The sequence below is a fragment of the Nerophis ophidion genome, linkage group LG26 (genome assembly GCF_033978795.1).
Source record: "Nerophis ophidion isolate RoL-2023_Sa linkage group LG26, RoL_Noph_v1.0, whole genome shotgun sequence".
Classification (NCBI taxonomy): domain Eukaryota; kingdom Metazoa; phylum Chordata; class Actinopteri; order Syngnathiformes; family Syngnathidae; genus Nerophis; species Nerophis ophidion.
Window position 1 is genome coordinate 14,278,904 of NC_084636.1, and position 72,089 is coordinate 14,350,992.

The 72,089-nt window shown below is 39.7% G+C and overlaps 4 protein-coding genes across 9 annotated transcripts; 2 read left to right on the forward strand and 2 right to left on the reverse strand.

Annotated features, from left to right (window-relative positions):
- Window positions 1-7,148: 7,148 nt before the first annotated feature.
- Window positions 7,149-25,065, reverse strand: spata18 (spermatogenesis associated 18). 2 transcript variants are annotated; one of them, XM_061888332.1, is made up of 12 exons: window positions 24,646-25,065; window positions 17,314-17,419; window positions 16,420-16,538; window positions 14,721-14,827; window positions 13,149-13,244; window positions 12,941-13,057; window positions 12,637-12,874; window positions 12,377-12,493; window positions 12,129-12,304; window positions 9,878-10,001; window positions 9,723-9,803; window positions 7,149-7,732 (listed from the first exon to the last, which is right to left on the reverse strand). In XM_061888332.1, the coding sequence occupies exons 1-12, from the start codon at window positions 24,724-24,726 to the stop codon at window positions 7,676-7,678; spliced, it is 1,419 nt and encodes a 472-aa protein (XP_061744316.1). In that variant the 5' UTR covers window positions 24,727-25,065; the 3' UTR covers window positions 7,149-7,675. The 2 variants fall into 2 exon arrangements, with proteins under 2 accessions (XP_061744316.1, XP_061744315.1); XM_061888331.1 differs by having other exon boundaries at window positions 7,150-7,732; window positions 12,377-12,535; window positions 24,646-25,062.
- Window positions 25,066-29,671: 4,606 nt separating this feature from the next.
- Window positions 29,672-41,247, forward strand: sgcb (sarcoglycan, beta (dystrophin-associated glycoprotein)). The gene is made up of 6 exons (XM_061888869.1): window positions 29,672-29,826; window positions 33,071-33,280; window positions 34,639-34,824; window positions 34,896-35,087; window positions 35,178-35,309; window positions 37,351-41,247. The coding sequence occupies exons 1-6, from the start codon at window positions 29,812-29,814 to the stop codon at window positions 37,549-37,551; spliced, it is 936 nt and encodes a 311-aa protein (XP_061744853.1). The 5' UTR covers window positions 29,672-29,811; the 3' UTR covers window positions 37,552-41,247.
- Window positions 41,248-41,378: 131 nt separating this feature from the next.
- On the forward strand, window positions 41,379-55,481 carry LOC133543934 (uncharacterized). Its single transcript, XM_061888860.1, has 5 exons — window positions 41,379-41,519; window positions 41,582-41,992; window positions 44,975-45,144; window positions 47,406-47,739; window positions 47,807-55,481. Exons 2-5 carry the CDS (start codon window positions 41,593-41,595, stop codon window positions 54,892-54,894), a joined length of 7,992 nt encoding a protein of 2,663 aa, XP_061744844.1. The 5' UTR covers window positions 41,379-41,519; window positions 41,582-41,592; the 3' UTR covers window positions 54,895-55,481.
- Window positions 55,482-56,308: 827 nt separating this feature from the next.
- Window positions 56,309-71,781, reverse strand: dcun1d4 (DCN1, defective in cullin neddylation 1, domain containing 4 (S. cerevisiae)). Of its 5 annotated transcripts, none has more exons than XM_061888866.1 (11): window positions 71,655-71,781; window positions 70,264-70,334; window positions 70,149-70,188; window positions 65,615-65,702; window positions 64,778-64,884; window positions 64,632-64,702; window positions 61,255-61,346; window positions 61,069-61,177; window positions 60,891-60,995; window positions 57,798-57,900; window positions 56,309-57,711 (listed from the first exon to the last, which is right to left on the reverse strand). In XM_061888866.1, exons 1-11 carry the CDS (start codon window positions 71,671-71,673, stop codon window positions 57,656-57,658), a joined length of 861 nt encoding a protein of 286 aa, XP_061744850.1. In that variant the 5' UTR covers window positions 71,674-71,781; the 3' UTR covers window positions 56,309-57,655. The 5 variants fall into 5 exon arrangements, with proteins under 5 accessions (XP_061744850.1, XP_061744852.1, XP_061744847.1 ...); XM_061888868.1 differs by having other exon boundaries at window positions 64,778-64,857; window positions 71,655-71,777; XM_061888863.1 differs by lacking the exon at window positions 71,655-71,781 and adding an exon at window positions 71,185-71,374.
- Between the last annotated feature and the right edge of the window lie 308 nt (window positions 71,782-72,089).

The window sequence follows — 72,089 nt, forward strand, 5'->3', positions numbered from 1 at the left end:
CTTGCCCTTATGTGGGCCTACCGAGGATGTCGTAGTGGTTTGTGCAGCCCTTTGAGACACTAGTGATTTAGGGCTATATAAGTAAACATTGATTGATTGATTGATTGATTGATTAATATATACATGTATACATATACATGTATACATATATACATATGTATATACATATATTTGTATATACATATATATGTATATACATATATTTGTATATACATATACTGTACATGTGTATATACATATATATATAAGTGTATGTATATATATATATGTATATACATGTGTATGTATATACAGGTGTATGTATATACATATATACATACATGTTCTCCCCGTGAATGCGTGGGTTCCCTCCGGGTACTCCGGCTTCCTCCCACTTCCAAAAACATGCACCTGGGGATAGGTTGATTGGCAACACTAAATTGGCCCTAGTGTTTGAATGTGAGTGTGAATGTTGTCTATCTGTGTTGGCCCTGCGATAAGGTGGCGACTTGTCCAGGGTGTACCCCGCCTTCCACCCGATTGTAGCTGAGATAGACGCAAGCGCCCCCCCCCCACCCCCGCGACCCCAAAAGGGAATAAGCGGTAGAAAATGGATGGATGTATACATCTGCATATGTATACATATGCATATGTATACATATATGTAAAAACATATGTGTATATATACACGTATATAAATGCATATATTTACACACGTATATATGTATGTACGTACATATATATATATATATATATATATATATATATATATATATATATATATATATATATATATATATATATATCTGGGAACGCCTCGGGATCCCCCGGGAAGAGCTAGACGAAGTGGCTGGAGATAGGGAAGTCTGGGCTTCCCTGCTTAGGCTACTGCCCCCGCGACCCGACCTCGGATAAGCGGAAGATGATGGATGGATGGATGGATGGATGTACGTATACATATGTATACATGTATATATGTATATCCATAGACATATGGCTATACATATATATGTATACATGTTTATGTGTATATATATAAATATGTATATATAAGTATATGTATATACACATATATGTATATACGTACATATGTATATATACATATATATGTATATACATACATTAATGTAACATATATATGTATATACATATATATGTATGTATATACATATGTATGTATATGCATACATATGCATGTATATGCATGTATATACATATTTATATGCACATATATATGTATGCATGTATATACATATACATGTATACATATGTATACATACATATATATGCATGTATATACATATTTATATGCACATACATATATATGTATGCATGTACATATGTATACATACGTATGCATACATATGTATACATATATATATACACTTATATGTGTATATATACACTTATACATGTGTATATATATATATATACACACTTATGTGTACACATGTATATATATGTGTATACATATACATGTATATATACGCGTATATATGTATATGTATGTATTTGCAAATAATTTTCAACCCATATTCAATTGAATGCACTACAAAGACAAGATATTTGATGTTTAAACTCAAACTTAATTTTTTTTTTGCAGATAATAATTAACTTAGAATTTCATGGCTGCAACACGTGCCAAAGTAGTTCGGAAAGGGCATGTTCACCACTGTGTTACATCACCTTTTCTTTTAACAACACTCAATAAACGTTTGGGAACTGAGGAAACTAATGGTTGAAGCTTTGAAAGTGGAATTCTTTCCCATTATTTTTTTATGTAGAGCTTCAGTCGTTCAACAGTCCGGGGTCTCCGCTGTCGTATTTTACGCTTCATAATACGCCACACATTTTCGATGGGAGACAGGTCTGGACTGCAGGCGGACCAGGAAAGAACCCGCACTCCTTTACTACGAAGCCACGCTGTTGTAACACATGGCTTGGCATTGTCTTGCTGAAATAAGCAGGGGCGTTCATGATAACATTGTTTGGATGTCAACACATGTTGCTCCAAAACCTCTATGGACCTTTCAGCATTAATGGTGCCTTCACAGATGTGTAAGTTATCCATGCCTTGGGCACTAATACACCCCCATACCATCACAGATGCTGGCTTTTGAACTTTGCGCCTATAACAATCCGAATGGTTATTTTCCTCTTTGTTCTGGAAGACACCACGTCCTCTGTTTCCAAATTAAATTTGAAATTTGGACTCGTCAGACCACAGAACACTTTTCCACTTTTCATCAGTCCATCTTAGATGATCTCGGGCCCAGCGAAACCGGCGGCGTTTCAGGGTGTTGTTGATAAATGGGTCTGGCTTTGCATAGTAGAGTTTTAACTTGCACTTACAGATGTAGCGAACAACTGTAGTTATTGACAGTGGTTTTATGAAGTGCTCCTGAGCCCATGTGGTGATATCCGTAACACACTGATGTCGGATTTGATGCGGTACCGTCTGAGGGTTCAAAAGTCCTTAATATCATCGCTTACGTGCAGTGATTTTTCCAAATTCTCTAAACCTTTTGATGATTTTACGGACCGTAGATGGTAAAATCCCTAAATTCCTTGCAATAGCTGGTTGAGAAATGTTGTTCTAAAACTGTTGGACAATTTGCTTACAAAGTGGTGACCCTCGCCCCATTCTTGTTTGTGAATTACTTAGCATTTCATGGAAGCTGCTTTTATACCCAATCATGGCACCCACCTGTTTCCAATTTGCCTGCACACCTGTGGGGTGTTCCATATAAGTGTTTGATGAGCATTACTCAACTTTATCAGTTTTTTATTGCCACCTTTCCCAACTTCTTTGTCACGTGTTGCTGGCATCAAATTCTAAAGTTAATGATTATTTGCAAAAAAACAAAAAAAATGTTTATCAGTTTGAACATCAAATATGTTGTCTTTGTAGCATATTCAACTCAATATGGGTTGAAAATGATTTGCAAATCATTGCATTATGTTTATATTTACATTTAACACAATTTCCCAACTCATATGGAAACAGGGTTTGTGTATATATACATTATACACAGTGTATATATACATATATACACAGTGTGTGTATATATATATATATATATATATATATATATGTATATACACAGTGTGTGTATATATATATATATATATATATATATATATATATATATATATATATATATATATATATATATATGTATACATGTATATATGTAAAAACAAACATTTGATGCATTGAGTTCCTTTACTCTACCTGAAATGATGCAAGTGCAACTACCCACACAGTGATAATGTCAGTAATGACAACTACTAGGAACTCTGTGGGAGTTTCTGTGCTGTTAAATGATTTAAAAAAAAAGGGAGAGAGAGAACCACAGGAGATGGAGGACATGATGCGATGACAAATATTGTTTCTTAGAACACACACCGTGGGGGGTCAGCTCACAGGAGGTTACTGATAGAAGTTATTAATGTTGACCTCATCTGACAGAAGCATCACACTTGTCTCTTTCCTTTCTGCAAGCTCACCACATTTCCATCCATCCATCCATTTTCACCGCTTATTCCCTTTCGGGGTTGCGGAGGGCGCTGGCGCCTATCTCAGCTACAATCGGGCGGAAGGCAGGGTACACCCTGGACAAGTCGCCACTTCATCGCAGGGCCAACACAGATAGACAGACAACATTCACACTCACATTTCCTGTCCTTGAAATAAAAGACCTCCTTGAAGTTTCAGTCAAATCCTCGGCCTTGAGTCACAACTCCTATTTTGGCGCCGCCTCCAATAAACCTGCCCTTGTCTTTTTTCCTTTATTTGGTAGAAGAGCGCCTAAATTTAGAGCTTTTCAAATGAATGTCTCTGAAAGGAATACTCGTTAAAAAGTTTGTTTACCTCTTAAAAGCGTTCTAAAGAAACCAACTGTGGAAAGGTCACTAGACTTCCTCGCCAGAAAAGGGCAAGTGGCAGCAACATAAAAATTACAATTTAGGTAAGGTGGAAATAACCATCAAAAAGGAGACCACACAGAAAAGCGTCATTTTGGGCCATTTCAGGTTTTGGAAGTTTTATGGTTGCATTCATGGCTGCAATTAGTTAAATAAGGCGCTGGGCCACCATCTAGTGGCGGGATGGAGATACTGAATAAATGATCGGATCGCTTATCCAAACCACGTTTGTAAATAATCCCGTGATTAAATGACAATTGACTTCAAAAACCAACACAAAAAAGACCAGTTATTATTAGATATATACAAAATAAATATGTTTCAATAAAAATGTTTGTCTATGTAATTCTTAAAACCTATAGCTCCTACTTCATTTAAATTATCTGATTAAATGATCTGAATTGATATTTTTTTTTGCTTCCATCCATCCATTTTCTACCGCTTATTCCCTTTGGGGTCGCGGGGGGCGCTGGTGCTTATCTCAGCTACATATATAAAATGGGTTGTAAAGCCTTTACAATTAGATTATTGTAAACTACATACACTAAAAATTATGTTATTTTTAACACTAATTTTCATTATTCACTAGAAAAAGGTGACTATGAAGGAAGGTTACCCAGGCATACCTTCCTGGTTTTTTGGAGTGCAAATATTTGGGGTTTTGGCTCCAACCGTTGGACTAGATCTGACCGATATTAGTCTATGAGCACAAACTGATGAAGACTACTCGGATGAGCAGCGAAACATCCTCTAAGACAAACCAAAAAGTCCAGTTGCGGTGGATTAAATGCCCTAGGATCACTTGGAAAAGGTTTTCCAATGTAGCTGAAAAGATTCAATAAAAGAGGGGTGTTTAGATTTCATAATTTAATTTATAAATAGACATTAGACAATGAAATTATCTCTAAACTATACTGTATTTTAATTACCAATGTATTTCATTTCTACAACAAAAACACTTAAAAGGTTAATCAACCTTTTTATGATGATTTTAAAGGCTACAGAATACATAGAAAATATTAGTTTAAAAAAAAAAAAAGCTGAAAATTTGTTGCAAAAAATACCAGTAAATTCAATAAAATCTTTGAAAAAATGTGACCATTTAATTAAAGTTAAAACAGAAAGGACTTATAAAGCTGCACCTTCAGGGAGTATTTATGTTAATAAGGAAGGTATATTGGAGATGTGAAAGTGTCTCCATGTGTTAATGCTTGTGCAAGTGCCAAGACTCCACAGTCCACACACACTGTGAGGGGAACATGCTCATTCAAGCAAAAGGTTTTGGGTGCAAGAGCACTGCTGGAGCGTGAAATGTTTGGCTGCTGGTCCCTGGTGGGCTAATGCTGTTCACTTTGAATGACCCTTGAACCAAACCACAGGCATGTTTGTGGGTCACTGTATCATGATCACATGATATCACACCCCAATAGTCTTGATGCTATTGCATCCAGCAAGTTACAAATGTATCTCTGCTGGATAACTAACTCCTTCCCATCTGTAAAAAGTTGGCAATATGTTGCTTTTAGGGGACATTTCTCCAGTTTTTTTTTTTTGCTTTTTTTACTGCATCCCTTCATGTCACAGTTTGTGCTCCATGGAACAAATGAGTAACATGAGATGTGAATTATGGTTTGTGGAGCAGACATGTAATAATTACTTTGACAGAGCAAAGGGAGGCTAGGGGTGCACAAGGATGAGCCTGAATATTCTAGAAGGCTTCTAACAGGGATCACCTCTGGCCTTCTGTGATGTGGCTAAACAAACCAGTGGTGAGCGGAGCCATCCAAATAATTAAAAGGCTCTCGTATCAGTCACCATACAACTTTTTCACTTTCGATACGATACCGATAATGGCCGATATCAATTTGATACTAAATCAACCAGAATCATAGTTTATACTTTATTTTTTGTAGCGTGAAATGTGAGAAAAGGTTTGATTAAGTGAAATTACTCAGAGAACAATGGTAGGTTTGGAAAAACACTTACCTTATGACAGGGTTATGAGAAATAAAAAGACAATTCCATCTTATACTTTTGAAGTGGCATGTTAATTAAATTAAGCTCATGACGCAGTTAATTGAACAATGCAGACACATTTGTTACTGGATACTGTAATATGCTTCTGCCTTGGAGACTTCGTATCTAAATAATATGTAACTATAATTATTTGATACTTGTTTACATTGACACATATTGTATTTTAGACTGCAACATTGCCCACTGAAAGTGACTATTTATAGCTTTTGTTTTATTTTGTGCTTAGCTTAAATATCTTACGAAGTGAGACTTCACTGTTACAATGTCTATTTCTCAGATGATAAACTTGTGTGATGACGGCAATATGCTGATAGCAACCTAACCTAAACAATCAATCAATCAAAGCTGTTGTGTAGCTGTTAGCTCCAAGTAGACTACAACCTACCATGTTTAATTTTTGTAAATGACTTTACTAAAATAAAAGAAAGGACCAACCTTGCGCACTTATTAGAGGACATTTAGATGTGAACTGTGCAAACTTGCACAAAGTAACGTGCTGCAGGACTGCTCCTATTGGCACTTTTACAGTATCAGAGATTTAAGAATAGATGCAAGCCGACATTTGTTTTTTTGCCTATATTGAACTGATTGCTGATATCAATATCAAATTGGGACTCACCTAATATCAGTATTAGATGGATAGATATTTTTGTAGTTCTATTTATTTTCATGAATATCTTTGTGTGTGTAATATATATATATATATAGATATAGGTGTATATATAATATATAGGAGTGTGTGTGTGTGTGTGTGTGTGTATTTATATATAGCTCTTTTAGAATTGGAAAAATAGCCTATAATACTTTTGACTTTTATTTATTTTTCAATATCATTTTCCTCAATGATTGTGTAATAAAAGGGAATAATTGACACTTGTTTATATATTGAATTGTTGACAAATAACTTTACTCATTTTTAGAGTCATGAGCTGCTAAATTAAAAGCCTAAATCACAAACCCAGACAATCTTGAGCATTTCGGTATCGTCAGTATTGACTCTGTATTTACTTGGTATCAGAACAATACCAATATTTGCATTTTTTGTTGATTAAAGGCTTTTTTTCTGCCTAAGATTTCGACAAAGGGAGCTGCAGTTTTTGGTAAAATAATTATAAATAATTAGACAACACCTTTTAAATTACTTTGAAAAACCTGCTTTAGAACGTGAAATATGTTTTAAAATATTGACATAAATCCATTTTTTCTGTATAATGAAATACATATTTTATTGCTATTCTACAAAAATAAACAGTGTGACAAAAGTGCAGCAAATCTATTTAGCTCGATGACAAGCTAATATTTTCTAAGTAGCAACGATTTGATACTTGTTTACTTATTAATAACATGATACAAAACTAAAGTTATTGATCCAAAATTCTGGTAAAAAAAATGTTATACACAGTACAAACTATTCGTATACGTCTGCAATGGAGACAAAATAAACACACTAAGAACACTAAATCAATGCTGTAAAGTGATACTGGAGGACGATGAAATTATATCATTATTAGCACCAAGTGTGTTCTAAGTTGATCGGTTTTCATGCACGTACAATTGTACGGTAAAGTTGTTCACGTAGCTGCCTTCAACGCAGTGACCTCCGCTCGCTGCTCATCAGCGCAGTGCCGTCCACTCATGGATGGAGACGCTGTGTCGGAGTGCCGATGCGAACGTAGTTGAATCTGGTTCGAGTCCAAGTGAGGATGATGATGTCACAGAACGCTCCGAGTGGTCACAAGCAGCTGGCAGACAGCGCACCGGGAGACAAGCTTCTTCTGTCTTGAAACATCTGAAAGCAGGACAATGTTTTTTTAAATTAAGTCAATTAGGTTCCTGCACAAAATGGAACAAAAATCTCAAACATTTTGCAAAGAAAAAAAAATTGTCCCTCATGTACCATTGAAAAACAACACTGTAATTGTTCACATAAAAGACTTGTGGAATGTTTTTTTTTTAATCAATATTTATACATTTTAGTGATCCAGGACAATGATTTGCTAATGATGTGCTCTCTGACCTCATTTACTGTGGCCATGTTTCAGAGGACATTAACAATCCAGAGTTCTCACACAGTAGAGCAGATACTGAATTCAAATTGCGAATGGCTGAGGTGATGTGTGCAGATTTGACCTTTGACTTAAGCCTTTATTAGCACAGATACAATTCATAAGGGATCTTGTGTGGACCAGGCTGGTTTGAGCTAAAACTTTTCTGTTTTGAAGACTGATTTATAATGCAGTTCTTCTCAAATAGTGGATCAGGCCCCCCTTATAGGTACATGCTTAATAGGGGTGTGGGAAAAGATCGATTCGAATATGAATTGCGATTCTCACGTTGTGCGATTTAGAATCGATTCTCATTTAAAAAAAAATGTTTTTTTTATATATATATTTTTTTAAATCAATCCAACAAAACAATACACAGTAACACCATAACAATGCAATCCAATTCCAAAGCCAAACCTGACCCAGCAACACTCAGAACTGCAATAAACAGAGCAATTGAGGAGACACAAACACGACACAGAACAAACCAAAAGTAGTGAAACAAAAATTAATATTATCAACAACAGTATCAATATTAGTTATAATTTCAGCATAGCAGTGATTAAAAATCCCTCATTGACATTATCATTAGAGATTTATAAAAAAAAATTAAAAAAAAGAACAATAGTGTCACAGTGGCTTACACTTGCATTGCATCTCATAAGCTTGACAACACACTGTGTCCAATGTTTTCACAAAGATAATTTTTGGTTTGTTTAATAGTTAAAACAAATTTACATTATTGCAATCAGTTGATGAAACATTGTCCTTTACAATTATAAAAGCTTTTTACAAAAATCTATTACTCTGCTTGCGTGTCAGCAGACTGGGGTAGATCCTGCTGAAATCGTATGTACTGAATGAATAGAGAATCCTTTTAAATCGGGAAAAAAATCGTTTTTGAATCGAGAATCGTGTTGAATTGAAAAAAAAAATCGATTTTGAATTGAATTGTGACCCCAAGAATCGATATTGAATCGAATCGTGGGACACCCAAACGTTCGCAGCCCTAATGCTTAATCAGCATGATGTTTTCAACCCTGCTTCAAAAATCTGTGTATTACAAAACACGCTCATTGTATCCATTAATCTGAGTTCTGCATTTGGATAATTTCCCCCCAAAATCTGCACAAATTATTTTATTAATTTCTGTTTGTACATTAAGTGTTGCTGATCAATTTGAATGTATTCTTATTTATTGAGTTTATATAATTGTATTTTTCAGTCTCAAAGGGTTCAAGTCGGTCAAAAAAGTTAAAATAAGTGTTTTATTCTTATTTTAGGTAAGTAATTTAATCTTAGAGACCAGAATAATGTTAAAAGTTGTTTTTTTTATTGTAAATTGATCTAAATGTTTTCTTTAATAGTAATAAGGACTCAATTTTATGCAGAGATTTATAGACAAATGACACTATTTTTAGTGACTATAGAGAGAGTTTACTTCTTCCTGGGGGGCTCAACAAACAATTGAGAATTACTACATTAATGTGATTGGTGGAGAGGGACTGTATAACATTTAACGTATTGCCCTTTGATTTTAGTGGACTCAAAATCTTTAGGATGCTTGCTTAGACAGTAAGAACATTTATCAGTATGACCTTGGACCTCATTTATTCCACATTTACTCCAGATGACTCGGGATCTTCGCAGACAATTCAATGGATGTGCACTTTTTAATTTAATTTTGAATAAAAATGAAATCAAAAGTGGGATACAACAAAGATGGCCGCTTACAAGAGAGCGATTCTGAGTCGGGCTGAGGGAGCGTGATCGCATATTGCTGACTCCACAGTTCCTGTCAATGCTTCCACTCCACTGTACAGAGCACACAAACAAAATTATGCATGACCAAAGGTGGACTGAATATGTTAATCATAACTTTTTAGTACCAGAGGTTCTTGTTTGGTCACAGCTTCCCCTTTGGTCCGCACCGTGCTGCCCTGCATCAGAGCGGGCCAGATGTGGTACGAAACTCGCTGAACAGAGACGTCCGAGTCACGACTGCGACGATATCTGGCAGAGCCAACAAGAAGAGACAACTTGTACATTTTGTCAGCCATGATTGGAGAGAGTATGGCCGACTCTGTTTCAAAGTTGGTCTCCAAATGGCGACGTGTAGTCAAGTGTTGAGCTTCTGACCAATCATTTAGGAGATCTCTAGCCATATTTTCTCTGATTGGTCAAAATCCCACCACATGGCTACTGGGCATCATATTGAGGTGAACTTTGAAACCGAGTTGGCCATACTTTGTCTATACACAACTTTTGCTTTTTGTGAGTTTATGGGGACACCTACTGGTAGAAACAGCAAATGCAAGGGTTTTGGATTGTTTCAAGATTATTTTGGATTATTATTTTGCAATGAACTAAAACATGTGTTTCGTTTGTAGGGAGAAACAACATTGTATTTGTTAGTGACTGCTCTATAAAACTCTAGACAGGGCATCATTTTCACCATAATAACTATACATTTTAATAACATGTATTTATTGTGATATTGCCAAATTAACAAAATCGGTTGAGCTGGGCGAGATGGCCTTTTATTGATATCTCGATATTTAGGCCATGTCACGATACATGATATGTATCTCCATATTTTGCCTTAGCCTTGAATTAACACTTGATGCATATAATCACACCAGTATGAGGATTCTATGTGTCTACATTAAAACATCCGTGTTCATACTGCATTAATATATGCTCATTTTAAACTTTTATGCAGAGAGGGAACTCACAACTAAGTCAATTTACCATAACTGTTTGGGAAATTATTAAGCAGTTATATGTGCTATTATTATTCCTACTGCAAGAAAATTCATTGCCCACAGTCAGGCCCGAAACCTATTAACAGCGATAAACAAGGCATTGCGGTACTATTAAAATACTTCTATAAAATGATAACCTTTTTGTGGGTTCTTCCGAGGATGTCGTAGTCGTAGGGGTTTGTACAGTCCTTTGAGACATTTGTGATTTAGTGCTTAATAAATAAACATTGATTGATTGATTGATTGATTTTTAACTCTGTGGACTACAGATGAAAAATAGCCTAACGCTGGCTTTAACTTACGTATTGCATATAAACTCATGTAGGTACAGTAAATATAAAAATTCATGCACACACATTCATACACATACATATTCATACACACATTCATACTTATATATACACACACGCATACACATATGTACTGTGTGTATCATACCTGCCAACCTTGAGACCTCCGATTTCGGGAGGTGGGTGGTGGGGGCGTGGTTAAGAGGGGAGGAGTATATTTACCTTATGCTAGATTCACCAAGTCAAGTATTTCATATATATATATATATATATATATGTAGGTGTGGGAAAAAATCACAAGACTACTTCATCTCTACAGATCTGTTTCATGAGGGGTTCCCTCAATCATCAGGAGATTCCTGATGATTGAGGGAACCCCTCATGAAACAGATCTGTAGAGATGAAGTAGTCTTGTGATTTTTTCCCACACCTACATATTGCGCTCTACCACGGTATCGAGCACTATTCTCCGGATAATCCAATCAAGACATATATATATATATATATATATATATATATATATATACATACATATATATAAAAAGAAAGTGTTAATTTATTTACACATTTACACACACACAGCACTAATCTACTCATTGTTGAGTTAAGGGTTGAATTGTCCATCATTGTTTCTCTAACCATATGCATGTACAGTAGATGGTGGTATTGTCCTGTTTAAAAGTTTTACAACATTGCTGTTTAAGGCAGATGAACTGCTTTACGGTAGACGAACACAGACTGCTGTTGGTGTGTGTTGTTTTACCGCGCTGGGAGGACGTTAATGAAACTGCCTAACAATAAACTCACATAAGAAACCAAGAACTTGCCCTCGACCATTCTACAGTTATTACGTCATTGGGCAGCCACGCTCTTTATACTCGTCACTCAGGTCCGCATGGAGCTGGAGGGGGCGTGGCTTCCAGCTCCGCCTGAATTTCGGGAGATTTTCTGGAGAAAATTTGTCCCGGGAGGTTTTCGGGAGAGGCGCTGAATTTCGGGAGTCTCCCGGAAAATCCAGGAGGGTTGGCAAGTATGGTGTGTATACACAGTACATACAGACACACACACACACACGTGCGCCGTACTTGTCACCGATGAAATGTTCTCCATCACTGGCGAAGGCCAAGTCGAGGGGTGAGTCTAATGTCTGCATGGTGAAGGCCAGCTTGCATGTCTCTATAATTAAGGGTCTGATTATATCAAAGTTGACTTTTGAGATGCAGGCGATGGAAGGATTTAGTTTCATGGCACTGACAACATCCTGTACACACCAACACAAAGTCTCACACACTCACACGGAATTAAAATAACGTGTTTTTGTGTTCCTTCCTACATCTGCGCTGGACTGCACATCATGGAGGTCCTGGTTTTTTACTATGTACTCCAAGATGGTATCCTCTAGATTCTCTTGCCCAGGATGAATTGCAGCCAAGGATTTGCGAGTGCGCAGCTTTAAGAGACGGTAAGCTAGTTTAGCAGTCTTGAAGGACTCCTGAGACATGACAACATAAGAAGGGGCATAAAACACACAACCCCACAATGGCAGCACAAACACTTGGGCTCATGTTCATCTCTGTCAACAGTAAGCCTTACCACCACAGCGATGAAGATGATCCTCTGGACTGTGTCCGAGTTGCTGATGTAATTCTGAAGCTGTGACTCCGCCTCCTTGCGCTCCGCAGCGTACAGATCATTGAAGCGCGACACCACGCGCAGCAGACGGGAAGAGCTCGAGCTAGTGAGCTGGGCTCGGGGGACCACCTCGAACCTGAGGGGGCTGGAGGAGCGCCTCGGGCTGGATAAGGCGTTAATAGTACTATTTCTCATCAACCTAGGACAAAGAAGAACTTGTTGCATGTACTGTAGCTTGTAGCTTCAGGTTGTCGTTCAGAGGTACCTGTTTTTGTTTAGGTAGGACACCTCATTCCTCAACATGGAGGCCTGCCGGTCGTAATCATGATAGGGTACCTGCTTATTCTTATAAAGGTCTATCTGGGAGTGTGCGAATCTCAAACTGACAAACAAACATGGATGATATGAATTTCATACGTGAATATCGTCAAGGGTGTGTGTGAAGTGTTTGTGTGCGTGTGTAGTTCAGTTACTCCTCTTTCAGCTTCAGTAGTTCATCCTCACTGGCCAGCATGGTGGTCACCGTTTTGCTCTTTGCCTTGTCCAGGTCCCGATGAGCATCATTCAGCCTAGTGAGTAAAACAAGGTAAGAAAGTTATTAAATAGATAAAAGCTGCAGGTGGCATCAACCGCTTTCTTGGGGTTCACTTTTTAAACTTGTGGTACAATGAAGGATGTTTAAAAAAAAAAAAGAAGAAAAAAAAAAATCGGCATGACACTTTTTTTCTATTCTTCATAGAAAATTTTCAAAAAGGGCTGAAATATTTTTTACTGAAACCGCACGCTGAAAAAAAGAAAAGGACATGGACACCATTTTAATAGTTTTCATTATCAAAACAGATGTTTCTCAACATTTAAAAAGGGATCATGATTGTTTTTCCTGCATGTAAACCCCTTCCTTGTGGTCTACATAACATGTAATGGTGGTTTTGTCGTCATCGGACTTGATGGACAACCATAAGCAATGGTGGTTCCTTAGTCATTATGTTGCATATATTATGTATTAGACTATTATATTATGTATTAGACCATTTTCAAGCCGCTTTCTGACCGTCTCTTCAGAATGTGCTTACTTACGTCCCTCCACTTCGACAGCGTCTTTTCCCCGTCAGCCATATTGTAGTTTTTAGCGTGTCTATATGGAGTCTACTGACGGATAAGTTTGAACTTTATGTTACTTGAACAGAAATGGCAACAGTGGAGGATGCGTGTGCATGCACGAGCCAGTCTGCCCCACAACAAGAAGATAGAGAAAAAATGAGCGTATTGACTACAGCGCAAAGCTCTTCAGCTAAATGTTTACCATATATGGAGATATTCGCTTATGTCATACCTGCAACAATGGATAAAATTGGGCCAATTCCAAACGGCTCTTCTAAGTATGAAGCAAGGCAAGATTGTTTTATAAATATCTCAGCAATGCCTACGTGGTTGGACTTCACACTTTCAGGTCTTGTGCAGATCCCAAATACACAAAAACAGGTAGCAATAGATAATACAACTTGTTTTGCATAATAGGTCCCCTTTAAACTTTGTCTTGATAGAGAAATGTTATTGATCCCAAAGAAAATTGTGTGACACAGTAGCTCAATTATAAAAGGAAAGAATAACAAACACTCGAGGGTTAAAAAAAAAAGAAGAAATAATAAATAAAATGTAATAAATAATACCAACAATACAAAAGTGATAAACACTGCAATAGAGTGGGGCGCCTGAAAAATAAAATGAAATATAAGTAAATACAACTTAAATATACACTATAAGCAATGAAAGTGGTGGTTATGTAAAGCAGTATAGTAATAAGCCACGATTATCTATTACACCGGTTTGATTTTTTATTCCAAGTTTTATGTTTTTCTCAATTAATAGTATTTTTAGTATGTACTTTAACAAACTTTTTTGATCTGCAAGGGAAATTGTACCGTGGGCCATTAAAAAATAAGCTGTGTGTCGCACTTTGGACAGCCCTGGCATAGTTTTCTCTTCCATGTTTACTGAAACATACGTTTATTAACTGTTGTGCGTCTTTTGCGCCACAGACTCACTCTGCCTTGACCAAGTCCAGCTGCCTCTGAGTGGCGCACAGCTGCGACTCCAACCACTTGTTGCAGCTGGCCAGCTCCAGGATCTTACGGTCCTTTTCCGCCAATTCCTGATTGAGGATACACACAATCAAACAATAACAATTAGGACTCCAGAACAGGATTATCTTGTCTTGAACATCCTAGCTGCCACACAGTGGATTCCTGCCAATTTATCATTCGCAACCCCACAAATTTGCAGATTTTTGATCAAACCATGCTTTCATTTGTCCAACATTCGGGAGGACCTAGTTAGCATGTAGCAGTTAACATGGACAAAATGACCAAAAAACCATATTCCACCGCACAAGTGTCATAATATTTCAGTTCAAACCTTTGAAACAAGATGAGCCTATCGACACTAAGGAGTCAGTTTGCCGAATGTGCGCCAATGCTATAAACATGCAGGCCCATATGAAACACAACACCCGACAGTCTATACTCACTTCACGTTTGGTGAACAAGTCAGGTCAGTGTAAACAAAACACTTCAAAATGGCGAGAGCTCACAGAAAATGTGGTTAAATACATTGCCTAACACATGCTGTCATTTAACACTGTTATAAAACTAGCATTTCGAAAAACGCTGCAAATGTTTGACGGATATTTGTCATGTCATGTCATTGTTCCTTATGCGGACTCTGACAGACTGAGGTTTTCTGCACATGACCTGTTAATATATCTGCTTATACTGTGGTGTTTACACTGTATATTGTTACTCAGCAGTTTTGTTTAAGGTTGTAACTTGATTTTCACTCTACTTCTGCCTACATGTTCAAAATGTAAGTACTACTTTATTTAGCAATACTTTAACTATTTTAATTATCGTTTTAGTTGTGTATATTTCATGCCCCCCAACCCACTTAACATATTTTATTGCTTTTGGTTGTGATTGAACTAGAGTACCAAATTTTGCTAACAGACATAGTACATTTTATTTGTATTTGTTTGTTTTATTTAACTTGGAGATTTAAATGTTTTCATTCCAAATACAATTTTTAAATATGTAAGAAATTTCAGTTTATTGCATTAGAAAATACATACATGCTTTATTATTATTATTATCATTACATCAATGGTTAATTTACTCTCATAAAAAGAATTACAATATTGTAGGTCAATATATTATCAAGCAAAATGTGTTATAGGGCCAGGCCTACACTTACCCTTTTATTGCAAATGTTGATCCGAAATCAGAGAGGTCAACCTTAAGCAAGCAGGTGTTTGCCTGATTACCACAACCCAGGCTTTATTAAAATGTCAAAAATATATGTTTTTCTGTGCATTTTAATTGCGGGCGGTTCATTTGGTAAATGGTAAACGGGTTGTACTTGTATAGCGCTTTTCTACCCCTTTTTAAGGAGCCCAAAGCGCTTCGACAGTATTTTCCACATTCGCCCATTCACACACACACATTCATACACTGACGGCGGGAGCTGCCATGCAAGGCGCTCACCAGGACCCATCAGGAGCAAGGGTGAAGTGTCTTGCCCAAGGACACAACGGACGTGACTAGGATGGTAGAAGGTGGGGATTTAACCAGTAACCCTCAGATTGCTGGCACACCAACTTCGCCACGCCGTCCCATTTGCCATTGGCGGGGGTTTTGGGAACGAAACGCCCACGGAAAGAAGGGCTCTACTGTATAAAAGAAGTGAGCTCACCTGCGAGAGACTTGAAGTGGCGTCAATGCTGGCAACAGGCGACCTTAATGTTGAGAAACAATTTCCCAGGCACGGCAGCAAGCGTGTTTTGATGGCGGACACTCCATCTGTGTGCTTACCTGAGATAGGAGAATGTATGCCATATTCACAGGTTAAAGTTAGTCACAGGCAGGGACGTAATGACAAACGGTAGTAATCAAAACCGCGGTAAAACCCCTGACGGTTAGTATTACTGTTTTAAATTAAAATGATTGAAAAACTGATTGATAACTGCACTTTGATAAACCTACGGACTGACTGGCCCCGGCCCGCTAGCTTTAATGCTAACATGAAAAGAGACATTTATGTCTTTACCCATTAAGAAAGGACATACCCACATCTAAACTTATATAAACAAATTGCTGTACGAGAAACTAAGATATTCAATCGTTCACATTGAACCTACAAGCTGTGCTCCCTTTTTACAGAGTGATTGTTTTATACTTGAAGAAATTACGAAATGGAGATGTTTTTATGGTGCGTTGAAAAACCGCTGAACAGAGGACAATATATAATAACAGATAAATAATAATATATTTGATTTGCTACACACTGTAGTGCTGCAGTACAAACCAATTATTAGAAACCATGAACCTATTAAAACATATAAAACACCATTAGTGAAGCATAAGAAATACAAACCAAACAAAATAATGGCTTTTGTTTAACGGTATGTCTATTGTAGTTTAAAAAAATGTCCATATGTGTATATGTACTTTTTGAGTACATTTCTCAATGTGGATAATAACCGTAAAATGAAATTTTAATATCGTTACATCACTAGTCGTAGGTCCTGTTTAAAAAAAACTTTCTTATGCACTTTAAAAGCAGCTTCACACATGTGAGAATGCTTACCTTCAGCAGCTATTGAGTTCAGGATGGAAAAGAGCTCTCCTTGGATTTTGGCCGTGAACTCGATCGTCTCACAACACCTGTTCATGTTCTCGTCACAGGAAATCATCTTGGGGACCACAAAACACACAGCACGTGTTTATTTGTGTTGAACTTTGTTTTCAACTGTTCTTGTTAAGTGCTTCATAAATAAAGCTGGTATTGTATGATCGTCTTCACCTCTGCCGACACCAGGCTTGGGAGAAATTACAAATTTAGAAAATTTAATTGATCAATTTGAAGAGTTGACATTTTAATATAACTGGCTCCACCTCACATGTTGAATTTAAATTGGAATTACAAGAGTTGGAGTTCAATTCAAAACAACAACACTAAAATTAAACACACATTCCTTCCGTTTTGAGCATTCTGAAAAATTAAGTGTTTTCACACCCATTTCCATAGTTTAAAAGGTTATATTACTTTAAATTAGGGCTGAGCAATATGTCCTTTTATTAATATCTCGATATTTTTAGGCCATGTCACGATACACAATATGTATTTTGATATTTTTGCCTTAGTCTTGAATTAACACTTGATGCATATAATAACACCAGTATGATGATTTATGTGTCTATATTAAAACATTCTTGTTCATACTACATTAATATATGCTCATTTTAAACTTTCATGCAGAGAGGGAAAGCACAATTTACCAAAACTGTATTTATTAAGTTTAAGTTATTAAGTAGTGTCACAAACATTCATGTAATTTCTAAAACAGAAAGTGCAAGATTGTCAGAGACATTTTAAAACAAGCTATTAGTGCACTTTTGTGCATGATGTCACTAAGATGACATCAAAACAACACTAAATTAAAGTGCACTTTTTGTACACTACGCTTCTACAATATTTTAAAACAAATAAAGTACACATTTGTGCATGATGTCACAGAAGATATTTTAATAACTGTCAAATAAAAATGAGCTGCATAATAGGAAATCAAATAGTGTATGTCCTTCACTATGTGGTAGGTTCCTGCAGACGCTATCGCCTTCTGTTTTTGACTATTTTTTTCAAATGGTGTTGATCTGGAAATGGTTGCTCGGGCATTTTATTGGTGTGGCACCGAACGAAGATGTTGACATGCAGAGTTTCAATCACTTCTTATTCTCTAGCGGGTGACTTTTCAAGTCATGCTACAAATTATAAATAAATAATAAATGGGTTGTACTTGTATAGCGCTTTTCTACCTTCAAGGTACTCAAAGCGCTTTGACACTACATCCACATTTACCCATTCACACAAACATTCACACACTGATGGAGGGAGCTGCCATGCAAGGCGCCAACCAGCACCCATCAGGAGCAAGGGTGAAGTGTCTTGCTCAGGACACAACGGACGTGACGAGGTTGGTACTAGGTGGGAATTGAACCAGGGACGCTCGGGTTGCGCACGGCCACTCTTCCACTGCGCCATGCAGTAATAATACTTTATAATAATACAGTAATAATACTTTTGGTAGCAACGCTTTTGCCGCATACTTGACATATCACGGTTGTCTGTTCAACGTCTTCCTGCTAGAAGCCAAACCACCGCCAGACGATGGCCTCCGTGCTGTTTTTCTTGGGAATTAATTATTCTTCCTTCATTTGTTACCATATTGGCACCTTCTTTCTCTCTTATCACCACTTGCACTGCACTGTTAGCACACAGCTATCTTTACCCACGCTACTACCTCTCTGCTCGGCGAGGGGGTATGAGGATGCACGCGCGACAGTATGTGACGTATGTAACAAGGTGCGCTTGTTTATGTCTCAGTGAGAAGGACAGACAAGAAAGACTGAGAAAACACCTGTAGTGTAATGCCTGCAGCCAAAAGCAACTGCGTGAGAATGTATATTTAAATATCACGATTTAGTCATTTTCTATATCGCAGAGACAAACCCGCGATATATCGAGTATACTCGATATATCGCCAAGCCCTACTTCCAAATGTAATCTGTTTTATAAAAGATTATTTTATTCCTAATTGTTGACTAAAAACAAATGTAATGGGTTTGAGGTTCACAGTAATAATATTTCTATAAAATATGCAAAACAGTCATGCAGGGAATTTACTGTAAAGCATAATTCTGGAATATACCAAAATCGTCAATTGGAATCCTGTGGAATTTCTTGGAACATTAACCATAGTTCTGCATTCTGTTTGCAACATAAATTCATGGAACTGACTTGGAATATGGAGAAACTTATCAATTCATTTTAGGACATCAGTAATTTAAAAGTGTAATCGTAGTTTGCAAATGTAAATAACTGTGTTGTGTCGGGTTTTTTCTTTTTGTTTGACACGACAAAAAGGGCTGCAGCTTCCTATTTTCATAGATTATCGATTATATTGTTCGATTGAGGTGAAGACTTGTCCAGGGTGTACACCACATTCCGCCCCAAATTCAGCCAAGATAGGCTCCAGCACATGGATGGATGGATGATTAATAGGATTAGATACATTACATAGCCGCGATGCATATTTTTGGAAATTAGTTGAAATAAAGATTTACCGTAACCTTAGATATTTTTTTTAATGCACATCATCAACATTGAAATTTCACTTAACATATGTGCATTAATACATTTGTTTCCAATACATGGCTGGTGAAAATTATGTACGTAAGCTTAAAGTTCCGAACACTACATGCAGTATGCCCTCCATCTATCCCTTTTCTTCCGCTTATCCGAGGTTGGGTCGCAGGGGCAGCAGCCTAAGCAGAAAAGCCCAGACTTTCCTCTCCTCAGCCACTTTGTCCAGCTCCTCCCGGGGATCCCGAGGCGTTCCCAAGCCAGCCGGGAGACATAGTCTTCCCAACGTGTCCTGGGTCTTCCCCGTGGCCTCCTGCCGGTCGGGCACTGGGAGACATAGTCTTCCCAACGTGTCCTGGGTCTTCCCCGTGGCTTCCTGCCGGTCGGGCACTGGGAGACATAGTCTTCCCAACGTGTCCTGGGTCTTCCCCGTGGCCTCCTGCCGGTCGGACGTGCCCTAAACACCTCCCTAGGGAGGCGTTCGGGTGGCATCTTGAGCAGACGCCACCCGAACCACCTCGTCTGGCTCCTCTCAATGTGGAGGAGCAACGGCTTTACTCTGAGCTTCTCCCGGATAAGGAAACTCCTTTCGGCCGCTTGTACCCGTGATCTTGTCCTTTCGGTCATAACCCAAAGCTCATGACCATAGGTGAGGATGGGAACGTAGATCGAACGGTAAATTGAGAGCTTTGCCTTCCGGCTCAGCTCCTTCCTCACCACAACGGATTGATACAGCGATTCACTCTTCCCTCACCCGTGAACAAGACTCCTCGGCACTTGAACTCCTCCACTTGGGGCAAGATCTCCTTCCCAACCTGGAGACTACATGCAGTATGGATTTTCTAATTTGAATAGATATTAAACTATAAATCTAAGCAACAGAATATAAATCAAAGCTTTTTTTATAATCAATTTAGCTGTTGCCGCCCTACTGGGGACTAACAAAAGCCAAACTGCGGGCCAAACGTGGATGCATATGCAAAAGTGCAATATATTTATATGTAGAGTAATTTATATATTTATATCTGTACCTTATTGGTCTTTTATCCTGCACTACAACGAACTAATACAACAAAATGTCGTTCTTTTCTGTGCTTTAAAGTTCAAATTTGAATAACAATATAGTCCTGAGTTCAATCCAGGGCTCGGGATCTTTCTGTGTGGAGTTTGCATGTTCTCCCCTGACTGCGTGGGTTCCCTCCGGGTACTCCGGCTTCCTCCCACCTCCAAAGACATGCACCTGGGGATAGGTTGATTGGCAACAATAAATTGGCCTTAGTGTGTGAATGTGAGTTTGAATGTTGCCTGTCTATCTGTGTTGGCACTGTGATGAGGTGGCAAATTGTCCAGGGTGTACGCCGCCTTCCGCCCGAATGCAGCTGAGATAGACTCCAACACCCCCCGCCACCCCAAAGGGACAAGCGGTAGAAAATTGATGGATGGATGGATGGATGGAATATAAAGGAAGTCTAAAAAAAACAAAAAACAACAACCCCAGATTTGATGTATTTTTCAAATACTCTCAAAGTTGCACTACAAAGGTTAGAGTTGCCTAATAAATTTCAAATGATATACATACAGTTGTCTAATGCAGTGGTTCTCAACCTTTTTTCAGTGATGTACCCCCGTGAACATTTTTTTTAATTCAAGCACCCCCTAATCAGAGTAAGGCATTTTTGTTTGAAAAAAAGAGATAAAGAAGTAAAATACAGCACTATGTCATCAGTTTCTGATTTCTTAAATTGTATAACAGTGCTAAATATTGCTCATTTGTAGTGGTCTTTTATTAACTATTTGGAAAAGAAGAGATAAAAATAACTAAAACTTGTTGAAAAATAAACAAGTGATTCAATTATAAATAAAGATTTCTATACATAGAAATTTCTACACTAATCATCAAGTTAAAGTGCCCTCTTTGGGGATTGTAATAGAGACCCATCTGGATTCATGAACTTGATTCTAAACATCCATCCATTTCCTACCGCTTATTCCCTTTGGGGTTGTGGGGGGCGCTGGTGCCTATCTCAGCTACAACATTTCTTCACAAAAAAAGAAATCTTTAACATCAATATATCCAAAATAGTTTCTCTCGTTTTGATGAAATAACATTAGAAGGATTGTTACAACGTGTAAATGGAATAAAACAAACAACATGTTTACTTGACCCACTTCCCGGGAAACTTATCAAGGAGCTTTTTGTATTATTAGGTCCATCAGTGCTAAATATTATAAACTTATCACTTTCCTCGGGCACTGTTCCCGTTGCATTCAAAAAAGCGGTTTTTCATCCTCTCCTTAAAAGACCTAACCTCGATCCTGACCTCATGGTAAACTACCGACCGGTGTCTCACCTTCCCTTTATTTCGAAAATCCTCGAAAAAATTGTTGCAGAGCAGCTAAATGAGCACTTAGCGTTTAACAATCTATGTGAAACCTTTCAATCCGGTTTCAGGGCAAATCACTCGACTGAGACAGCCCTCGCAAAATTGACTAATGATCTATTGCTAACGATGGACTCTGATGCGTCATCTATGTTGCTGCTCCTCGATCTTAGCGCTGCTTTCGATACCGTCGATCATAATATTTTATTAGAGCGTATCAAAATACGAATTGGTATGTCAGACTCAGCCCTGTCATGGTTTAACTCTTATTTTACTGATAGGATGCAGTGCGTCTCCTATAACAGTGTGACCTCGGACTATGTTAAGGTAACGTGTGGAGTTCCCCAGGGTTCGGTCCTTGGCCCTGTACTCTTCAGCATCTACATGCTGCCGCTGGGTGACGTCATACGCAAATACGGTATTAGCTTTCACTGTTATGCTGATGACACCCAACTCTACATGCCCCTAAAGCTGACCAACACGCCGGACTGTAGTCAGTTGGAAGCATGTCTTAATGAAATTAAACAATGGATGTCCGCTAACTTTTTGCAACTTAATGCCAAAAAAACGGAAATGCTGATTATCGGTCCTGCTAGACACCGACCTCTATTTAATAATACAACTTTAACATTTGACAACCAAATAATAAAACAAGGTGACTCTGTAAAAAATCTGGGTATTATCTTCGACCCAACTCTCTCCTTTGAGTCACACATTAAAAGCGTTACTAAAACGGCCTTCTTTCATCTCCGTAATATCGCTAAAATTCGCTCCATTTTGTCCACTAAAGACGCCGAGATCATTATCCATGCGTTTGTTACGTCTCGTCTCGATTACTGTAACGTATTATTTTCAGGTCTCCCCATGTCTAGCATTAAAAGATTACAGTTGGTACAAAATGCGGCTGCTAGACTTTTGACAAGAACAAGAAAGTTTGATCATATTACGCCTGTACTGGCTCACCTGCACTGGCTTCCTGTGCACTTAAGATGTGACTTTAAGGTTTTACTACTTACGTATAAAATACTACACGGTCTAGCTCCAGCCTATCTTGCCGATTGTATTGTACCGTATGTCCCGGCAAGAAATCTGCGTTCAAAAGACTCCGGCTTATTAGTGATTCCTAGAGCTCAAAAAAAGTCTGCGGGCTATAGAGCGTTTTCCGTTCAGGCTCCAGTACTCTGGAATGCCCTCCCGGTAACAGTTCGAGATGCTACCTCAGTAGAAGCATTTAAGTCTCACCTTAAAACTCATCTGTATACTCTAGCCTTTAAATAGACCTCCTTTTTAGACCAGTTGATCTGCCGCTTCTTTTCTTTCTCCTATGTCCCCCCCTCCCTTGTGGAGGGGGTCCGGTCCGATAACCATGGATGAAGTACTGGCTGTCCAGAGTCGAGACCCAGGGTGGACCGCTCGTCGGGACCCAGGATGGACCGCTCGCCTGTATCGGTTGGGGACATCTCTACGCTGCTGACCCGATTGAGATGGTTTCCTGTGGACGGGACTCTCGCTGCTGTCTTGGAGCCACTATGGATTGAACTTTCACAGTATCATGTTGGACCCACTCGACATCCATTGCTTTCGGTCCCCTAGAGGGGGGGGGTTGCCCACATCTGAGGTCCTCTCCAAGGTTTCTCATAGTCAGCATTGTCACTGGCGTCCCACTGGATGTGAATTCTCCCTGCCCACTGGGTGTGAGTTTTCCTTGCCCTTTTGTGGGTTCTTCCGAGGATGTTGTAGTCGTAATGATTTGTGCAGTCCTTTGAGACATTTGTGATTTGGGGCTATATAAATAAACATTGATTGATTGATTGAATATTTATGGAACATGTCCACAAAAAATCTAGCTGTCAACACTGAATATTGCATTTTTGCATTACTTTTCACAGTTTATGAACTTACATTCATATTTTGTTGTAGTATTATTCAGTAACTATATTTATAAAGGATTTTTGAATGGTTGCTATTTTTAGAACATTAAAAAAAAAAAATCTCACGTACCCCAGGGGTACGCATACCCCCATTTGAGAACCACTGGTCTAATGAATGCAAAACACGATGCTGTGCAGAAATTGTAAAATAAAGTAACAAAACGGTTGTTTAAAAGTTTTTCACTTCTTGGTTTGTGCGAACAGGAAGTAACCCGGAAGTAACGAGCGGTGAACCATCTTTACCAGTAAAAGCTCTTTGGAAACGTCGGTCTCCATGGGAACCAAACTCTGATTGTAAAATTGTTTAAAACAGTGCAATATGTTCAGTTTATTGTATAAAATAAATTGAATTAGCAATGATAGTGACGACTACAACAAGTAAACATGACATACATCGTGAAGCTGCCGTAGTATTTGCATGCCAACCAGAACCAATACAACCGCAATTATGAATATGCACTTACATTGTACTCCAGCAGCCAACTCTGCAGCTTGTCCTGTAAACCGCAGGAATTGTTCAACAGAAAGTTTAACGCCTGCGCCATGTTTGTGCTTGTCGCAAAAGCTAGTGAAGGACTAAAAAAAAAAGAAAATACGTAAAAAGGGGGAAAATGGTCTCCGTTAACCCCGCCTACATACACACCCGCATGGAGACAAACATGAGTGACGTCTGTTCCTCGTTGGGTCCAGCCAGTTCAAAGTTGGGGGAAAAAAACGGTGTCCACTGTCCGCGCAGGTGACGTCGACGTCACGCTGGCGGCCTTTGTTTCACAGTAGCGGGATTAAAGAGCCTGAGCCTGTGTGGCTGCTGATGTGTTTAATAGCCACTAACTAGCTGGCTAGTTTACAATTAGCATTGGAGTTAGCATGGGAATTAGCATTGGAGTTAGCATGGGAATTCGCATTGGAATTATCATTGGAGTTAGCGTTGGAATTAGCATTGGAATTAGCATTGGAGTTAGCATTAGAACTAGCCTTAGAGTTAGAACTATAATTATCATAGGAATTAGCATTGGAATTAGCATGGAAATTAGCGTTATAATTAGCGTGGGAATTAGCATTGGAGTTAGCATTATAATTAGCATGGCAATTAGCATTGGAATTAGCATAAAGTCCACCCAGACGTACACGAACATGTCATACCGTCAAATGACGCCGAAGACTCCATCTTTGTGTGTTATTGGCACAAACACGACTCTAAACTACTGGAGTGCTCAAGAAGTGCTGGATTGCAAACACCTGCTGGAGCTAGCGTGACGAGCCAGTGCGGATCGATACTGGAAATGTCGATACCGGCATTGCCAGAGCTTTTGGTTCTAATATCGATCCTCCAATCAAAATGTCGATACTTATGATACTTTAGTCCAGGGGTCACCACTGCGGTGCCCGCAGGCACCAGGTAGCCCGTAAGGACCAGATGAGTAGCCCGCTGGCCTGTTCTAAAAAATAGCTCAAATAGCAGCACTTACCAGTAAGCTGCCTCTATTTTTAAAATTTTATTTATTTACTAGCAAGCTGGTCTCGCTTTGCTCGACATTTTTAATTCTAAGAGAGACAAAACTCAAATAGAATTTGAAAATCCAAGAAAATATTTTAAAGACTTGGTCTTCACTTGTTTAAATAAATGCATTATTCTTTTTTTTACTTTGCTTCTTATAACTTTCAGAAAGACAATTTTAGAGAAAAAAATACAACCTTAAAAATGATTTTAGGATTTTTAAACACATACCTTTTTACCTCTTAAATTCCCTCCTCTTCTTTCCTGACAATTTAAATCAATGTTCAAGTATTTTTTTTTTTTGTGTAAAGAATAATAAATTCATGTTAATTTGATTCTTAATTTTAGCGTCTGTTTTTTCAACGAAGAACAATTGTGAAATATTTCTTCAAATTTATGATTAAAATAAAAAAAAATATGCTGGCAAATTTAGAAAATCTGTATAATCAAATTTAAATCTTATTTCAAAGTCTTTTTAATTTCTTTTAAAGTTTTTGTTCTGGAAAATCTGGAAGAAATAATGATTTGTCTTTGTTAGAAATATTGCTTTGTCCAATTTGTTATATATTCTATCAAAGTGCTGATTGGATTTTAACCTATTTAAAACATGTCATCAAAATTCAAAAATGAATCTTAATCAGGAAAAATTACTAATGGGATTCCATAAACTATTTTTTGAATTTTTTCAAAAAGATTTGAATTAGCTAGTTTTTCTCTTTTTTTCGGTTGGATTTTGAATTTTAAAGAGTCAAAATTGAAGATAAACTATGTTTCAAAATTTAATTTGAATTTTTTTCGTGCTTTCTCCTCTTTTAAACCATTTAATTAAGTGTTTTTTCATCATTTATTCTCTACAAAAAACCTTCCGTAAAAGGAAAAAAAAAATGTACGACAGAATGACAGACAGATATACACATTTATATATATATAGATGCATTTATTAAAGGTAAATTGAGCAAATTGGCTATTTCTGGCAATTTATTTAAGTGTGTATCAAACTGGTAGCCCTTCGCATTGATCAGTACCCAAGAAGTAACTCTTGGTTTCAAAAAGGTTGGTGACCCCTGCTGTAGTTTTAGGGGTGTCCAAACTTTTTCCACCAAGGGCTGCGTACTGAAAAGTCAAAGTATGCGGGGACATATTGATATTTTGTCATTGAAAAAAAAAATGCTAAAAACAGATATATAAATATTTAATGACATAATTTTTGTCAGCTTTGTATTATAGGTGAATCCATGGAAGAATAGTCCATCCATTAATCCATTTTCCTACGGTTTGTCCCATTAGGACAAATGTGTTGTTCACATTAATAGCTCCTGGATATATAACTTCTTCATTTGATTTTTTTGATTGATATGATTTGGACGGATGTATCTGCTGAGATAAGTGAATAATAATATAATATATAACAAAAAACAGCTCACCTGTCTGATTGTATTCTCGCCATTTTATACATTATTACTTAGAAAAATGGTATGTATTGTAATAATCCAGGATGAAGGCTCATACGACTTCTTTGTCTTGTCTTTATTGAACAAGATGCAAATCAACCACACAACAATTCCAAATGTGTATCTCCCGCTTTTTCCCCTATCATCAATGTCACTTCCCTCTCTCTCCCCGGAAGTCCCGCCCCCCAGCCAAATTAATTGGCTAACACCCATACAATACTGTAATTATGTATTCAGAAACATACTTGCGAACCCTTTCGAATTTTCCGGGAGACTCACGAATTTCAGTGCCTCTCCCGAAAATCTCCTGGGACAACCATTCTCCCGAATTTCTCCCGATTTCCAGTCGTCACGTTCGCTTTTCCTTCATATAAACAACGTGCTGGCCCAGTCTAGTTATAACATATACGGCATTTGGAGCTCAGTGCGCAACTGCACACACAACAACAAGGAGACTATTATATATGTTTCCGTTATCCATAGGTTTATCTATAACACATAAAGTAGGCAGGCACGAAGCTATTTCTCAGCGTGTGTTTATTCCAGCCGATACGTTAATACACTGACACACAACATCCAGATTCCCATCATGCATTGCTTCAAAACTACGGCAAGTAGTAATGTCCAAAAACACAACAGAGACGAAGCAGAAGAAGGAAGAAAAGACAGTCATGGCGACGATGAGTAAGAAGAAGAAGTACGCTTGCAAGTTCCAAAATGATAGGAAACAAGAATTTCAATTTACCCAGGACAGCTCGAAGGGGGAAGGGTTATGCCAGGGAGAGATGGAAGATTCCAGACTTTTGTGCATTTGATGAAGACACTTTTGTGCGTGCCACACAGCAATGCATCATCAGAGAGGGTGTTCAGCATGGTTAGAAAAAGATAGTGAAAGAGAATAGAACGAGGATGGACAATTCAGCCCGAAATTCACTCCTTTCCTGCAAATTAAATTTCACAGATGCTGCTACTGCTTCAAAGGCTGTGCTACTGGCTGCAAAGCATTGCACTTCAAATACAACAATGAGTAGTAGGAGTGTTGTGTGTGTATATGTGTAAATAAATGAACACTGAACACTGAAATTCCAGTATTTCTTACATATACTGTACATATACATATATATGTATATATACATATATATATTAGGGCTGTGAATCTTTGGGTGTCCCACGATTTGATTCAATACCGGTTCTTGGGGTCGCGATTCGATTATATATCGATTTTTTTCGATTCAATGCGATTCTCGATTCCAAAATGATATTTTTCTGATTCAAAACGATTCTGTATTCATTCAATACATAGGATTTCAGCAGGATCTACCCCAGTCTGCTGACATGCTAGCAGAGTAGTAGATTTGTAAAAAAAAAAAAAGCTTTTATAATTGTAAAGGACAATGTTTTATCAACTGATTGCAATAATGTAAATTTGTTTTAACTATTAAAAGAACCAAAAATACGACTTATTTTATCTTTGTGAAAACATTGGACAGTGTGTTGTCAAGCTTATGAGATGCGATGCAAGTGTAGGCCACTGTGACACTATTGTTCTTTTTTAAATTTTTTTTTATAAGTGTCTAATGATAATGTCAATGAGGGATTTTTAATCACTGCTATGCTAAAATTATAACTAATATTGATAGTGTTGTTGATAATATTAATTTTTGTTTCACTATTTTTGGTTACTTCTGTGTCGTGTTTGTGTCTTCTCTCAATTGCTCTGTTTATTGCAGTTCTGAGTGTTGCTGGGTCAGGTTTGGTTTTGGAATTGAATTGCATTGTTATGGTATTGCTGTTTATTTTTTTGTTGGATTGATTAAAAAAAAATCGATTTAAAAAAAAAAAAAAGAGGATCGATTCTGAATCGTGATTCGTATTTGACGCGGCATAGCTCGGTTGGTAGAGTGGCCGTGCCAGCAACTTGAGGGTTGCAGGTTCGATTCACGCTTGTGCCATCCTAGTTACTGTCGTTGTGCCAACCTTGAGACCTCCGAATTCGGGAGATTGTGGGGGTGGAGAGGGGGTTGAGATGGGCGGGGCGAGGACTATATTTATAGCTAGAATTCACTGCAATTCAAGTATTTATATATATATATATATATATATATATATATATATATATATATATATATATATATACATATACATATTTTATATTAGGGGTGTGGGAAAAAATCGATTCAAATAGTGAAGTGAATTATATTTATATAGCGCTTTTCTCAAGTGACTCAAAGCGCTTTACATAGTGACACCCAATATCTAAGTTACATTTAAACCAGTGTGGGTGGCACTGGGAGCAGGTGGGTAAAGTGTCATGACATAATCACATTTTGTTTAATGTGGCTAATAGAAATTCCTGGAATCACTAAATATTTACTAAACTAAATATGACAAATTGTAGTTTATTGTGAAATACGTGAATGGTGATCTATTTTGGGAACCTCCCCACATTGGCTCGTGGCATTGGAATGTACCATTTTACAAAAGTGGAATTATGCATTATTTGAATCCACTTAGCGGCCATAATACACATCAGAGATATTATTTAGTTTCTACTGACGCTACCCGACGTCCACGTTGAAGTATTTGACAACAAAACGTGTTATTGTTTGACTCCAAGGACGGAATTAAAAGTGGTACTGTCCTCGAACGCACACTCCGCCAGCAGGAGAGGGAGGGTCAACATGGCGTCCGAGCAGGTCCGTTACTTTCATCATTTATTACATTTATTGCCGTTTTCTCCCTTTCTGACTCACTTCTAAGTTTGCTGTCTTGTTCTTAGTTCAACCAAGATATAGCTTAGCGTTGTTTAGCTCACCTAGCTGGGATAAATACTGGCCAACGAGTCGAATTGATTATTATTATTTTTATTATTATTCAGAATCATAACAGCAAAACGTATTTTTTTAGCAGGCGTGTGTGTCGGCCATTTAACGTTAGGAGCACACAAATGTGGCCTTTAGTGGCACTTATTTTGATGCTAAATCGGGAGCGGTGTATTTTTAGTGATGGCCGCAGACAGACAGGCGGACTGAAGGCATTCTGACACTTAAATAATGATGAGACGTTCACGTACGACACAGGAATGGTAAAACATAGATGTGACGTTGCACCAATGCGTTGATTTCGTGCTGTAAATGTTCTCTTAAAACAGACGCTTTTTAAAGGCCTACTGAAATGAGATTTTCTCATTCCAACGGGGATAGCAGGTCCATTCTATGTGTCATACTTGATCATTTGGCGATATTGCCATATTTTAACTGAAAGGATTTAGTAGAGAACATCGACAATAAAGTTTGCAACTTTTGGTCGCTAATAAAAAAGCCTTGCCTTTACCGGAAGTAGCAGACGATGTGTGCGTGACGTCACGGGTTGTAGGGCTCCTCACAACCTCACATTGTTTATAATCATAGCCTCCAGCAGCAAGAGCTATTCGGACCGAGAAAGCGACGATTCCTCCATTAATTTGAGCGAGGATGAAAGATTTGTGGATGAGGAAAGTTAGAGTGAGGCACAAAAAAAAAAAGAAAAAGCGACGGCTCCGGGCGGCGGCAGTGGGTGCGTTTCAAATGTAATTAGATAAATAAATGATAAATGGGTTGTACTTGTATAGCGCTTTTCTACCTTGAAGGTACTCAAAGCGCTTTGACACTACTTCCACATTTACCCATTCACACACACATTCACACAATGATGGAGGGATCTGCCATGCAAGGCGCCAGCCAGCACCCATCAGGAGCAAGGGTGAAGTGTCTTGCTCAGGACACAACGGACGTGACGAGGTTGGTACTAGGTGGGATTTGAACCAGGGACCCTCGGGTTGCGCACGGCCACTCTCCCACTGCGCCACGCACATTTACTATGACACATTTACTAGACACATTTACACATAGACACATTTACTATGATAATTCTGGAGAATACCTTATCTGCTTATTGTGTTAATAGTATTTTAGTGAGATTATACTGTCATACCTGAAAGTCGGATGGCTGCAGTGAACGCCAGTGTCTCTGAGAAAAGCCGAGGAGCCAAGATCACAGCTGGCTTTTTGACAGCTACAGAAGGAGGTCCAATAATCCACCGAAGTCTCCGGTAAGAGCCGACTTAATATCACAATTTTCCCATCCAAAAACTTGCTGGATGACGTAGAGAAACATGTTCGCTTGACCGTTCTGTGTTAAAACTTCCCAACAAAAGGCAGCTACAATCCACCGCTTTCCACCAACAGCATTCTTATTTGACGTCTCCATTATTAATTGAACAAATTGCAAAAGATTCAGCAACACTGATGTTCGAATTACTGTGTAATTATGCAATGAAAAGAGACGACTGCTAATATGTCCCCTCCAACCCGAGATGTCACGCGCACGCATCATCATACGAGTCATCATTCCGCGACGTTTTCAACAAGAAAATTTAAAATTGTAATTTAGTAAACTAAACCGGCCGTATTGGCATGTGTTGCAATGTTAATATTTCATCATTGATATATAAACTATCAGACTGCGTGGTCGGTAGTAGTGGGTTTCAGTAGGCCTTTAAAACAGACGCTTTTTAATATGCATGTGCACAGATCGACCACAATGTATCCCACTGGGTATGTACCATGAAGTGTTTGCTCCCGTTTGGAGGACATACGATCAGTCTAGGGCAGTGTTTTTCAATCTTTTTTGAGCCAAGGCACATTTTTTGCGTTGAAAAAATCCAGAGGCACATTTAGTATAAGCCCCGTTTCAGCCACACTAAACCAGCGTTTAAGGTTCCCCTTCTCGGACAAATTTTTACACAGGTAAGTGCGCCGTGTATTTCTTGAATCTCCGGCTCTTTGCTCTGTATGGACTCATTGATCGTTTACAAACTGAGTTCGGAGAGGAAGTGACGTCAGAAAGAACGCGCACCTCACAGGAAGTGACGTCAGAAAGAACGCGCCACAGCCAGGTAATGAAGCATAATGAAGCAGTTTCGTAACTCGGAGCTAACCAGTGGAAATCCAAACATTCTTCTACATGTACAGACGCTTGTGAAAATCACACATGAATACCTTAAGAGAAACCGATTGCAGCTATTTTGGATACAACACTTCTCAGACGGCAAGAGATCTTTCGAATGCGTGAATCAGCTGTGATTCGACTTACCGAAAAACTTTGTCCATTTGTAGAAGGAGAGACAATGAAAATGCAGGTTCCCGTGGATGTGATTAAAAAAAAAAATTGCCTGTGTTTAGTTTTACCTGACCAAAGAGGGAAGACTAACTATGGAAAACAGCGAATGCTTTTGGACTGATAAAGCAGACTGTTTTAGCTATTGTCCGCCATGTATGTCGCAGACTCAACATCTAGGTCCAGAGTATATCAAGTCACCAAAAACAAATGGACAGTATAGGTGAAGGCAAAATAGTGAGGAATGTCCTGACCAGATATCTAGATCCCTAGATTGATTGTTGTCAAATGTTCTTTGTCACATTGTTTAATTTCTTGTCCAATAAAGATTTGATTAATTTATGATGGCTCAGGTGTGATTCACTACAATAAGGCCTCACAGCACACTGGATTCCAGTTAATTAAAATACCACAACACTGGATATTGTTCAGATAAGTTACATTTAAGAACTTGCAAACAAAGCAACACTGGTGGTGACTATGACGTGTGCATTTCCAGTGCATGCGTATTAGTTAAAGTACCAATGATAGTCACACACACACTGGATGTGGCGAAATTATTCTCTGCATTTGACCCATCACCGTTTGCGCCGGCTGACAGGGGGAAGAGGAGGTCTTCAACGACCACTGTGTGTGTGTGTGTGTGTGTGTGTGTGTGTGTGTGTGTGTGTGTGTGTGTGTGTGGACAAGGATAAGGTTAGGTGGATACCCTTAGTGTAAACGGGGCCTTAAGCTGGAACTTGGTGAAAAAAGTTTGAAAACCACTGGTGTGTTCCATTGCAGGAGAGCTCCAACGGGCCGGGGAAGAAGTCCATGCGGGAAAAGGCCATCGAGAGACGAAACGTCAACAAGGAGCACAACAGTAACTTCAGAGCGGGCTACGTCCCCATTGAGGAGGAACGTCTCCACAAAACGGGCCTCCGAGGACGGAAAGGCAACATGGCCGTGTGCATCATTGTCCTCCTCTTCCTCCTGGCCTTGATCAACCTCATTGTGAGTACGACAGCTCGCTGGATTTTTTTGGAGCTCCCTTTTCTGGAAATAAAACGGCCACTGTACTATCAGTATATGACCGATGCTGGCTTTTTCCTTGTTTTACCACAAAAATATGTTGTGTGTTTTTTGTTGTTTACAAACCGTAATGGTGTCACCTATGACTAATTGGTATTGTATTGATACCCAAGTTTGCAAGAGAGCCCGTTACTATCAAATATAATACAATATTTTTATGTTTACACTTTTTTTCCTTGTGGTAAAGGGTAGCAGCTAAAGCATAATGCTAATTTTTGACTGATAATTAAAGGCCTTCTGGAATGAGATTTTCTTATTCAAACGGGGATAGCAGGTCCATTCTATGTGTCATACTTGATCATTTCGCAATATTGCCATATTTTTGCTGAAAGGATTTAGTAGAGAACCTCGACGATAAAGTTCGCAAGTTTTGTCACGGGTTGTGGAGCTCCTCACATCTGAACTTTGTTTACAATCATGGCCACCAGCAGCGAGAGCGATTTGGACCGAGAAAGCGACGATTTCCCTATTTATTTGAGCGAGGATGAAAGATTCGTGGATGAGGAAAGTGAGAGTGAAGCGAGTGGAAGCGATTCAGATGTTATTAGACAAATTTACTCGGATAATTCTGGAAAATCCCTTATCTGCTTATTGTGTTACTAGTGTTTTAGTGAGATCATATGGTCTTACCTGTACAACCTGAAAGTCGGCCCCGCATTTTTCTTCACCACCAGTCGACGGGTGGTGGCGATGCCCATCTCTGCCCTTCGCAAGGGACCCTCTTCGAAACACGATCTTTCGAAATGATCGCTGCATAATACACTGTACTTTGTGTGTGTGGTACAATCCAACCGTGTTTGCTTGACCGCTCTGTTCCATAGTAAAGCTTCACCGTCATCTTTCATGAATGTAAACAATGAAACACCGGCTGATTTTGTGTTGCTAAAGGCGGCCGCAATACGCCGCTTCCCACCTACAGCTTTCTTCTTTGATGTCTCCATTGTTCATTGAAGAAATTGCAAAAGATTCAGCAACACAGATGTCCAGAATACTGTGGAATTTTGCGATGAATATAGACTACTTTATGGCTAGGAACGATGCTGGAACAAAATCTCCTCGACAATCCGTGACGTCACGCGCACGCGTCATCATACCGAGACGTTTCAGCAGGATATTTCGGCGCGAAATTCAAAATTGCAATTTAGTAAACTAACCCGGCCATATTGGCATGTGTTGCAATGTTAAGATTTCATCATTGATATATAAACTATCAGACTGCGTGGTCGGTAGTAGTGGGTTTCAGTAGGCCTTTTAAGAGTCTGTACCCACTTGTCCCCCAGATCACGCTGGTGATTTGGACGGTGATCCGCATCGGTCCCAATGGCTGCGACAGTATGGAGTTCCATGAATCGGGTCTTCTACGCTTCAAGCAGAAAGCGGACATGGGCGTGGTCCACCCGCTGCACAGGAGCACCGTGGGAGGTCGTAAGGACCAGGACCTGCTCCTGGTCGGTAACAACAACCCGGTGAGGACAGGAAACACTCGTGTGTGGGAGCGAGTGAGCGGCGGCGGACTAAACCCCTTTTATCCTTGCAGGTGGTCTTCCAGCAAGGCACCTCCAAGCTGAGCGTGGACAAAGACAAGACGTCGGTGGTCAGCGACGTGGGGATCTCTTTCACCGACCCTCGCACTCAGGCCACCTTCTTCAGCACTGACTTCGACAACCACGAGTTCCACCTGCCCAAAGGCGTCAAAGTGCTGAGCGTCAAAAAGGCGTCCACGGAACGGGTGATCGCTCTCTCGCCGTATTATTAGGTACACCTGCACCCAAACCAGACGGAGGCGAGCTAACGTGCGACGTGTGTCTCTTCCGCTAAGATAACCAGCAACGCCGCGTCTGACCTCCACATCAGGGGGGACAGCAAGGCTATCATTCGCGGCAACGAGGGCGTCAACATCATGGGGCGCACCGTCGAGTTCAAGATGGGTGGAGATATCGAGCTCAGAGCTGTAAGTAATGTTTAATAATCTGTTCCAGTCTCAAACTACTCAAAAAGAGTAGTCTCAAACTACTCAAAAAGAGTAGTAGCGTTAATAATGGAGACCATTATTAACGCTACTACTCTTTTTGGTGTAAAAAGAAGTTAAAAATATGGTGGCGTTAGACAAAAGTTGTGGGATACTGCTGAATTTGAAGTTTGCTTACTTTACGAAACTTCTTATTAGGATCCTCATAACTCTTGTAGTTCCTTGGTTCACCTAAAAAGACAAAAAATAAGCACACTTGTTGGGTTAATCCTTTGATGCTAGTCATGCTAACGCCGTGTATGACGGCATTTCCGCAAGTGCAGAGGCATATTTTTACAAGTTTGCGTCAAAGCGGGATTTTTCTGAAGGTTGTACTTTTTGTAAACATGCAAGATTTATTTTTAAAAAGTGAATCGCAAAAAATATGTTTGGTCAAATCATTTGCATGGCCACCTGTTGCTAAGCAGAATTCATAGGGCAGAGTGCCCAGTGGGTCAATAAAACAATGATTTACTTGACACACCCATTCCAAAACAACACTTTTACAACAGTATTCTTAAAAAAAAATAATAATAATTTAAATGTGTGAAAAAGTTGAGGTTTCCTGGTTCGAATCCTGTTTCTGCCTTTTTAGTCTCTGCCGTTGTGTCGTTGACCAAGACACTTCACCCACCTTTCACCCAGACTGGTTTAAATGTAGCTTATGTAGATAATGGCATTATCAATGTACAGTAACTAGAGAAAAAGCGCTATATAAATATCATTCAATTTGCCACTTGTGGCTAGGCAGATTTAATAGGGCAGAATGCAATCTGCCCTATTCAATTAAAAATATATTATACCAGACATTCATCCATCTATCCATTTTCTACCGCTTGTCCAGGAGGAAGGCGGGGAAAAACAATGCTGTTTGAACAATAATATTTATTTATTTTTTAAATTAAATTTAATCAAACATCAACATGCAGTATTTTTATTTATTATTTTTGAAAAATGACTGCCCAAAAAAGGGTTATTTTTGGTCAAATCTTTTGCGTGGCCACCTGTTGGTCACTACTGCCTAGTTTCTCTTGTTATATTCTTATTTTACTGTTATATTTTTATTCCCATTGTTGCGTTTCATTTTTATTTTAATATTTTTCTATTTTGTTTCCATTTATACCCCCATTATTTACTTTTTAAATTTGATTTAAATTCTGTACACTGCTGCTGGAATTTTAATTTTCCTGAGGGAACTCTTGGAGGAATCATCGATCTGTTGCTAGGCAGAATTCAGGGGGCTTAATGTAAATTGTCTAATAGGGCAATAGAAAAAAACAAACAAAAAAAACGCTAATAGAACCATTTTCCTAATAAATAAAAAAAATGTAATTCAACATGTGTGGCCATGTTACACAGGAGCACCGTGGGAGGTCGTAAGGACCAGGACCTGCTCCTGGTCGGTAACAACAACCCGGTGAGGACAGGAAACACAATAGAAAAAAACAAACAAAAAAAACGCTAATAGAACCACTTTCCTAATAAATAAAAAAAATGTAATTCAACATGTGTGGCCAGAATTCAAAGAACAACATGCAAACTATCCAAAATGTAAACAAATAAAATAAAATGAAAAAAGATCCTAAAAATGTCCATTTAAAAAAGAAAATTCCAAAAAATTAAGTTATTTAATCTAAACTCAACATCCATCCATCCATCCATTTACTACCGCTTGTCTCGTTCAGGGTCGCGAGGGTGCTGGAGAAATAAATATTTTTGGTCAAAACATTAACATGGCCACTTGTTGCTAGGCAGAATTTGTAGAGCGGAATGCAAACTGCCCAATAAATCAATTTGGTATTAGAACCATTTTCTTTAAAAACACAATTTAATCCTTTCAACAGTAGTCTGTATGAATATAAAAGGCAGTGCCATCTGCTGGACAAATTGGGGCACTGTCCCCATAGCAACTCACGACGCAGACTTGCAAACGAGTACACAGAATTGCCACAAAATCCTTCCCTTGTCCCCCTCCCTCTCGCAGGAGAACAGCATCGTCCTCAACGGGTCGGTCATGTTCAACGCCACGCGCATTCCCAACTCGGAGGGCGACGTGTACTTTGACGGCGCCACCGAGAGGTACAAGCTGTGCATGTGCGCCGACGGGACACTGTTCCGCGTGCGGGTGAAGTATCCCAACATGGGTTGCCAGACGTCCGACAACCCGTGTCAGAACACTTACTGAGGACACCGGACTGGGGGGAGAAAAAAAAAAGCTTATTTTGATACGGTTTGTTTTTCATGGCTTCTATAGGAAATGGTTATGTTCTGGAATAGCAAATCCAACATAAGTACAGTTTCACTAGTGTTGTTATTGATAAACACTGACATTATTCATACACTGTTACACTTTATTTGGCAGCTGTGTGTGATGCGTTTCCTGACCAGTGTGCAGTGATTAGCAAGTAATGCACTGCAGTCGTCCCTCATTTATCGCTGTTAATTGGTTCCGGACATAAACAGATTTCCGCCAAGTAGAAATTGAATTAAAAAAAAAACTGTTTATGACCTTCTAAATACATTTTTCAACAGTATGAAAACCCTCTAGGCATGAATTAAACACTTTCTTTTAAAGGCCTACTGAAATGAGATTTTCTTATTCAAACGGGGATAGCAGGTCCATTTTATGTGTCGTACTTGATCATTTCACGATATTGCCATATTTTTGCTGAAAGGATTTAGTAGAGAACATCGACGATAAAGTTCGCAACTTTTGGTGCTGATAAAAAAAGCCTTGCCTTTACCGGAAGTAGCAGACAATCTGCGCGTGACGTCACGGGTTGTGGAGCTCCTCACATCTGAACATCGTTTACCATCATGGCCACCAGCAGCGAGAGCGATTCGGAGCGAGAAAGCGACGACTTCCCCATTAATTTGAGCGAGGATGAAAGATTCGTGGATGAGGAAAGTGAGAGTGAAGGATTAGAAAAAAAAAAAGACTATACAGTGGGAGTGATTCAGATGTTATTAGTCAAATTTACTAGGATAATTCTGGAAAACTTATCTTCTTATTGTGTTACTAGTGTTTTAGTGAGATTATATGGTCGTACCTGTACAACCTGAAGGTCGGCCCCGCACCTTTCTTCAGCACCAGTCGATGGGTGGCGGCGAGGCCCATCTCTGCCCTTCCCAAGGGACCCTCTTCGAAACACTCTTTCAGAATGATCGCTGCATAATACACTGTACTTTGTGTGTGTGTGGTCCAATCCAACCGTGTTCACTTGACATCTATGTTCCATAGTAAAGCTTGACTGTCATCTTTCGGGAATGTAAACAATGTGTTTGTGTTGCTAAAGGCGGCTGCAATACACCGCTTCCCACCTACAGCTTTCTTCTTTGACGTCTCCGTTATTCATTGAACAAATTGCAAAATATACAGCAACACAGATGTCCAGAATACTCCGGAATTATGCGATGAAAACAGACGACTTATAGCTGGGAACGGTGCTGGAACAAAATGTCCACTACAATGCGTGACGTCACGCGCACTCATCATCATACTGCGACGTTTTTACATGATACTTCCGTGCGAAATTCAAAATTGCAATTTAGTAAACTAAAAAGGCCGTATTGGCATGTGTTGCAATGTTAATATTTCATCATTGATATATAAACTATCAGACTGCGTGGTCGGTAGTAGTGGGTTTCAGTAGGCCTCTAATGGCCATTACTAGTGTAGTATGGATATTTTTTGTTTAGTTAGCCATTTGTATGCTTGAAAATACTTAATTTAGGGCACTATTTTTTCCCCCTAAAAAACAGGTGAAGCCGTAATACTTGAAGCGAGATATGGCGAGGGACAACTGCACGTGTTGACATTTTTCTTCTGCACTTTTCGGACTGCCAATGGACTCACAGGGGAAGATTTATGGATTTATTGATTCTTAAACTTTGGTACGAGTATCACTGGTATTCAATAAAACCAGATATTTTTCAAAAATATAATTATAATATTGACTGTACATATGAAATAATGGTGTACATTTGTATTTGTACTATATCATTGTAATTCTATTTTAGAGACATGCACATAGGAATTTCATTTAATTTTGAATATAATAAAACAAGTTAGAGAGAAAAACTATATTTGAATGATCCTCACAGTAAAAATGTTCATTGTATATTCACAGCAAGTTACTGGCTAATGAATTGCATTACTTTTACAATAATGTTTATTGTAATTTACTGTAACTGCAGAGCTGGGATTTTACAGTTAATTACAATACATTTTCAACTACATCCTGTAACTTCACAGTTGATATTTTATTATTTACTGTCATGGCGCCACTTGCTGTACAAGAGAATTTATTACAGAGGACTACGAGTACAGTATTTTATTTACTGTGAAATAGTCAATTGCTGCAAAATATAATTATATAATTTTTACAATCAGTTGTTGTAATGTTACAGCAAGTTTTGAAGACATTATTTTACTGTGAAATATATTTTTTTACTCTGTTACAGTAAATTTTGATTACAATATTGTACTATGAAATATAAGTATATCACAAATTTACAGTAGTTTGTAATATTACAGTACATTTTTTGTCCAGTATTTACTGTGAAATAACAGCCAATTGCTGTGAAATATAAGGATATATTTTTACAGTGATTTACTGTAACAGCAAAATTGAAATAAATTTACTGTAACATAAGAATATTATAGTTTTTTACAGTATTTTGTTGTAATATTACAGTACATTTTGATTTCAGTATTTTACTGTGAAATAACAGCCAATTACTGTGAAATATAAGGATATATTTTTACAGTAATATGCTGTAATGTTACAGTAAATGTTGAATACAGTATTTTACTGTGAAATATAAGAATATAATTTTTACAGTAGTGTGTTGTACTGTTACAGTAAATTGCAATTGCATTATTGAAATATGGATATCAATTTTACAGTAACGTAATGTTACAGTAACATTTTATTTCAGTATATTACTGTGAAATAAAAGGATATATTTTTTATAATTTGTTGTAATATCACAGTAAATTTTGATAAAAGTACTTTACTGTGAAATATAAGGATATCATCATTTTTACAATACTTTGTTGTAATATAACAGTAAATTTCGATTTCAGTATTTTACTGTGAAATAGTAGTCATTTGCTGTGAAGTAAGGATATTTTTTACAGTAATTTACTGTAATTTTACAGTAAATGTTGAATACAGTATCATAATTTTCACAGTAGTGTTGTAATGTTAAGAGTAAATCAAAATTAGTATTTTACTGTAAAACATAAGGATATAATAATTTTGACAGTAAAATTTGATTTCAGTATTTTACTGTGAAATAATCTTGCTTATTTCAGTAAGATACTGAAATCAAATTTTACTGTAATACTACAACAAATTACTGTAAAAAGTATCTTTACATTTCGCAGCAATTATTTTTATTTGGCGGTGAAATACAGGGATTTACTTTTTACAGTAAGTTGTATTATTACAGTAACATTTGATTTCAGTATTGTACTATGAAAACAGTCAATTGCTGTGAAATATAAGGATGCATTTTACAGTAATTTGTGGCAATGTTCAATAAATTTTGACTACAGTATTTGACTGTGAAAAAATACTGGTACATTTTTACTGTGCAGATAACCTGAAAGTCAATTCCAATAAAATGTTCCTCAGCTCGTACGTCACAAGCCACGTATTGACGATGAAACCAAAACATATTCTTAAAGGTACAATTGGCACAATCTCATTTTTTTAAGCTCATATTTCCACAAGCGAGAGGAAAAATGTTGCCCAGCTTTAATGCAAGTTGTCAAAGTTATAAACGTTGATAAAGTGTTTTGGATTTTGTGCAATATAAATGATTGATGTGTAAGAAAATATGCTTTTGTTTGAATAAAGAAAAACATGTTGGAGTTCTGCCACTTATCGTTTGTTTTGGTTAAAGGTCATTCAGGCTTGCATGTTTCGAATCATTTAAAAAAAAAAAAAAAGGTAGCGCAGCGAGCGCTTATTGACTAATAGAGTATGGCGAGGGGCGAGCCCTCGGGAAGGCGTTTATGCAGAAAGACAGTAAGACATTAACTCCGCATGTAAATGATTGAATGTCGTCTTTGGGCGTTGTTGATCTGCTTGAACACTTCAGACTTTGGCCGTCAAGTTGACTTGATGAAAAGCGGCGACACAGGTGAGCTTCAATTCTTTCACAACAATTCGTGCTTTGCTTGTGACATGCGGATACGTTACAAGGATAGGAAGCAATGGCGGCGATACACGACCCACTCTTGGCGCTGCTGCTACTCCTCGCCATCTGCGGCCTCCACTGCTCCTCTCCCGGACCCTCCTGTCCGGAATCCTGCCGCTGCCCACGGCCCTCGGTGTTGAACTGCTCCACCTCGGGCCTCTCCGTCATGTCACCACGGCACATCCAGGACTTGGTGGCCGAGCTGGACTTCTCTCACAACCTCCTGGAAGGGATGGTCGCGCCGACGCGGCCGCTTCGCCGGCTGCGGAGCGTGAGGCTGGGCAACAACAGCATCACCCGCCTGTCCCTCTGCATCCAGAGGCAGCGTTGTGTCAAAGGTCACGGGTGTGTCGCCTGGGCCCCTGACCTGCAGCTGCTATCTGCCGAGAGGAATCGGCTACGGCGACTCCCCGAAGGTGAGTCACCAGGGACGGGGTCATTTGGCACTTAAGGAGGCCAGGAAAGTGTGATACTTAAAAGTGACAGGCTGGCTGGAACCAATTAATAAGGCATTGTTTCCCATAGACCACTCAGAAAGTGGACCATGAGTGCCCTACTTTGATCACACTTTTTTTTAAAACAATTAGTTACTTCAAACATGCCAATAATTACCCTACAATATGATTCTTCACATGCTGACATGTCCGAAAAGGAGTCGGAAGAAGCAGAGCTTATTTAATCGTAGCCCTGCATTTGTTCACTTCCTGTACACAATACAAATAAACTAATCAATACATGTAGGACTCAATGTAGCACAAACCTCCACCAAGGCTAAATAATACCACATTAGGATGTATGTAGCATGCAATATTACATCCAGAAATTATTAAATTAGATATAAAAATGAATTATATCTATAAAAAAATATTTGAATTACTTTTGTATATTTGGGGCATATTTTAACATTGGTTGTAAATTAAGCATTATGAAGCAAAAAAAAAAAGCCTAAATAAACTAAAAATATCAACACTACAGTAGTATAGGCCAAACTAATGACAGTACGCTGTCCAGTATCGTGGAAACTGATTGGCTCAGCCGTTTGCGGTCTTACTATATAGCAGGGGTCAGGAACCTTTTAGGCTGAGGGAGCCATGAAAGCCAAATATTTAAAAATGTATTTCCGTAAGAGCCATGTAATATTTTTTTAACACTGAACTTAACTAAACGCGTGCATTTTTAAGTAAGACCAACATTTTCAGAGTATAACAGGTCTCTTATTCTTTGTAATAACATTCTTATTCTGAAGCTAACTGTGGTGGGGGCGTGGCCTGTGGGCCTGCAGCAAACTTGGGTGTCCCAGGACCGGCCTCGAAATCAGCGACAGGTGCGTAGATGGCCCACCTGGGCCTTGTTATCTAATCACCTGTCGCTCTGTTATAAGCAGTAGCTAGGAGGAGAGATGGGGTGGAGGCTGGAGCCAGAGTACGAGCGAGAGAGAAAAATACAATAGCTGGAAAGCAACTGAGACTTATTGAAAAATAAAACAATAATGTAACCCTGAAAAGGGCTCTCATGATGGTGCTTGGTGGTCTGAAGAACCCCCAGGAGAAGCCCCACACTAACAAATAATAAATAAATTAAATTAACGCAACTTCGTGAACATAAAAAAGCATGAGAATGTTTTATATTTTGAACGTTATTTTTAACACTGTGATTACAAGTGGAATTATTCATTACTGATCGTGTTAAGGAATGTCAGCTCAGATTTATCCGAGACCCTGATGCAGTCATCAAAAGAGCCACATCTGGTTCTAGAGCCATAGGTTCCCTACCCCTGCTATATAGGACAAAAAGAGTGTAAAGATGACTAAAGGGTGTTATTTCATGTCTAGTGGGCTATCATTATTTTTACATGTGTATTTAGAAGGGAGCAAACATCTTTAAATTAGGCTCTAGTTATGGAAATATTTGATTTATAATGAATGATTCCTAATTTGCGGAAATTCGTTTAATGCGGTCATTTAACAGCGATAAACAAGGGACAACTGAACAGGATCCAGTTCTGTGCAAGTGTATTATTTGAGTAATAATAACAACATAGTAATAGAGAATGCTCAGTTTTGACTGACATTCCTTAATACTCTTCATTATTGTGCTTGTTGCATCATTGTTGTTGTTTCTGATATTTTGGTTCCTTCTACGCACACACACACACACCCACACCCACACCCACACCCACACCCACACCCACACCCACACCCACACCCACACACACACACACACACACACACACACACAGATACAGATACAGATACAGATACAGATACAGATACAGATACAGATACAGGAAGGAGGAATATAAAACTGGTGATTTGGCTTCTCCAAGTTAGGAGTGCCCTTATTTATTTTTGACTTGACCTCCTCTAGGTACTGCAGTCATTGATCTAACGTCCTGGGGACCTTTAATTTGAATTATCTTCAAAGCCAAACAGGACATAAAAAGTTGTTGGATGGCGTAAAAAAGTTTTACATTTTTCTAAAACTTCTTAAGAAACTTTAGTCCTAAATAAAAAAAAATAAAACTTTTTTTTTTTAATTTTGACCTTTTTGAAGGCTTTTTGGTCAAATGATGTCACAGGTTTCTATTAGTAAAGTAACTCATCTTATGCAAATGTATATTAATAGAAAACTGTGACATTTGAGCAAAAGGGCCTTCAAAGGGTCAAAATAAAAATTAAAAACATCACATGTTCGGAATTTTTGTTTTGGATTGAGAAATTTAAGCAAAAAAAAAAAAAAAAAAACATTTTATGAAGAAATGCTTTATAATGGAACAACAAAATAATTGTCCAAAATACAGCAACAAGTTACTGAAAGGAAAAGCATGTCAGTGTATGCCCTCTGAGGGTTGAAAACAAAATACAGTATATGCCCTCCTTTAAAATAGTTTTACAGTGACTCATCAATGCACGTGTGTTTTATCTGATAATGACTTTTTACAGCCACCATGATGCACATTTAATTGCCCCGTGTAAAATGACAGTCCAACCTTCTGCGTAGATCTACATTACAGGCTTTGCAGGTTAGAGGTTTGCAAACTTTTTGGAATTTGTTTCTGTCTCGTTTCTGTTTCACATATAAATCAAGTAGCTGCTTATCTTTTGAACTTTGTTCCCACACCACTCTGCCTGTTTTCAAAGCCTGCCACCCATATTATGTGTGTATATATATTAAATATATATGTGTGCACGCATGCAAAAATGTTTATGTATAAATGTATATATATATATATATACACTCATATACATATAATACACATACATAGTGTGTATGTGTGTATATATATATATATATATATATATATATATATATATATATATACATACACACACACACAGACAGACAGACACACACACACACACACACACTTGCTTTTAAATACTTTTCTGCCATGTCAGGATTGCCCGCTCTTGGGGCTTTGGAAATCCTGCAGTTGTCCTTCAACAACATCTCGAGCATCCAGCCCGGTGAGCTTTACAATCTGCACCAGCTGAGGGAATTGCACCTTCAACACAACCTCATCAGCAGCCTGCAGTCGCACGCCATCCAGCATTTGAAGCAGCTCAAGGTAAATAAGGTTTTTTGCACAAGTCATTCTCTTACAAGCGAAATTCACAACGTGTGCGAATCCACAAATTGTTATTTAAACGCTGCAACTGCTTTGACGATATAAATAGACTTTTTTTCCCCTCAAAAATATATATTTTTTTCAATGTTTTCAAACTTAAGGAATAATTCCCTGGACACAGAAGGACAAGAACTAAGGATTTAAATGAGTAGCAAATATTTTGCTTTGGTTTCGTTATTGTGTACGACTAACTTTGTTTTGATCAAGTATTTGTATGTAATGAAATAGAATAAGAAACTAGTTTAAATATTGTTAAACTGACTATAATACATTGAAATTGTACGGTTAATAACGCTGATCGGAACATCACTAGCTACAAGTACAACACAAATCTATTTTTTGTGTACCTTTCCTGAGAAAAACTGCTCATATATTTAAAGAATAGGAAAAGTAAATAAATGAACAGGCTTTTAACAGTTTATTTTAGGTTCATACCGACATTGACAAAGTGGACACTGCAAACTCCATTGTATTGTTGACTTGACTCCACTCAATGAATAACAGATTGAACTAGTTTCCTCTTAGGTTGGACTATCTAAGGAACTCTGAAATAACTAACCAAAATCTTAATTGAAACCATTTCAATGGACAAGAATAATGAATGTATGCGAGAATACGCTTGTTTGCCCACCTTGTGACTGATTCCAACTAAACATTGTCACGTGAAACTAGAAATTATGCCAGAAAGTTCAAACGACTGGTTGAGAAAAATCTCAGTGAATAGGTCTCTTACCATGCTGTAAGGATGGATGTACTTACTGATCTCACTATTGAGTTTGGATTGGACACAGATCACCTACCTATGTGTAAGGTTTTATATTTAACATAAAACAACCTTTAAAGGCCTACTGAAACCCACTACTACCGACCACGCAGTCTGATAGTTTATATATCAATGATGGAATCTTAACATTGCAACACATGCCAATACGGCCGGGTTAGTTTACTAAATTGCAATTTTGAATTTCGCGCTGAAATATCCTGCTGAAAACGTCTCGGTATTAGGACGCGTGCGCGTGACGTCACGGAATGTAGAGGACATTTTGTTCCAGCATCGTGGCCAGCTATTAATCGTCTGTTTTCATCGCAAAATTCCACAGTATTCTGGACATCTGTATTGGTTAATCTTTTGCAATTTGTTCAACAAACAATGAAGACATCAAAGAAGAAAACTGTAGGTGGGAAGCGGTGTATCGCGGCCGCCTTTAGCAACACAAACACAGCCAGTGTTTCATTGTTTACATTCCCGAAAGATGAGTCAAGCTTTACTATGGAACAGAGATGTCAAGCGAACACGGTTGGATTGGACCACACACACACACACACACACACACACACACAAAGTACAGTGTATTATGTGTATTAATAAAAAAAACATTTTACCATATGGTATCCTGAAGGCGATCTATGTCGTGTGCTACTCCAGCATCAATATCAGCAGCGTCCTCCTGAGCGTCACCGTCAGGTTCAAAGCGGTATGGCTCTATCCCTTGTTGTGGTTGGGCTTGGCATCTTCCCTATCTGAATCGCTCCCACTGCCCTGTTGTCCTTTTTTTTTCCTAGTCCTTCACTCTCACTTTCCTCATCCGCGAATCTTTCATCCTCGCTCAAATTGATGGGGAAATTGTCGCTTTCTCAGTCCGAATCGCTCTCGCTGCTGGTGGCCATGATTGTAAACAATATTAAGATGTGAGGAGCTCCACAACCCGTGACGTCACGCGCATATCGTCTGCTACTTCCGGTACAGGCAAGGCTTTTTTTATCAGCACCAAAAGTTGCGAACTTTATCGTCAATGTTCTCTACTAAATCCTTTCAGCAAAAATATGGCAATATTGCGAAATGATCAAGTATGACACATAGAACGGACCTGCTATCCCCGTTTAAATAAGAAAATCGCATTTCAGTAGGCCTTTAAACACTTGCATATTGACTTAAAGGATCAGAAAGATCTGAGTTATTTGGCTTTCATCTGTTGGACATAATTCCAGTAAGCAAAACAGACCAGAGGAGTCTTAACAAGGATGGATAAGATTGTTTAAAGTGTGTTAGTCTGTGCTGGAAATGTAAAAAAATGTTGTGGAAAATAGGTTTCTTTCTTTGATACAAGACAATAATGCTCCATTGGTACCTTTTGAAAATGTGAAGACAATTGGGACTGGTAAAGTCTTGAAGATGAGTTTTCACTTTGTCTTCCTGGCAGATCTTTGACGTGAGCTTCAACAAGCTGACCAGCCTCCATTCTTCGCTGTACCTCTCTCTACGTAACATAGCTGCTGATGTTAACATGGTTGGAAACAGATGGCGCTGTGACTGCAGCATGCGTAGTATAAGAAGATGGATGGCCTATGACAGGAGCAGAGACATTTACGCCAAAGGTTTGGTTTGTGCTGACCCGCCCGTCCTGGCAGGCAAAGACCTGCTACAGTTGGAGGACGACGAGCTGATCTGTCGTACACCTGACACTGAACCACAGCTACACCAAGACATGATGGTGGACAGAGGCTCAGAGGTTCTGTTGTCCTGCGCCTCAGAAGGTAATGCTAAATGAATCCTCTGCACAGCCAGCCGATGAAATTCACACATCTTGGTCTTTTGTCCTAGATCCATTATGGTGGACACCCAGTAGTAAGGCTCTTAAGCGACTTCAGTCTACTCTCCTCATCCACCATGTTATGGAGGAAGACACGGGTCTTTACGTGTGTTTGTCTAAGGACCATAAGGTTGTGTCCGTCTTTCACCTCCAAATCAGAGCAAACAGAAAACCTCGAAGCGTATCAGGAAACAGCCAGCTGATAATCCCACAAGAACCTGTAAACAAGTCGGCTGAAAAAAGAAATAGGAATGCTACGCAATCTGACTTGACACTAGCGGTCTGTCTGTCCGTCTTCATCACATTCCTGGTTGCTTTCATCCTTGGAGTACTTGCAAGACCTTGTATCGATGTTCTCTGGAGCAGAATCACCAAGAAAAAGAGCTCCCCTGCATCTGACTCGGTCTCATCTGAGAGACAATATGACAACGAGGCTTTCTCCGAAGAAGAGTACCAGGAGGTGGTACAACATCACAGGGAAAGGAGAGTCACATTTAGCAAGGTGGACTTCAGGGAGGGAGAAAATATGGAATATTATGACACCATTATCAGCAGTGGACAGGAAAGAACAACAGATGATGCAGTCATTGAAAGTGAGACAGTCAGTGCTAAGACACAACAAAAGGACGATTCAGGAAGTGAATCAGACAGGAATGGTTCAGAGGTTACGAGAGAGCTCTCAATACAAAACCAAGAGGATGTAGACATTGCAAGTGGCAGCAAAGTGGAACAAAGGAGGGGTTCGTCATGCAGCTTTGGTTCCTCACTTTATGACGAAGTATCACATGAGGACCAGTTTATTCACAAGCCCTTTGAACGAGAAAAAGACAGTGTTCAACAGCGAGGTAATTCCTATAAGTTAAATAACAAACCTCAAACTTTAAATGACAGCACGAGTGAAATTGGTAGAGGGGTAGCAGATACCGAGCTTTGGCAGGAAAGTGAAGAACAGTTTGACTTTAGCGATTCCGTCCGCAGCACATCTCCTAGAACCAGCAGCCGGATTGGCTCTTTTAATCATTCCGAACAAATTGTGAAGCGGGGGACGTTGAAGACAGAGGAATCCTCCAGCTCTAACTCATATGTCAGTGACAATGAACCTTCCCATTACACTGTCAACCCAGACGAAGAGGATGTGGAGGAGGAACAAAGAAGAAGCCAAACAGAAGCCAGGGTCTCCGTTCCTCAAAGATCTGACAGACTACCGCCATTGAGATCAAAGCACTTCTCTTCCCCTCAATCCAGTGTCACTGATGATGATTCTGGTGCTTATCCGGTTCATCTATCCGGTTCCAGCGGTGAGAGCGATGTGGAACATACCCCAAAGAAACCCAACTTAGTTGTACATGTTAAGTCACCATCATCAATGTCATTCCCTGGTGAAAATGAGACGCATGTAAAAAGACAACGGTCACCTGCAATAAACAACCCAGAAACACACTGGCCTACCCTCGATGTGGAGCACATACCACGCATTAATAGGCATCTAGATATTAAAAGAACTCATTCACTCTCAAGCAGTGACAGTGAAGAGAGCACAAAACCAGACCCAGAATTGTCGTGGCCTGCAATCAATGTGTTGGATACCAAGGCACCTGGAGACTATGCTCAAACAGCAAATCACAGAAACAGGCCAGGGATAGTAGGCACGTCAGGAGTTCCATCTTTGAGTTCAAGTAGTGACAGCGAGAAATGGACAGAGAACACAAAAGTATTTTATGAATTGGATGCTACCGCTGCACAGCATCGCACTAAAGAAGGCTGGCCAGTGCTTGATCTTGAGCGTCCTATCCCAGTCCAGAGGCGTTTAGATATTAAATCACCAACTTTAGATTTATCATCCAGCAGTGACAGTGAGGATGCAACTACTAATCACATCACAGAACACTGGCTTAAGACCACAAATGTAACAAGTTACCCCATTAAAGGGCCACCAACACAAAGTCATGAACCACAAACACATTGGCCCTCAGTTGATCTTGAAGATTCTTTCAGAATTAAGAGGCGTTTAGATTTTAAAGTGCCGTCACCAGCTTCAGAATTCTCATTCAGCAGCGATAGTGACAATGAAACGATAAAAAGCATCACCAAACAAGAGCACGGGGCTACAAATGTCACTAAGTACCGCACTAAAATATTGCAAAAACCAACTGAACAACCACAGGGACCTTGGCCCTTGCTTAATCTTGAGGATTCTTTTCGAATTAAGAGGCGTCTAGATTTCAAAGTGCCATTACTAACTTCAGATTCATTGATTAGCAGCAATCGTGAGAATGAAACTACGATTCACATCACAGAACAGGAACAAGGGTCCACAAATGTAGCCAGGCACCCAATTAAAGCATCACCAAGACCAAGTCATGAACCACAAATACTTTGGCCCTCGGTTGATCTTGAAGATTCCTTCAAAATTAAGAGGCGTTTAGATTTTAAAGTGCCGTCACCAGCTTCAGAATTCTCATTCAGCAGTGATAGTGACAATGAAACGATTAAAAGCATCACTAAAGAGCAAGGGACTACAAATGTCACTAAGTATCGCATTAAAACATTGCCAATACCAACTGAACAACCACAGGGACCTTGGCCCTTACTTAATCTTGAGGATTCTTTTCGAATTAAGAGGCGTCTAGATTTTAAAGTGCCATCACTATCTTCAGATTCATTGATTAGCAGCAATCGTGAGAATGAAACTACGATTCACATCACAAAACAGGAGCAAGGGTCGACAAATGTAGCCAGGCACCCAATTAAAGCATCACCAAGAACAAGTTATGAACCACAAAGACTTTGGCCCTCAGTTGATCTTGAAGATTCCTTCAGAATTAAGAGGCGTTTAGATTTTAAAGTGCCGTCACCAGCTTCAGAATTCTCATTCAACAGCGATAGTGACAATGAAACGATTAAAAGCATCACTAAAGAGCAAGGGGCTACAAATGTCAGTAAGTATCACATTAAAACATTGCCAACACCAACTGAACAACCACAGGGACCTTGGCCCTTACTTAATCTTGAGGACTCTTTTCGAATTAAGAGGCGTCTAAATTTTAAAGTGCCATCACTAACTTCAGATTCATTGATTAGCAGCAATCGTGAGAATGAAACTACAATTCACATGACAAAACAGGAGCAAGGGTCCACAAATGTAGCCAGTAACCCAGTTAAAGCATCACCAAGACCAAGTCATGAACTACAAAGACTTTGGCCCTCAGTTGATCTTGAAGATTCTTTCCGAATAAAGAGGCGTTTAGATTTTAAAGTTTCGTCACAAACTTCAGACTCTTCATCCAGCAATAGTGGGGATAAAACTACAAATCACATCATCAAACAGGAGCAAATGGCCACAAATGTAACTGGGTACCCCATTAAAACGTCACCAAAAGATTCACCTAAAGGACCGTGGCCCTCACTTGATCTTGAGGAGTCTTTCCGAGTAAAGAGGTGTTTGGCTTTTAAGGTGCAGTCACAAACTTCCGATCGGTTGTCCAGCAGCGGTATTGAGGAGGAAACTACTAATCGCGTCAGCGAACAGAAGCAAAAGACCATAAATATAACAAGGTACCCCATTCAAGAGCCACTAACACCAAGTCATGAACCACAAAGAGTCTGGCCCTCAGTTGATTTTGAAGATTCTTTCAGAATTAAGAGGCGTTTAGATTTCAAGGTGCCATCACCAACCACAGATTCATCCAGCAGTTATAATGACAATGAAACTACAAATTGCATCACCAAACAGGAGCAAGGGTCCACAAATGTAATTAGGTACCCCATTAAAACACTTCCAACACCAACTGAACAACCACAAGGACCTTGGCCCTCACTGAATCTTGAGGGTTCTTTACGAATAAAGCGGCATTTGGCTTTTAAGGTGCAGTCACCAACTTCAGATCTGTTGTCCAGCAGCCAAATTGTGGAGGAAATTACTAATCCTGTAAGCGAACAGAAGCAAAAGACCACAATCATAACAAAATACCCCATTAAAAGGCCATCAACACAAAGTCATGAACCACAAGGACTTTGGCCCTCAGTTGATTTTGAAGATTCTTTCAGAATTAAGAGGCGTTTGGATTTCAAAGTTCCGTCACAAACTTCAGATTCTTCATCCAGCAACAATAGTGAGGATGAAACTACAAATCGCATAACTAAACAAGAGCAAGTGACCACAAATGTAACTCCATACCCCATTAAACCTGCACCAAAAGATCCACCATTGGGACATTGGCCCATTCTTGATCTTGAGGAGTCTTTCAGGGTAAAGAGGCGTTTGGATTTTAAAGAACAGTTACCTTCAGATCAGTTGTCCAGCAGTGACAGTGAGAATGAAACTACTAATCACATCACAAAACAGGAACAACAGACAAATGTAACAAGGTACTCCATTAAAGGTCCACCAACACAAAGTCATGAACCACAAGGACTTTGGCCCTCAGTTGATCTTGAAGATTCTTTCAGAATTAAGAGGCGCTTAGATTTTAGAGTGCTAATACCAGTTTCAGATATGTCTTCCAGGAGCTATACTGAGGATGAAACTACAAATCGCATTACTAAACCGACGCAAAAGGAAACAAATGTAGCTTGGCAACCAATTAAAATAACCACAACAAGAAGTCACGAACGACAAGGACCTTGGCCCTCACTTGATCTTGAGGATTTTTTCAGGATAAAAAGAAGATTAGATATCAAAGTGACATCACCAATTTCATATTCAAGAGCCACAAATGCGACATTGTCATCATCTGATTCGAGGACCACAAATTTAAGTAGGCACCCTGTGAAATTATTACCAACACCAAGTCATGGCCCACAGGGACCTTGGCCAACACTTGATCTCGTGGATTCTTTTCAAATAAAGAGGCGTTTAGATTTCAAAGTGTCATCACCAAAGTACGCATTCAGCAGTGACAGTGAAACAACTAACTCTGTAACAAAGCTGGAGCCAAGGGCTACAAATGTAGTTAGGTATCCCATTAATGTATCACCAACACTAAGTCATGAACAACATGGGCCTCGGTCCTCACTTGATCTTGAGGATTCTTTAAGGATAAAAAGAAGGTTAGATATCAAAGGACCATCACCAACTTTGAATTTAGAGACTACAAATGTACTTAGAAATGCTGCTAAAGGACCACCAACACAGAGTTATGAACCACCACGACATTGGTCGACACCAACTTCAGATGCATCGTCCCGCAGAGATAGTGAAGATGAAACCAAGTCAATGACTGTTCACACTACAAGACAAGATCAGGATAAAAGGTGGCCTGCGCTTGAGCTTAAGCGCAATCCTCGCATCCAGGGACGACTCGACATCAGAGCCTCATCGCCCCCTCCGAGTCGTACAACTGGCAGCGATAGTGTGGGGGAAACACCAGCTCATGTTGAGACCAATGTTCAACTTCCATCAAACAAATCTCAGTATGCAGGAACCCAGTGGCCCTCCGTGGATCTTGGTCGAGGTACTCGCATCACGCGGCGCTTGGACTTCAAACCGACACGGTCCTCTGCTGACAGAAAAGACCATACATTGGGAGGAAATCCACCCAGCAGCTCAGATGAACAAGAGGACATGCTGGAACTTGCAGGTGACACAAAAACAATGCCACGATCAAATTTGGTCATTAAAAGACGGTTGGACATCAGAGCACCGTCTCTTCAGTCACATCTGAGTTCTAGCAGCCTTTTTTCTGAAGCTCGGCATTCTGAATCTTCCACGAGCGATGTTGAGTACAAAAACAAAGATCCCAAAGACTCGCCAAAAGGATCCCATAAATCCCCAGTTATAAGCTTCCCTCATAGTCCCAAGAAAGATCCGTACATTACATTAAAAAAGTACTCTGTTGTTGCGGAAGATGCAGGAGACAAAACCACCAGTATGACACCACAGATTAACCCAGAACTTGAGTCGCAGTGGGCCAACATGCAGCTGGGATTTTCCCGCTTCAGAAAACGGCTTGAAATTACATCACACGCACGTGTACCAACCGCGTTGTCGTCATCATCACATCCACCTGACTCCCCGTCCTCACCCAGTTGGCGAGGAATCCAACACACAGAATCACCACTAGACACTGACAGGAAGTCAAGACTATCTTCCGTACTGCCTGCAGTAGGCATACAACCTCCTGCTGGACTTCAAGAACTGCGCTCATCCTCCAGCAGTGAGAATGAAGCGGAATCAATAGATTATACCTGGCGGAGAGACAAATTACCGACTCCATCTCTTCATGGAACTAAGACAGCTTCTACTCATGCAAATGTAAGCACAAATTCCCAGACGCAAATAGATGGGACTCTGCAACATAGCCTACCGGACTTGAACGTAGACATTTCTCTCATGACGACACCGCAACCCACAGATCACATGTCAAACAATGAAATGATGGACGACACAGCGATGTATCCCAGCTACTCACCGATACAATACAGGCGCTTAATTATCAAAGCTTCATCTCTACCCAGTACTACCTCCTCCACCGGGGAAGTGACTACACAGCATGGTTCATCTTACAGCACCAGATATCAGTACCCATCTCTTGCCCCAAGGACAGCCCCCAGTCAGAGCTTTCAGGATGTGCTAAACAGACAGTTTAGACCCTTTAAAAGCACCATAGAGGACGACCAAACATCAGAAATCCGGTGGACCGGTGTCGGTGGCAGACTGTCTGACCTATCCATTGGCCAGCAGCAAGAACTACAGACCACAAGCAGTGATTCTTTGCCGTCAGTCCGCACGGATGCAATGCGGAACAGACAGACAGCCGACAAAAAAGAGATGCGAGGACTCAGCGCCTTAAGAGCCATGTCGTCTGAGAGACATACATGGGAGAGAGAAGAAAGTGTGGACCCGTTACCGCCAAGTGATGCACTGGGACGTTTCCAACATGAGTCAGAGTTACTCTTCTCTGCTCGCTCAGCAAGCAGCAGAGCCACAGATTTCTCCTATGACATTCCCCGCTACAGGACACATGCGCAGCCGGCTCAGGAGATTCCGCCTCCCATTCCGGAGACACCGCTGCCGGACGAGGCCGTGGAGTTAAGCGGGCGCTCAGCCCAGAAAACGGAAACCAGAAGTGTCTACCGCTCAGACATCAGCCAGGTTTAGTAAAAAAAAAACTTGATGAACCAGGATCAGGAATTAAGAATTTAAATGTTTTTTTTTTTAATTGATTTTCAAGTAAGATAATGATATTTTCAATTATTTGTATTACTCATATTGTACTGAGCAGCCTTTCTCATGGCCCTGCAAGTTGCTGGTTCCATGGTCATCATAAGATTAAATGTAAATGTAAGATTTTTTTTTAAAGTGTGCATTATTTGAAGCCAGATGTTTGTGTTCTTTTTTTAAAAGGAAATTATTGTACCTTTTGGAGACATTTAAGGCTTAACTTGTTGTATATCTAATGAATATGCTATTTGACTTGATTCATTAAAGGCCTATTGAAACCCACTACAACCGACCACGCAGTCTGATAGTTTATATATCAATGATGAAATATTAACATTGCAACCCATGCCAATACGGCCGGTTTAGTTTACTAAATTACAATTTTAAATGTCCCGTGGAGTTTCTTGTTGAAAACATCGCGGAACGATGACGCGTGTTTGTGACGTCACCGGTTGTAGCGGAGATATTAGCCCAGCACCACTTACGGCTAAAAGTAGTCCCTTTTCATTGCATAATTACACAGTAATTTGGACATCTGTGTTGCTGAATCTTTTGCAATTTGTTCAATTAATAATGGAGACGTCAAAGAAGAATGTTGTTGGTGGAAAGCGGTGGATTGTAGCTGCCTTTAGCACCGAAACACAGCCGGTGTTTCTTTGTCGTGAAGCTTTAACACAGAGCGGTCAAGCGAACATGTTTCTCTACGTCAACCAGCAAGCTTTTGGATGGGAAAATTGTGATATCAAGTCAACTCTTACCGGAGACTTCAGTGGATTATGGGACCTCATCCTGCAGCTCAAAAAGGCAGCTGTGATCTTGGATCCTCGGCTTTTATCAAAGACACTGGCGTTCACCGCAGCCCTCCGACGTTCAGGTATGACTTTCTAATCTCACTAAAACACTATTAAAACAATAAGCCGATAAGGGATTTTACAGAAGTATCCTAGTAAACGTGTCTAATTACATCCATAACGCTCACACTGCCGCCACCCGTAGCCTTTTATTTCTTTTTTTTTAATGCCTCACTCTAACTTTCCTCATCCACAAATCTGATTATAAAAAATGTGAGGAGCTCTACAACCAGTGACATCACGCGCACATCGTCTGCTACTTCCGGTAAAGGCAAGGCTTTTTTATGAGCGACCAATAGTTGTGAACTTTATCGTCGATGTTCTCTACTAAATCCTTTCAGCAAAAATATAGCAATATCGCGAAATGATCAAGTATGACACATAGAATGGACCTGCTATCCCTGTTTAAATAAGAAGATCTAATTTCAGTAGGCCTTTAAAAAAAGGGTCATCTTATGCCAATGGTTTTCTTTGTACTGGTTGAAAATCAATTACAGAGATAAGTTAATAAACCTTTTTTATTTAAGTATATAGACATAGGTTATAGTGAAAACCGACATATAGACACTTAGTTTACATACATATATACAGTCGGGACAAGCGTGTTCATCATCCTGCATTGTCATGAGAGAATACTGAAAGACATGAAATCTATACACAAACCTTGTGTCATTCAATATACAAAGCAGGGGTGACATGTACGAGTGCAAGTCGACAGACGCACTGGCAATAAATAAAAAAAAAAAAAAGGGGGTGAGGAGTACATACAACGCCTCGCTTTGTTGACCAATGCAGGAGTGAACGCCTGTTCCACCGTGAGGTTACATGTGTGTGTTTCTTTTCCAGGTCTCAATAAACACAATCATGAGTTCCATCAGGAAGAAAAAAGAAAAAAAAAGGTAACATGATCGTGAATATCAAATCTAAGCACAAAACATTTCCTGTACATCATCAACAACAACAACAAAAAAAAGGGGCTCTGTCGGAGCTGCATGCAAATATTCAAATCTTTTGGACGATTCAGCGTCACACCACAGCCAAGGACAGAAAATCTATACAAGAACGTAGCGCTGTGACAACTACAGTTAGCGCGCGCGTTCTTACCTTTGAACACTGTCAGCGTCGGGAAGGATGCTACTCATTGGAGGAAACCTGAAGAAACTATCGGCGGACTAAGGAAGACCAGACAAAATGGACAACAGGAAGTAGCTCATTGGGCAGCCCACACGGGCTGGGGTCAACATGAGCCCCCCCCCCCCCTCTTTGCTCCCAGATATTCGTACATACACGTCCAAATGTTTTCAGGCACAGTCACACGCTAACATCGATCGGTCGCCACGAACCGGTAAAATGCTGAGAAGGTGCGGCGGGCAGGGGGGGGCTTGACTGGAATTAGCAGCAATGCGGTTTTGTTTGGTGTGAGAAGACAAAAGAAGGAGGAAAAAAAAAAAAAAAAAAAAGACTGGCACAAGTAAACAGCGACCTGCCTTAGGAAAGCACAGAGTGCTTCTTTTTGCACAGGCAACTCGCAGCACAGCTTAAGTTTGTTATCGTCTAAATGTGCTCGGGTCAAAGTGGACTTCTGTTGATGCGAAGCAGCGGGAGAAGGCGCTCAGCAATACTTTCCCCCGCTATTTCCAAAACGCCGCATCCCAGTGAGAGTCGCGACTTCAAGAAGGGGGGCGGGATTTAGTGATCATCAGCCCGCTTCCTCCCTCATAAGGACCCTCCCCCCCTAACCCTGTGGCGGCGTTACCGTTTGTTTTGTTTAATTGCTGATTCTCGTCGTCGGGGTCGTCACAGTATTTTGTTGTTGTTGTTTATTAGTTGCCATTTTCCTTTTTCAGCTATGACATCTGTCTTTCCTTGTACCATTCCACAAACTCGTCCAGCAACACAGGCCCTGAGGACGGGGGGAGGAAAGAAGGGAGAGTAGGTTCAAGTCACGGCGCATAACGTTTTTTTTTTTTAAACACATTGCTCACTTACATGCACCATCCTCGTCGTAGTTACTAAGGTCCAAGTTGATTGTCCGGCTGAACTCTAAGACGTTGCACCATTGGTCTTTGTTGATGACTTTGTACTTGGATTGCTAGTAATTGGAAACGTACACATGTCACAGCTTTACAGACTCTAAGCAGGCTAAAACTAACAGCACAGTCCTTTTCGCTACGTTACACAATATGTGACTGCTACTTTACCATTGTTCTCGTTTTGGTGGTTTTTGGTTGAAAAAAAAAAAAAAAAAAGTATTCTGGAGACGCCTCCAGAGTGCAAAGCCACTTCTAATTGAGCAATCTTCACCTCCATGTTGGCAAATAAACGATGTTTCTTACATTAAGGACAATAAATTGCTAAACATGCTACACAACACACTTTAGTTGCCCTGATGTGTGATCTGAACCAAGGATGTCGTTGTGTCTTGTGCAGCTCTTTGAGACACTTGTGATTTAGGGCTATATACAAACCCGTTTCCATATGAGTTGGGAAATTGTGTTAGATGTAAATATAAACGGAATACAATGATTTGCAAATCATTTTCAACCCATATTCAGTTGAATATACTACAAAGACAACATATTTAATATTCAAACTGATACAAACTTTTTTTGTTGTTGCAAATAATTAACTCTAGAATTTGATGCCAGCAACACGTGACAAAGAAGTTGGGAAAGAGGTCTCACTCTTTGCATCGCTCTCAGTACCAGAGTGCGTTCATTTAACAGGAGAATTAACTGAACACAGTGAGTCCTCTTTTCAGTTATTCACAATCGAGAGGGTGGCGCCAGCTTACACACGAAGAAAAAACAGACAGCCTTTCTACTCGTGACTTGCCGAAAAGTAACAAAAAATTAAGACGAACAAAAAGTGATCACAAAACCAAATGTCCTGTGTGGGAAAATTCCAGCTTACATCAAATGGGTAATATGAGCCCATCAACACGGACGAACAATCTAGAATACCGTGATCACACGATAGCGATAAACAAAAGGACAACATTTGACCCAGTTTGCCAAATGGGGGAAAATAAATGCACTTTAAGACCCGTCCATCCATTTTCTACCGCTTACTCCCTTTGGGGTCGCTGGTGCCTATCTCAGCTACAATCGGGCTGAAGGCAGGGTACACCCTGGACAAGTCGCCAGCTCATCACAGGGCCAACACAGATAGACAGACAACATTCACACTCACATTCACACACTAGGTCCAATTTAGTGTTGCCAATCAACCTATCCCCAGGTGCATGTCTTTGGAGGTGGGAGGAAGCCGGAGTACCCGGAGGGAACCCACGCAATCACAGGGAGGATATGCAAACTCCACACAGAAAGATCCCGAGCCTGGGATTGAACCCTGACTACTCAGGACCTTCGTATTGTGAGGCAGACGCACTAACCCCTCTCCCACCGTGCTGCCCGCACTTTAAGATGTTTAATATTAATTTAAGTTACATTTTTGCTTGCAGAAATAAGTCCATTTTATTTTTGTTTATTTATTTAGGATAACAGTTATTAAGCTTCTAATTAAAGTACAATTGTAAATAATACTACATTAATGAAAGATAAAAGTTGATATCCTTTAATATAGTTAATTACATCATTATTTTGTATTATTACATTAAATTATAATCGCTGTTTAATTTGCAATGGATTATTTTGTTCAGTTTAGGAGTGTGATGTAGACAAATGCCAAATATTTATTAAAGTCCATTATTGCATATTGTTTTAATGCATGGGTGTCAAACTCTGGCCCACGGGCTAAATCTAGCCCGCCGTGTAATTTAATTTGGCCCTTGAGGCAATATCAATTTAGCATTAGAGCTGGCCCGCCGGTGTTGTACAGCGTCGGTGCCGCTGTAACACCGCATTCACCGCTAATACTCATACTTGCCAACACTCCTAATTTTCCCGGTAGACTCCCGAAGTGCAGTGCCCCTCCCGAAAATCTCCCGGGGCAACCATTCTCCCGAATTTCTACCGATTTCCACCTGGACAACAATATTGGGGGCGTGTATTTAAGGCACTGCCTTTAGCGTTCTCTACAACCTGTCGTCACGTCCGCTTTTCCTCCATATTAACAGCGTGTCACATAATATTTGTGGCTTTTACACATACACACACACACACACACACACACACACACACACACACACACACACACACACACACACACACACACACACACACACACACACACACACACACACGTGAATGCAAGGCATACTTGGACAACAGCCATACACGTCACACTGAGGGTGGCCGTATAAACAATTTTAGCACTGTTACAAATATGCACCACACTGTGAACCCACATCAAACAAGAATGACAAACACATTTCAGGTGAACATCCGCACCGTAACACAACAGAACAAATACCCAGAACCCCTTACAGCACTAAGTCTTCCGGGAAACTTCCAGCAAACTGACCAATTATTAACGTTTTATTCATGCATTTTCTCTTGCTACTTCAAGGCTTGAATGTTTGGTTCACTCATTATTATTTTATTTTCAAATTTATTATTAGCCTGTGGAAAAAATTGGATATTTACCTCAGAAGATTGCAAATAGATAAAAAGGCATAACATTTTTATTTAAATTTTATTTGATATGCCATTGATATTTTTTTTAATTATTATTATTATTATTTGAAACTGGATTTTGCATGTCACTAAAGTTATATAAGCCTTGCTTGTTCAATATTTAATGCAAAACTTGTTTGGGTCCCTATTAAAAGGTTAATTTGTTCAACCTTGGCCCGCGGCTTTGTTCCGTTTAAAATTTTGGCCCACTCTGTATTTGAGTTTGACACCCCTGTTCTAATGTGTCGCACCTTGAGACAAAAATATGTGAATTGACAGTCCAGAAGTAACATCTCCTCCACTCGTAGTTTTCGCGATATTATGCAAAAAAATTAAAATCGCAAATTGAATAGCAATCGCAATATTGGAGAGAAAAATCACAACTAGGTTTTTTCTCAAAATCGTGCAGCCTTAGCAACAAACAACATATTTCTGCAAAACCCTGGAGGGACTGGTTGTAGTTATTACCATTATGATTAATGTACACAGTGCACCTGTAACGTACCTCTAGAAACTGATTAAAGACAGGAAAGAGGGGCCACGTCTTCCCTAGCAGAAGCCCCAGCATGCACTTGGCCGTGTTCAAGTCCAAACTCCTCTGGTCTTTTTCCTGTTAAAAATATGCGTCTTAACTAATGCAAAGATGTAAAAGGTAGATATCATTGACAGGTGTGCAGGCATACTCTGGCAAAGTCAAAAGCATATCTATAAATGAGCTTGAAGCTGGTGCCGTCGTTAAGGACAGACCGTAGGTAGTCCAACGAGTTCCTCAGCCTCTCAGTGGAGTCGCAGCTGGAGGAGGCGGACAGTCAGAGTCAGGACACACGAAACAAAATATGACAACACACAGCAACGTTTGGGATACGAACTGCAGCATGCTCATGCCTCTCAGCCACTCCTGCAGGGTGAAGTACCCCATACTCTGAGCGTCCAGCTTCCACGCCAGCACCAGCATTACCACCTGACACACAGTCACAGGTGATCAAAATATGTCACATACAGTCCCCACATTTCAGAAAGAATTAATTCTATTTTGTCAAGGGACAATAGGGCAGGACTTCTACTTGGATGTTATCAGTATATACTTACATTTTGCTGAAAATGAGTCAAAACATAGCCATTATTGTCTTGATAGCTGGCGACACAAGTGAGTAGCAAGTTTCTCGTCTCGCTACAGTGGTGGTCGTGTCATGGTCTGGGGATGCACGAGTGCCGCCAGTCGTGTAGAGCTACGGTTAACTAAGGGTAACCCAAATCCTGATCGGGCTCGGAAGGGCGCGTGATTTAGCGATGCATTAGGGCCACCGTCGCCAAAGCGAAAGCTTTTGTTTACATGGCTTTATTGGGGCCGCGGTAGTGTGAGACAGGGAGCAACAAAATGAATAAAATCTTATCAGAAGTTAGAAGAAAATAAGTAAAATTGTACAACTGATCCATATGAGCACATCCAATGGACAATACATTTGAATTCATGAAGAAGGCTTCATGAAAAAATACACATAGGGGTGTGGGAAAAAATCGATTTGAATAAGTTGTGCGATTCGGAATAGATTCTCATTTTTAAAAGAATCGATTTTTTTTTTTTAATCAATCCAACAAACCACTACACAGCAATACCATAACAATGCAATCCAATTCCAAAACCAAACATGACCAAACACTCAGAACTGCAATAAACACAAATTGAGGAGACACAGAACAAACCAAAAGTAGTGAAACAAAACTGAATATTATCAACAACATTATCAATATTAGTTATAATTTCAGCACAACAGTGATTAAAAATCCCTCATTGACATTATCATTAGACATTTATAAAAAAAACAAAAAAAAACAATAGTGTCACAGTGGCTTACACTTGCATTGCATCTCATAAGCTTGACAACAACACTGTGTCCAATATTTTCACAAACACAAAATAAGTCATATTTTTGGTTCGTTTAATAGTTAAAACAAAATTACATTATGGCAATCAGTCCTTTACAATTATAAAAGCTTTTAAAAAAAAATCTACTACTCTTGTCAGCAGACTGGGGTAGATCCTGCTGAAATCCTATGTATTGAATGAATACAGAATCGTTTTGAATCGGAAAAATATCGGTTTTGAATCAAGAATCGCGTTGAATCGAAAACAATTAATATATTATCGAATCATGACCTCAAGAATCGATATTGAATCGAAATGTTGGGACACCCAAAGATTCGCAGCCCTAACACCCATAATTATGTTTAAATGTTTTGACCACGGCGGTCCATCGCAGAAAATATTCATTCTTTTTGTGTGCTTACCCATGACTTAAAGTAGAGACAGTTTTTTTTCCCCAAAATAGTGTACTTTGTAGTGTGCAGCTAGCTTTGCAAATGTGAACGGAGTAGGCCGTTCGCATCAGCAAATGCATGCATGCATGTTATGGGTGAAGTTTGGTAAAGGGGAGAAAAAAAAAGGAGTAATGTTTAGTCATCGGTTTGTTAGCTCACCAAATCAGAGTTTGTTGGCTTTGGAAATTAAAAACTTCTTATCAAATCCTTTTTTTTTCCCCCTGAAGAAATCATGTGAACGATTGTGGTAGTAAGTGATGCAGCACATTCGCACCATGCTTCGAACTAAAACTTTAGGACAGTCTTGCAGTTAGCCATGTATGCAGTGTTTACTATGTCACCCTTTCAAGCCCTCTATTCAAGAGCATAATTGCCGCCATGGCAGTTTCCAACGTTAGAAGCCCAAATAGACTTCCAGGGTGGCGGGCGCCTTGAATTATGTTTTCTTCACACTTGAACCCAATCAAGCACCTGTGTGGCATCCTCAATTGGAGAGGAAATAAGATGGAGGAATGCAAGGTGTCGAACATACACCCGCTCCATCAGTGATGTTATCGTGAAGCAGTGGAAGAGGGTTCCAGTAACAACCTGTGCAGCTCTGGCAAGCTCCATGCCCAAAAGGATTGAGGAAGTGCTAGATGACAATGGTGCTCACACACTAAATATTCACACAAAACACACAATTTGGACATTTTTACTATAAGGTGCACTACTGTACTCACAAGCTATTTAGACAATAATGGCTGTGTGTTGACTCAATTTCAGAGGATAGTAAATATACTGATTTGCTGTTTTTTTCGGACTATAAGGCACATTGAAATAATTTCATTTTCTCCAAAGTTGACTGTGCGCTGTAGAACCCGGTGCGCCTAATGAAAGTATTAATTCTGGTTGTGCTTACCGAAATCGAAACAATTTTATTTTGTTTATGGTGTAATGATAAGTGTGACCACTAGATGGCAGTCACACACAAGTGATAGGCGTGGAGTGCAGGTTGACGCCAGTTCAATAAATGATGCTAGCAAGTACCCGTAAGCAAGCCACACCAAAATGTGGATGTTTCATTGAGAGCATAGGACATTCCGCACGGCACTCAAAAACCCGTCCAAATCTTTTAGTTAAAATTTGGTAAGCTACGAAGCCGCACCGCTTGATGGAACGCAGATTATAATGGCTACGGTAGTCAGACGCACTGTGCTTCAACATACGGGTACCAAATTGTTATAATTTCTATATAAGGACCCCAATACCCCCCCGAACCCCACCCCATATTATCTGGCGTTGTTTCTCAATATTATGCAAAACCAACTTTTCATACCTATTGCTACCAGCTTGTATATATTTGGGATCTGCATTAGTCCCGAAAATGAGCAAGCGTCCGCCATTGGAGCCCGCATCATAGTCAATAAGCTCCTTTTTCTCTATTCTCTTGTTTTGGAGCATTCATCCGCTACTGTTGCTATTTGTAATGCAAAGTAGCATACAGTTGCAACTTATACTTGTCTGTAGACTAGCTATAGAAGCACTAAAAACTACCGGTACAATAAAAATGACGGCGAGAAGACACTGTCTAAGTAGAGGCACGTAAATATGCTTCGTCTACCAAACAGCGCAGCCTAAAAAAAAAGACAGAAAGCAGCTTGACATCACAACATGGTCTGTAAACCAATATATTCAAAATTCTGACCAAATAACCACCATTACATGTCACGTACACCACAGGGAAGTGTTTAAATGTAAAAAAAAAATTTAAAAAAAATCATAATGACCCCTTTAGTGCGCCTTATAATCTGTTGTGCCCTATGGTCCGAAAAAATATAGCATAAAAGCAAGTCCACTGCTTGTAAGTTTACTTTAACGGAATTGTCCCTTGAAATGATATTAAAAGCTTAAAATTACTTAGAAATTTTAGTGGGAGACAGCTTACATTTTCTGGTTCCACTCCAATGTCCTCACAGAACTTCTCCATGCCCTCCGGTCCCACCACGTCATCGCAGCCTGTCAGAAAGATGCAGAAGGTTGAGAACGCATGACCAAAACCACCATCCACCTTAACCAGCTGTATCAAATCACCTGCGTACTCGTAGAACCACTCCAAACATCTTTTGTTGGAGAACGTCTCCTCCTCGCGGATTAGCGGCGAGTCGTTTTTTCTGAAAACAGATGGCGACAGTTTGACCCTGTAACGAATTGTTTACATGAACATTACTAAATTGTTTCTAAAGCCAAAAAAATCGTCTGCACTAAAACTGGGATCATGCATTTTTTTTTCTATGCATTTGATGTTTTTTTTTTTTTTTTTAACATGTCCTGTCCAGCCACTCAGGCAAATCCTATTGTTTATGTAGATGCCCAAATCTGGGCATCAAAAGAGAAGTGTGGGATACTCCTCTTGTTGCCTTATTTGTATTTGACTTTATTAAATGAATGTATTTCATGTTTGGCGCAGCCAGAGCGGAGCAGATGGGATAGTACAAAGAAAAAAAGGAAGACAGGGGAAATTGCAGGGACAAGAGGTGCAGAAGACAGACACAACAACAAAAACAACATAAACGATATGTACAAATATGATATGAAAAATTATAGCAAAGGGCCAGTTAGTGAAGTAGATAATAATAACACAGCATTTTGGTCTCATGCACACACAATTTCACATTTTGTCCAAATTGCAATTCAATAAATATTTAACCTCTTTACAGCGCTCCTGTAACTGGGACAAAATAAATAGACCAAAATCAAATATGGACTGTAAGAACGCTGGTTCTCATGAGTATACAAAATAAGAATAGTGAGAAAGGTGGCCCCTAAAACAATTTAGTTCTATATCCCCGGCCTAAATGTTGCGCCCTTACATGCACCTCAGTGTTGCATGTTCACATTAATAAGTATAAAAAAGGGGCAGAATCACACCTGTCCTGGCGACTCTTTTTGGCTGACATGTCATCTCCAGCAGTGGGTCTCCTCTTTTTCCTCGGAGGCATGGCTCTGGAGCAACAAGCTAGGAATTACACAGGGGAGTAGAAATCAATAACATCATTCAAAAAAACCTCACGCACATGACTATTCGGGGTGTAACGATTGATCAATATATTGATGGATCGATTTACATTAAGATCAGAAAAAATCGATCTGTGCTCGGCTCGTTGGCCTTTTAGAAGATATATGGACTTAGACTTATATCGCTCTAACATTGTTTTAAAAAAGGTAATTAATTCATCAACTTTTTTTTGCACTCTTTAAATAATTAAAGATCATAAACATTACGCGAAAAGTTCCAAGAAATCCAAGTCAATGTTTACTTATTTTATTCACCTTATTTTGTGCAGAGCTCAAAGAACATATTCTGGAAACCATCCATCCATCCATTTTCTCCCACCAGTGCCTATCTCAGCTACAATCGGGCGGAAGGCGGCGTACACCCTGGACAAGTCGCCACCTCATCGCAGAAACCTTTTTTATTATGATTGGTCGAGCTTAATAAAGCTGAGAGAGTGCAGCAATTACTGACTTCTGAGCTAGCATTCTATGCTGACCAGGCGCTTGGACCATTTAAGACAGGGGTGTCAAACTCATTGTAGCTCAGGGGCCGCACGCAGGAAAATCTGTCCACTAAAAAATAAAAGACAACTTCAGATTGTTTTTTTTTGTCTTACTTTGGCCAAAAATAGAACAAATTCTGAAAATACTACATCCATACATTTTCTGCCGCTTATTTATTCCCTTTGGGGTCGCGGAGGGCACTGGTGCCTATCTTAGCTACAATCGGGCGGAAGGCGGTATACACCTTGGACAAGTCGCCACCTCATCACAGGGACAACACAGATAGACAGACAACATTCACACAATAGGGCCAATTTAGTGTTGCCAATCAACCTATCCCCAGGTAAATGTTTTTGGAAGTGGGAGGAAGCCGGAGTACCCGGAGGGAATCCACGCATTCACAGGGAGGACATGCAAACTCCACACAGACAGAGCCCGAGCCTGGGATTGAACCCCAGACTACTCCGGACCTTCGTATTGTGAGGCAGACGCACTAACCCCTCTTCCACCGTGAAGCCCGAAATCACAATAAAAATATATTAAAAAATACCAGCAGCGGTAAAGTTTAGATCCATGAAGGAAAGCAGAAAGTGAATGAATATTTATACAGTAACTGAATACAGTTTCATATGTATAAATTAGTTTTCTTTTGTATTATTTTTTTCAAAGAATTAAGTAACGTTTATGATGTCATTTTTCCAAAACACAATATAAAATGTAAGATATAACAGGATAATGCATACATTTATGCTTTGTTTTCAAAACATTTACAAAAAAGTGGGATCCCCAAAAATGTATTGTGGCACCCCATTTTTATGACTTGATGGGGTCGCCGGGACCCCATTTTGAAAATTCCCAGCGCCAACACTGATAAGAGTATTGCTGCGTGCAAAACAGCAGCAGGCGGCTGTGGCCTGTGGGCCGGTTCTAATACTAATTAATTATCATCCCGGGGGCCATAGATATGGGGTCTCAGACACGCGGCTCTCACGACGTTATTTGGGGACCACCACCTTAATATATGAAAGTTTAGTTAGCGCGGCCCGCAAGTTTTGTATAAATGCGTCGCGTGCAGAGCTGAAGGAATCTACCAATCACGGTGTGGTATGTGGCTCTCGAGGGCCGAACATTGACGTCACTTGCGTGATGCAAGCAGAGAACCCCCACCCTCACCCCCCTTCCTCCCATTTGCTCCAGACAGCGACAATTTTTGTTATTTGGGTCCAAAATGGCTCTAGACTTAGACTTAGAAAATCTTTATTGTCCCCGAGGGGCAATTTGGTTTGCAGCAGTAGTCATTAAAAACAAGGTACAACAGTAAAAACGAGGTGCAACAGTAAAAACAAGGTACAAATACATAAAACATACAAACCATCATAAAGCTAAAAACTAAAAACATTTGTAATACAATAAAAACTAATGACACGTCGCGTCCCACTAATGTGACTACATAGCAGCTAAGCTTGTTTAAGGAGCTCATTTATAAAAACAACAGCTGAAGGAACAAAGGACATTCTGGGTTGCCTACCCCTGCGTTAGTGGAATAGCGGCAAATAAGTAAACGTGACAGTGACGTTGCGACGAGGGTTTTCTAACGTATCTGGCTGCAGTCGCACCACGACACCTGTCCGTCAGTAATACCATCAGTAATAACATTCCCCGATAACCTGAACCGTTATTGTTTTGTTTTTTTTTTATTTAATTTGCATTTCCTCACATTTCTTAACCCTCATTTTGTTTAATTATATTTTGATTTTATTTTGTGTTGAAAATAAAAATAAAGACATTTAAAAATATTTTTTTAAGAAATCTTTTCTTGCGGCCCAGCCTCACCCGGACTCTGCATCCAGTGGCCCCCAGGTAAATTGAGTTTGAGACCCGTGTCATAGATAATTCATCCAGATCTGGCCCTGCAGGCCTTGACTTCGACACCACTGGCTTAAGACCAGGGTAACAAGCCGAAACGAAAGCGCTGCAGATGGGAAGGAGCTGACATAAACTGTCCAGCGCATGGTCGGCGAAAGAAGGCAAACTCTTTCTGTAATACCACTGGCAAATGTTCAAGTTCTCAGGAAAATATAAAATATTACGGGGGGACTTCAACTTCTGCGATGAGGTCGCGACTTGTTCAGGGTGTACCTCGCCTTCTGCCCTATTGTAGCTGGGATAGGCACTTGCGCCGCCGACGACCACAAAGTGAATAAGCGGTAGAAAATGGATGGATGGATGGATGGAACTTCAACTTTAACGGCAAGACTCAGGAAAAACTGCACCGACGGCAAGACAATTTCAAACTGCTGCTCTGAAAAACGTGGAATATCTGACTTTGTAGTTAAGGCCATTTTATCTGCCCAGAAAAGCGCAATGTATTATTGTGAGTGTCATATAAATCCTGCCCCCCGCTAACGAGGCAGTTGCACTGAAGGAAATACATGACATGAAATTACTAGCGGTGTGCCGTCAGGGCCAGCAAGGCCTTCTCTGCTGGCCTAAGTTAACCAGAAATTATGATCATAATTAAAGATAAAAGTATTTTTACATTACTTTCCCTAAATATCTCAAATGATTCATATTCTCTTCATGTCATATTATGCTCCTTCCAGCATCGTTTTTTTTAGGTTATAGAGTTTTTATCCAATCAGAATTCAGCTAACTTTTGTTGCCATGCTGTACGAAATCTGCTGAGGGCCTTCAGAATCATCAAGCAGGCAGGCGTCTAAGTGAACTGACACAAACATTTAACAGTTGTGATAGCCAATCAGATCACGAGTTGTCATTAAGGCCTTCTAGCTGGCCTAAGGCAGATATAAATAATAGGGGTGTGGGAAAAAATGTATTCGAATTTGATTCGGGATTCTCAAGTTGTGCGATTCAGAATCGAGTCTCATTTAAAAAAAAAAATAAAATAAAAAATGTTTAATTAATCCAACAAAACAATACACAGCAATATCATAACAATGCAATCCAATTGCAAAACCAAACCCGACCCAGCAACACTCAGAACTGCAATAAACAGAGCAATTGAGAGGAGACACAAACATGACACAGAACAAACCAAAAGTAGTGAAACAAAAAGGAATATTATTAACAACAGTATCAATATTAGTTAGAATTTCAGCAGAGCAGTGATTAAAAATCCCTCATTTACATTATCATTAGACATTTATAAAAAAAAAAGAACAATAGTGTCACAGTGGCTTACACTTGCATCGCATCTCATAAGCTTGACAACACACTGTGTCCAATGTTTTCACAAAGATAAAATGTCATATTTTTGATTAATTTAATAGTTAAAACAAATTTACATTATTGCAATCAGTTGATAAAACATTGTCCTTTATAATTATAAAAGCTTTTTAAAAAAAAATCTACTCCACTAGCATGTCAGCAGACTGGGGTAGATCCTGCAGAAATTCTATGTATTGAATGAGTACAGAATCCTTTTGAATCAGAAAAATATCGTTTTTGAATGGAGAATCGCGTTGAATCGAAAAATATCGATATATTATCGAATCGTGACCCCTTGAATCGATATTGAATCGAATCGTGGGGCACCCAAAGATTTGCAGCCCAAATATATATATATATATATGTGTGGGTAAAATCACAAGACTACTTCATCTCTACAGAACTGTTTCATGAGGGGTTCCTTCAATCATCAGGAGAAAATCTGATGATTGAGGGAACCCCTCTTGAAGCAGTTCTGTAGAGATAAAGTAGTCTTGTGATTTTTTCCCCACATATACATGTATTGCGCTCTACCACGGTATCAAGCACTATTCTCTGAATGATCTAATTAAGACATATATAGTCCCTGAATCGTATCGGCTACCAAAAAATATTTGGAATCAAATTGAATTGTTACACCCCTAATGACTAACCTTGCTGAAAAATCATACATTACCTGATGTGGGGCTCTCCTGTCCAACGTCCTCTGTTATGTTCTATCACAAGAGATGTTTGTTAGCAAGCACGCCCATAAACACAAAAAACATCCATTATTATAAACATGCATTTACCAGCCTGTGCAACGTGTGATGAATCTTATGGATGCTGGCCAGTGTCGTCAAGTGGGAATTGAGCTGAAAATCTGCACGCACAAAATACAAGGACGCCAATTTAATGAGCAGCAGGCTTATAAGCGAGCAACAGACGAGGCCAAGCAGCATTCTTGTGCCCCCAACCCCATAACTGGCGCACGGAGCTCATCCGTATGGCGGCTAAAGTAAAAGGCTGCACGACGGTGACATCACCGCGTCGTCAAAACTACTGAGACGTCCGTCGTGGCGCGGCAATCAGCAATCATTTCCGTGTCAACAGATGTGACTACTTAGTTTTAGAGAGCCACACAGTGATGTCTTACACGAATGAGGGAGTGACTGTTGACGTGACTCGACAGTAAAACTCACCCCCCCTCTCCAAAAAAGTGTTTATTTGAACAGGCATGCAAAGCTTGTCGTCAAATGTCATCTGTGCATTCGGAAGCCGCAATCAACCGGGCTCAAGGTTCGATGTCATTCCTGCACACGCAAAAAAAAAAAAGCCAGCTAGCACTAGCTGCACACCTAAAATAGCAGTGCAAGACGCGCAACTTGCCCGGAGTTTACAAAGTATCAAAGCGAGGTGTGCTGTTGGGATTTGTAGTCCATTTCCGCCTCGGGATCCGCAGAAAGCACCGATCGGCTTCCGGACGCCGAACTACAACTCCCAAGCTTCGATACGGGGAAAAAGTCAAGCGTTTCTTTGCGAGCCATTTGCCCTCAACATTTTACTTCAACTGATTGCAAACGTTTTTGAACATTCATTTAAAAAAATAATCATGTCGACTGAATGTCACCTGGCAAGTTAGCATGCTCAGGCGGGAGTGTGGTTACAGAAATGGTGCATGGGCGCTCGGCAAATAATGCAAAGCGGGCGCAAAACCAAATATGTTAACTCAACTGCGTCACAATTTTCACTCTCTAAATCCACGCAGTTGGCCACAAATCGGAGCCATTCCCACAATGGGAACGTCCCGCTGCTCAAGTAAGATCCGAAAGGCCTCGCTCGGTGGTCAGTGAAGATGTTACGATCGCGAAGCAGGCAGATTAGCATTGTTCGAGCTCCGCGTTTTTAAACCAACATCGGCTGCAATCGAGTCGGCAACACTGCGACGTTGCACGTAATTGCAACTTTGCCATGAGTGCGGAGACGATTCGGAGCCATTGTATGTCAAATATAAGTGGAATTAGACACTCTGCGCGGTCTTTGTTGTCAGTGGCAAATACAAAGAGACCGACATAATAGCACGGAACTCATCAAATCCTGCAGAGATGGTGAGATAAGCCAACGCAGCTTTGCAATGTCTATTTCTGACCATCTTGGAAAGGCTTGATAGAGTGAATAATAGACTCTAAACGTTGTTACTTACTGGCAGCATCAGAGTGCATCTTTATGAAACATACAACTGTCTGTGGGAAGTCCGCAGACCGGCCAAGGGGCGGAGATTCTCATCATAAACCGCGCCCACAGGCCCATGATTGAAAATCCGGTCCGCGTGATTTCCGCCTGCGCTCTCTTTACATTGGCTGCTTGAGCTGTCGCGTCAAAATGTCCGGAAGCAAACTTCCCGAGACCACGCCTACGCGTGCATGCGATTGGCCAGTTCATTCATCGGTTTACTTTTGTTAATAAAAGAGTCAATCGGCAGTGTTTCCTCGTGTGCGCGTGAAACCGGCCAACGGCGTGATGTGATTGGTCAGTGCAGTCACATGACGACCACCCACCCGGAGCTGTCTGTGGATTGTGGCGGTGCTGCGTTTGAGGAGGTATAATACATACCTGAGATCTTCAACGTCGTTTTGAA

Bases quoted from the DNA above. Each gene is read 5' to 3' on its own strand.
- spata18 (XM_061888331.1), bottom strand. From the start codon at position 24,726: ATGGCGCAGGCGTTAAACTTTCTGTTGAACAATTCCTGCGGTTTACAG. The intron at 13,245-14,720 runs GTGAGTCTGTGG...TTTACTCACTAG, and splicing joins CTGGACTTGGTCAAGGCAGA to GCTGAATGATGCTCATCGGG. The intron at 12,875-12,940 runs GTACCTCTGAAC...TCTTTGTCCTAG, and splicing joins TCCTACCTAAACAAAAACAG to GTTGATGAGAAATAGTACTA.
- sgcb (XM_061888869.1), top strand. The intron at 34,825-34,895 runs GTGAGGACAGGA...TTATCCTTGCAG, and splicing joins TGGTCGGTAACAACAACCCG to GTGGTCTTCCAGCAAGGCAC. The intron at 35,088-35,177 runs GTGATCGCTCTC...TCTTCCGCTAAG, and splicing joins AAAAGGCGTCCACGGAACGG to ATAACCAGCAACGCCGCGTC.
- LOC133543934 (XM_061888860.1), top strand. From the start codon at position 41,593: ATGGCGGCGATACACGACCCACTCTTGGCGCTGCTGCTACTCCTCGCC. The intron at 45,145-47,405 runs GTAAATAAGGTT...TCTTCCTGGCAG, and splicing joins AGCATTTGAAGCAGCTCAAG to ATCTTTGACGTGAGCTTCAA. The intron at 47,740-47,806 runs GTAATGCTAAAT...CTTTTGTCCTAG, and splicing joins GTTGTCCTGCGCCTCAGAAG to ATCCATTATGGTGGACACCC.
- dcun1d4 (XM_061888863.1), bottom strand. From the start codon at position 71,338: ATGCTAATCTGCCTGCTTCGCGATCGTAACATCTTCACTGACCACCGA. The intron at 65,703-70,148 runs GTAATGTATGAT...TGTAATTCCTAG, and splicing joins ACAGGAGAGCCCCACATCAG to CTTGTTGCTCCAGAGCCATG. The intron at 57,712-57,797 runs GTAAGTGAGCAA...CCCCGTCCTCAG, and splicing joins CTACGACGAGGATGGTGCAT to GGCCTGTGTTGCTGGACGAG.